Genomic DNA, 72,089 nt, shown 5'->3' on the forward strand with positions numbered 1-72,089 from the left:
GGTGGTGGTGATGATAGCAGACACACAGAGAGTGGTGCTCTTGCCACTAGAAAGCTCCCCAGAGAAGTGGGAAGGAGGGAATTTGCAAGATCCTCAGGCACTTTGAGTTGTGGAATTTGCATAGACAGCTATGCAGAGATTGTGCAAAGCGGACGGCTTATAGTGTCAACAACATGTGGCCACATCTTTTGTAGTCAGTGCCTCAGCAATTTTCTTAGGCATGCTAACTTTTGCCCAATTTGTAGGAGGAAACTAACTCCAAAGGAGTATCATCCAATTTATATGTGAAGACATGGGTGTCCCAAATTCATAATTTTTTTTAAAACACTCAAATTCAAACTTTTATTTAGATTCAGGTGGTTTTGTCCTCTAAGATCTCTTCTTCTACTTCTTCTTCTTCCTCGTCTTCTATTTCCTCTCTTCCCCTTCATCCTTATCTTCCTCCTCTTCTTTGTTTCTTTCCTTTTTCTTCTTCTTTCTCTCTACTTCTAAATCGTGTTCCATTCCAACAGGTCTGTGGTCAAATCGATTTCCCTCCAACTTTCCTAGCTCCTTCTCATATCTTCTTGAAAACTTCTTCACCTCTTGAATATCAGTTAGTCTGAATCTTTTGTCCGTGTAAAAGAAGGAAATTCCCTCAGGGAGTTCCCATCTATGTTTTATCCCATTTCTCTTCAGCAAGCTCACCAATTGTTTATATCCGCCCCTTTTTCGTAAAATTCTAGTGGGGAGGAAACTAACTCCAAAGGAGTATCATCCAATTTATATGTGAAGACATGGGTGTTCCTGAACACAGTCTAATGTGGCCTTCATAAGCATGAGTGAACTCCAAAGAATACACAAAGTACAGTATATATGACTTAAATATGACAGTCAGCAATTTTACTTTTTTCCAGTTGGCCTCCTTATAGTCCAGTTGTACTGTTTCAGCTTCATTTTGCTTTAATAATAATAATAGTAATAGTAATAGTAGTAATAATAATAATAATAATAATAATAATAATAATAATAATAATAATAAAAAAAAATTTTATTTATATCCCGCCCTCCCAAGCCGATGCCGGGCTCATGGCGGCTAACAACAATAAAACAGTACAACAGTACAACACAACACAACACTCTAAAATCATTCATTATAAAATTAATTCAAATCAAACCAATGGCAACCATTGGGCCAGAGCTCTGTGAAGATTGCTGAAGGAGGGAGTCAGGCTGTGCCCTGGCCAAAGGCCTGGTGGAACAGCTCTGTCTTGCAGGCCCTGCAGAAAGATGTTAAGTCCCGCAGGGCCCTAGTCTCTTGTGACAGAGTGTTCCACCAGATCGGAGCCACAGCCGAAAAAGCCCTGGCTCTAGTTGAGGCCAGCCTAACCTCTCTGTGGCCTGGGACCTTCAAGATGTTTTTATTTGAAGACCGTAAGTTTTTCTATGGGACATACCAGGAGAGGCGGTCCCGTAGGTACGAGGGTCCTAGGCCGTATAGGGCTTTAAAGGTTAAAACCAGCACCTTAAACCTGATCCTGTACTCCACCGGGAGCCAGTGCAGCTGGTATAGCACTGGGTGAATGTGATCTCACAGCGAGGACCCCGTAAGGAGTCTCACCGCGGCATTCTGCACCAGCTGGAGTTTCTGGGTCAGTCTCAAGGGCAGCCCCACGTAGACAAGTAACAATAATCCAGTCTGGAGGTGACCATTGCGTGGATCACAGTGGCTAGGTCAGGGCGAGAGAGGTAAGGAGCCAACTGCTTAGCTTGGCAGAGATGAAAAAATGCCGCCTTTGTTATAGCTGCAATCTGCACCTCCATGGAAAGGGAGGTGTCGAAGATTACACCCAAACTCTTAACGGACGGTGCTGGCACTAATTGCGCCCCCGCAAGAGATGGGAGTTGCCCCCCCAATTCCATATCGTCCCGTTCCAGCCAAAGGACCTCTGTCTTCGAAGGATTTAGCTTCAACCGCCTCCCATGTAACCATCCAGTCACAGCTTCCAAACATCTGATCAGTGTGTCCGGGGCCGAATCAGGATGGCCATCCATCAACAGATAGAGTTGGGTGTCATCAGCATACTGATGGCAACCCAGCCCAAAACTCCGGACAAGCTGGGCAAGGGGGCGCATAAAGATGTTGAAAAGCATCGGGGAGAGTATCGCACCCTGAGGCACTCCACACATCAAGGAGTGGCGCAATGACAATTCCCCCCCAAGCACCACCCTCTGTCCCCGACCAGAGAGAAACGAGCGCAGCCATTGAAGGACTGTGCCCTGAATCCCCACGTCGGCAAGGCGGTAGTCCAGGAGTTTGTGATCGACCATGTCGAAGGCTGCTGACAGGTCTAGAAGAATCAGCAGCCCCGACCCACCTTGATCCAGCTGCCTGCGGAGATCATCTGTTAGGGCGACCAGAGCCATCTCGGTCCCATGACCAGCTCAGAAGCCGGACTGGAATGGATCCAGAGCCGATGTTTCATCCAGAAACCCACCAAGCTGTTCAGCAACCGCTCTCTTAATCACCTTACCCAGGAACGGAAGATTCGAAACCGGGCGGTAATTGGTTAGATCTAAGGGATCCAATGATGTTTTCTTTAAGAGCGGGCGCACCACTGCCTCCTTCAGTTCCCCTGGGAATGTCCCCGTGCCAAGGGACAAATTGATGATATCCCCTAGGGGGGCCCGCACTTCGTCTGGACACGCTCTAATCAGCCAAGACGGGCACGGGTCAAGAGGACAGGTGGTGGGCTTTCCAGCTTGGAGGAGTCTGTCCACATCGGCTGGGGATATCCAGTCGAAGTGGTCCAATACTGGACCCGAGGACAGTCGAGGGGCCTCCAGTTCCTTTATTGTATCCAAATTGGCAGGGAGGTCAAGGCGGAGCAACAAGACCTTCTCCGCAAAAAAGCTCGCAAATGCCTCACAGCTGTGTGTCAAATTGTTATTTAAATTTGGCTGTCCCTCGAGGGATGTTAAAGACCTAATTATACTAAATAATTGCACCGGGCGAGAACTAGCGGGTGCAATGGAGGTCGAGAAGTAAGACTTCTTAACGGCCTTCACTGCCATCTCGTAGGTTTTCATAAAAGCCCTATAAGATGTTCTTGAGGCTCCGTCACGGGCACCTCGCCATACTCGCTCTAGCAGTCTGAGGTCCCGCTTCATTTTCCGGAGCTCCTTGGTAAACCAGGGAGCCAGGTTTCTGCGGGGTCGCAGAGGGCGCTTAGGTGCAATCTCATTGATGGCTGCCAGGAGCTGGATATTCCAGCCCTCAACAAGCTCAGTCAATGAGTCGCCAGGGGGAGCAAGGTCCCGCAAGGCTTGGCGGAATCTATCAGGGTCCATCAGCCTCTGCGGGCGAGCCCAAATTGGCTCACCACCTAAGCAGGGTGTGTGTGGAAAGTCAATCCTGGCTTTCAGAGCGTAGTGATCAGACCATGGCACCTTCATCGAAGGAGACATGATCACATCTATACCTACGCCGAAGATCAAATCCAGCGTGTGGCCTGCTTGATGTGTGGGGCCCGAAACAAACTAGGAGAGCCCTAGTGTCGCCATGGAAGACGCCAGGTCCAGAGCCTGTGAGGAGGGAGTGGCATCAGCATGGATGCTGAAGTCCCCCAATAACAATAGGTTAGGGAACTCCCAAGGCCCAGCCAGCCACCGCCTCCAGTAGGCCTGACAGGGTGGCTGCTGGTGCGCTAGGTGGCCGGTACACCAGCCAGACAGCCAAGCTCTCCTCGGAGTTTTTGCAGCTCACATTTTTTGAGGTCTGTAGACGTTTGAAGAACAGCTTGGAGGATATGTCTGCTGTTGCCACATTGCTTTGTGCAGATATCTCATTTCTGTTCTAGTTCTGTTGCTGCTTTGAGAAAAGACTGATGTCTAGTGAACTCATTTATTCAAGACTAGGCTATTTATAGTCATCTATGATAATACAACCTGCAGCTTCTTTTTGCAATTTGCCTTGTAAAAAACCAAAGCTAACCACTCACCGATGGAAGTCTGTTCCACATCTACTTGTTTTCCAGTGGCAAACACCTCTTTCTGTTGATGTAGCCCTAATAAAGACCAAGGTTTATAAAACACTGTGGCTCATTTCTAACGCTGCATGCATAAATGGTTTATTACAAATAACTCTTGGTGGTCCGAGTCTTCTCTTTAATAGAATACAGCCATCATGTTAGATCTGAACAGCTTTTCCTGTCCAGGCATATGCTTATGGAGCAATTCATAATGGAGGCCGTACCAAGGTTGCCACGTGGGGCAGAATCAAATTGAGATGAGCTAAGCCATTTATGTGAAACACTCCTCAAATGGTTGGGAGAGGATAAAGTAATTATCTGCTTTTCATAAATGCTTTGCTGTGGAGAAGCTCCATCTATAGGGCCATGTTTCAAGCAGCAAGCATGTAAGACTTGAACCTCGCATGATAAAGTCAACTCAAGTTGCGGTGACTCACTTTCTCAGCCCTGTTGCGTATTCATAGTGGAACTATGAATGGCTTGACCTGTTAAACTTTTAGATGCTGCTGTACTAATAGGTCTAATTGCTTTAAAAAGTTTTATGTTGGACTTCCGGGTTGGCGCCATCGCCGAATGGCGGACTCCCTCCGAGCTCCGGAGGGAGCCTGCTCGGCAGGGCTCGGGTTCTACCGCGCCGGCGACGCGGGGACCCTTAAAAACCACGGGCACGGAGACCGTGGACATGGGTGACTCGGCTGGCACCGTTAGCGCCCTCCCGACTCGTGAAGGAGCCTTTTTAAAGGCTACGGATCGGGTGCCAGGGAGTGGCGTGGTGCTTTGAGTCCTCTGCTTCCCCTGCCGAGCGAAGCCGCTTGCCATCCGGTGGAGAGCGCCGACTTCTTCCATTGAAAATTCGGACTTTTAACAACAACCCGTGAGTAATTTGGCAACCGGGTTTTAAAGGAGAAAAAAAAGGAAATTTTTTTCGGATTCGGCACGAGCGGGGGGATCTAAAAAGGAAGTCAGTCCCCCCTCCCTATTGTAAGCATTTCAAAACAAGGACTGAGTAACCAAGGTCCAAAGAGAAGCGTATTTCGGATAAAAACCAAGAATTTCACGATGGGATATCATAAGAATTGTGCTGGAGGAGAAGAGTGGGGTGAGAAGGGAAACGTAACCCCCCCCCCGGGAACCGGGGCGACCCGCGAGAGAGCCTGGGGAAAAGAGAAGCAGACTTTGACAGCTGTCAAAGTGACTGTCAAAGTCGGAAAGTGTAAAGAGGACTTTGCTATGAGGACTTTGCTAGTTAATTTCGTTACAATTGGTTACGATTTGGATATAATGTTGAAAATATGGAATAACAATTGGACTTTTGGACAAGAGGAAACAAAGTTACTGCAACCCCCCTAGAGGAGTTTCGGGACATTACAAGAACTACAAGCGGAAAAATACTCTGGGAACTGTATAGGACTTGCTATCTCCTGAGAAAGCTGCAAAACTGAAAAAGTATTGTGTCTACAGGGGTGTTTACATTAAGGGAGACAATAGAATTCTTTATTGAAGAAAGGAAGGGACTGGACGTAAGTTTTTGTTCCTGAATAACAAACCCCTGTAGAGGCATCAAATTTCTGAATTAGAACGTTTTAGCAGCAGAACAGAACAAGAAACTTGACAACAACATGGAACAGGACAATGGGGGGAACCCCTTTGGGGTCTTTTTTGGATTGGACGTTTGAAATCAGACATTACAAAAATAATATTTAAATTAAAAAGGGGAAAAAGGAAAAGAAACTGGCAAGGTGGAACTGATTGGTGTATGGATTAAAGATTTCCAGGCAGACAACAGACAGACAGATTGATGGACATGGGGAATGCGAACCGGGGATTGGGGGGGGGGGGAGAATCAGAATCCAAAGGCTGTGTAACTATTTTTTTTTAATCTTTTTTTATATTATGCTGGGGTGTTATCAGTAAATGAAAAAGGGAATTCGTGGAATGAAACCAAGGGGGCCTTGGGGAGAGAATTTTTGATTTATATTTTTTCTTTGTTAAGGGAAAGATGATGATTGTATAATTTAAATTGGAATTTGGGGCTAAATAATTTAAGGTTTAAATTGGGAGTGAGAGCTTGTAGAACCAACATTATGAAAGGGGAATACAGCAGGGAGGGGGAGGGGGAAGTCCTGGAAAGTGGGCAATGAAAATTAGATTCTAAAAGTATTTCAATTTTGTTTTATTTTTATTTTTATTTTTTATTTTTATTTTTTCTGTATTCTGAAAATTTTAATAAATATGATTATAAAAAATAAAATAAAAAGTTTTATGTTGATAACTCTTAAATTAAATATTTTCTCTTAAATGTATACAAAATTCCTTCCAGTAGCACTTTAGAGACCAACTAATTTTGTTATTGGTATGAGCTTTCGTGTGCATGCACACTTCTTCAGATACATGAGCACACAAAAGCTCATACCAATAACAAACTTAGTTGGTCTCTAAGGTGCTACTGGAAGGCATTTTTTAATTTTGTTTCGACTACGGCAGACCAACACGGCTACCTACCTGTATCTTAAATGTATGCCACCCAATCATCCGTTGGTAGAAAACATGGGCTATCCAGCTAATCAGCAGCATCTCACCAGGCCTTAATCTGCGAGGTATATGGGCTGCAGTGAGTCTCATAATATTTCTCCCCATGTTTCTTTTTTTATTTGATTTTAATGAGTCTCATAACATAGTGAAACCTCACCCATGACAGCTTGGAGAGCCAGTGTTATGCTTCCAGTTCAGCATTGGATTGAACACCTTTTTAAAAAGGGAGGCTTCCTTAGTCTCCCCGCAGCCTGCTGCAGGGGCCTAGCTGCACACACCCCATATTAGACTTGCACATAGCCTGTCAATCATGTGGCATGGTTAGGACTTCCACAGATGGCATTGTCTCCGTGAACATGGGCTGTGGGGATCAAATACTCTGTGCAAATGCATCTGGTGTCACCAAAACTTATATGCTTTTAAAAAAAATGATATTTATTAAGAATTTTAAAATTACAAAAAAGATAGAGAGAAAAAGAAGGGGGAAAAATAAAAACAATAGAAAGACAAACAGCAGTCAAACAATACAAATCAATAAAGTTCAAAATCAAAAAACAAAAACATGTGTTATGTACACATCAAAATCACAAAACAAGAATAAACCACAAAAATTTAAAAACAAATCCAATATTCCCGAATCCTTAACTGTCATGACCTTATTTCATCGACCTCCTCACACCTCCCTTTTTTGTATTCTAGTTATTAATTATAACAGCAAATCCTTTCCATTTTTCATAATATCCTGTCATTAAATTACCTTGATCTATTTTAACCTATATTACATTAAAAACCCTAAAATTTTAAACTTAAGTCTTATTCATACCAATTTCTCCTAACCTTAACATATTCTTGCAAAACTCTTTTTAACATTTCTGCTAAAGCCAAATAATTTCATTCCAACATTTTTCTACTATTCATTAATTTTCCAGAACAATCCTAAATAATGTTGTTGTTTTTTAGAAACTTTCTTCCAATCTTCATCCAACGTCTCTTCCTCCTGGTCCCGGGTTTAGTCAGTCTTTTCTGTCCCATCCATCTAGTTCATTAACCTGGTAATCTTATGTCCGAGGCCCTTAAGTCTCTTCCATGTCCCGTCCGCAGATCTTCTTCATATTTATACCTGTACTTTACTTTGTCTCCTACTCCTTTCACTCGTGGAAACTCCAACTTAACAATATTTTTATCCCTTCTCAACAGATCAGCCCCCTTTCCATAGTCCACACTGAACTCCATGTGATTTTTAAAGACATGTTTCAAACCCCCTCCAAAATTGAGGACCCCCACATCCCCAAACTCCTCACGGCCCATTGCCAGACTTGAAAAGTCAAAACATCCCTGCATAGGGGGGTCTATCCAGCCCCCCATCTCCAAGCCAAATACAACTCTATCTCTCCAAATCTGGCTTTTTCCAAGTTCATTTGTCAGATCCAACAACTCATGTTCCTGCTGGGCCACAGCTCCCTCCATCTCTGCCACCTGAGGTCCAACAACTACATCCTCCCTCATCTGATCTGTCAGAGCACAAGTTGGTTCCTGGGTGGGTTCTATATAGATACCCACTGCCTGTCCAGAATTTCTAATCGCAACAGTCATCAAATCCGTCTTCTCATGTAACTGTTCCAGTAAAGCACTTGTCAAATCCGTCTTCTCATGTAACTGTTCCAGTAAAGCACTTGTCTTGCAAAAAGCACGCACCAGAGCCTCTGAGTACATTGTTATGCAAGGTTGGAAGTCTGTTCCCATGATCTTAATCTATTTGCAGCTGCTCCCCAGTTCAAATTCAGTAACAGTTTCACAAGCTCCCTCTAGGGGGGAAACTTCAATTTGTATCCATCTCTTTTCTTTTTTTTTTCTTCTTCAAAGGCAGATCTAATAACAAAGTTTCCTTTTTCAGATATTTTGTCAATATTTGTTCCTTTAAAATGCGAAGGAGAACAATGGAATCACTATGTTTCTCTTCTTTTAACTATCTGTCAAAGACGTTTGTCTGTAGTCAATGAACTTCCCAAAAGCTTCTGTCCTGACACCCCGCTCCCAGGTTCAAGACGGTGGAAAATTACTTTTCTTTACACTCTCTTCTGCAAGTTTAAACAGTCCAGAAAAAATCCCCCCTCTTCTCCTGCTTCCGAAGGGGGTTCAGTACTTTTAAATGATGAAAGTTAATCCTTTACGAACGATTTTTTTGAACTCTAGTTTACCATGTCTTTGCTTTAAACTATCTACAAGAAACGGAAGGCTGACTTCCTGTTTAGACCTTCCCGCTTCAGTGCCAATTTAAAAAGAATTTCTCAGTCCAAATTCCCGTTCTACTCACTTGTCGTTGTTTAAAGTCCAATTGTCCAAATTTGATCTACTCACGGGTAGTTGTTTTTGTAGCCAAATTGTCCCAGGAAAAAGGTAGCGCTCTCCGACAACGGCTATGCGGCTTCGCTCCACGGAAGAAGCAGTTGACTCTCAGCACCGCGCCACTTGCCCCTCTTCGCTCCGGAACCCGTTATTGGGTTCCTTTACAAATTGGGGGGCGCGAAAGGTCCCACCGAGTCCCATGGACTTCATCCGCCTGTGATTTTTTAAAGGGTCCCCGCTTTGCCGTAGCGGAACAGACCCGTTTCCCGTGGAGCCAGTCCCTCCAGATCAGAGGGAATCCGCCATTACCGATGGTGCCACCCCGGAAGTCCTGTCACCAAAACTTATATGCATCCCCCAGCTTTCGAGTGGAGGTTAAGACAGAGTGCTAAACGGAATGTCATTTCCATTCATCCCTACCATCACCGTTTCTGTTCTGTTTGCACAGACACTCTTATTGAAGAACAAATTACGCTTTGCCCAGGGATGGACCTTGGTAATATGGTGCCCTAGGGGGTCCAAAATTTTACACACACCCTGCCCTCCTGGTGCCTTCCAAAAGCCAGGCAAGGGAGGTGTCAGGCTTTGGGAAGGATGCACAAGGCTCTGGTGGGGTCCTAGAGCCCTCTCATTTCATTCCCAAAGCTGCGAAAGCGCTAACTAGGCTTGGGGAAGGAGGCAGGAAGGCTCCCTTTTTGCCCCCACACTCTGTGCAGGGGAACAGCTTCACTGCCCTAAATCCACATCTGCTTTGCCTCGTGTATCAGTCACCATTAAAGCATTTTGCCCATTGGAGAAATTTGCACAATGTATTTTTGAGGTCACTTATTTGAGTCGTGATGGGAAAATCTGAATTCCTGTGCATAATCCTTAATGTGCACCAGACTGGAGGGGTACAGCAATCACTACTGTTGGATGATGCTGTATGGAACCTAACACTTCACCAATCTAGTCTTTGCATAAAAGTTCTAGCAAAATTATATGTTAGGGTGCCTCGACCCTTACACAGTTTCCTGAATCCTTGCATTGATAGGTTTTTTTTGGGGGTGGGGGTGGGTTGTCTAGTGGCAGATGAAAAACTGCACCCAAGTTAGCAAAATGCAATAACGAAAACTACATCTGCATAATGGACTGTTCTTGACGGTAGGCAGCAATTGCCATGTGATACCATGACAAGGATAGGAGAATATTTAGCAAGTGAGTCAGAACTTACAATTGCCATATTCAGACATGATATTGTTTGACTTGAGACTGGACACCTCCCCCACAGGACACTAAACTATTACTTTTGTGGTACATAAATAAAGCCATAGGCTATGCGAATAACAGATGGAATAATTGGCAGAATTCAACTTCCAGTTGAGTAGTGGCCATCAAGCGCGGAAAACCCCCTCTGGGGATTCTGAGTGGCGTGAGCTTTTAGAGGTTCCGCAAGGACTCTGTGGACCTCAAAACCTCAAGGGGGTTTCCTTGAGGGACAGGGGCACCCAGCGGCATCAAAGCGGGCTCTCCTGCTCCCCGGTTTTTTTGTTTAAGACCTGAGAATGGGATAGAGTGGCAGACACGAAAGGGAAAGCACCACCAGCTCCACGCTACGATGTCTCGAGCTTCGGACGAAAGAGGCAAGCTTCCAGGAGAACAGAAAAGAATTTAAAACGTTTACAGGATATTTTTATCTGAGAAAAATTGGAATATAAGCAAAGGAAATTCGGATGCTGAGCCATCCCAGCAGCGGTGATAAAATGGTGCAGAGATCAAAGCCACAAGAACAAAGAAGGAAGTGAAAGTTGCTGCTGAGGAAGTACAAAAGTGAAAGTCCTCAGAAACAATCTTACTGAGCCAAAGAACATTCTGAAACAAGCTGTCAGAGAAGAGTTAAAAACAGGGACTTTGTAATCCTTTCTTCGGGGATGGTTTTGGAGGTGGAGGGTAACACGTCAACACTCCAGTTTGAAGAATAATTTAGTGTGAGGAGGCTTGGAGCAGAAAGGGGGGGAGCGGAGAATTTACAACGGCGTTAGAGACTGTGATAAGCCCCTTCATAATATTATTTATTTGGGGCTAAAACTAACTCGCTGTGTTTTACGCTGGAGGATTAAAGGCTGTATTTTCTGTTTCATGTTATATCCCTGCTGGCAAAAGACTGAGTTTTGGAAAAGAGAAGAGACATTAACACCTAATCTCTTCAGACCAGCAAAGCGTGAGAAAGAGACTGGATTTTAGGTGAAGAAGAAATAGTTTTGGCAGCTCACTCTTTGTGGATTAAGCCAGCAAGAGTCTAGAAAAAGACTGAGTTTGGTGCAAAGGGAAAGTTTGTTTTGTTTTGTTTTGTTGCTTCTTCACTTCTTTATGGATTAAGCCAGCAAGTGGCTAGAAATAAAGACTGAACTGAGATATAAGAAGGGATAGCACTTCCTGTATTCTAAATTTTGGTGGATTAGGCCAGCAAGTGGCTGGAGACTGGTGGGCGCTTCATCGAAGGACTGAGTTGATAAGTTATAGAAGAGCAGAAGAGGGGGACCCCTGATGGACTTACAGTTGGACTGATATTCTAAGCTGTTTTGTACTATTGTTACTGGTGGAACCTGAATTAGGAACAAAGGGATAAAAAGTGAAAGTCACTGTGGGGGGGAATATGGAGTGACACCTAGAGGCATATAGTGAAATTGCAAGTAAGGATTATATTGTATACAGTTTTTATCTTTATTTCGACGTTGGTTTCCTTGAGCCTCATCTCAGTTGGGTTATATACTCCCCCCCCCGGTAGATAGAATATTTCACTACAGTAATTAATTTAAAATGGCTGGGGGAAATGGGGGGGATTGGGGGGACACCAGGGAAAAGGAAAATTTCCAGACAGGAAGAAATTAAGGATCTAGATATTCTGTGGTTAAAAATAAAGGAAGAATTTAAACAAAATGAACAACATATGGAGAAAAAAATAGGAGAAGTACAAGAAACTCTGGATAAGAAAATAGATGAAGTAGTAGGGGAACTCTCAATTAAAACTAAAGATCTCACAGTTAGATCAAAGACGATTGAGGAGTCAACAAAAAGAATTCAAAAAGAAGTCAAGGAAAATAAGAAAGAGATGGATCGAATCAAAGATGAAGTAGCAGATCTTAATAAAATTCAGGAGCAGGTCTGGGACAATATGGCTCTATTGGAGATGCGTCAGAAGCAGATGAATCTGAAATTTAGAGGAGTAGGAGAAGAGATGAATGAAAATATAAAAATAAAAATGATTAAGGAATTGGCAAGATGGTTGGATATGAAAGAAGAAGAAATTGAATATACAGTGGAGAATGTATTTAGAATAAAAGTAAGATCTTTAAAGGCAAAATCAAAAAAAATACCAGGAGATGTGCTGATGATTTTTAACTCCCTAGATATGAGAAATGCAATCCTGAGAATGAGTTACCAAAATAAACTGATAATCGATGGAAAGCCAATTAACATATTTAAAGAAATCCCCACTAGAATTTTACGAAAAAGGGGCGGATATAAACAATTGGTGAGCTTGCTGAAGAGAAATGGGATAAAACATAGATGGGAACTCCCTGAGGGAATTTCCTTCTTTTACACGGACAAAAGATTCAGACTAACTGATATTCAAGAGGTGAAGAAGTTTTCAAGAAGATATGAGAAGGAGCTAGGAAAGTTGGAGGGAAATCGATTTGACCACAGACCTGTTGGAATGGAACACGATTTAGAAGTAGAGAGAAAGAAGAAGAAAAAGGAAAGAAACAAAGAAGAGGAGGAAGATAAGGATGAAGGGGAAGAGAGGAAATAGAAGACGAGGAAGAAGAAGAAGTAGAAGAAGAGATCTTAGAGGACAAAACCACCTGAATCTAAATAAAAGTTTGAATTTGAGTGTTTTAAAAAAAATTATGAATTTGGGACACCCATGTCTTCACATATAAATTGGATGATACTCCTTTGGAGTTAGTTTCCTCCTACAAATTGGGCAAAAGTTAGCATGCCTAAGAAAATTGCTGAGGCACTGACTACAAAAGATGTGGCCACATGTTGTTGACACTATAAGCCGTCCGCTTTGCACAATCTCTGCATAGCTGTCTATGCAAATTCCACAACTCAAAGTGCCTGAGGATCTTGCAAATTCCCTCCTTCCCACTTCTCTGGGGAGCTTTCTAGTGGCAAGAGCACCACTCTCTGTGTGTCTGCTATCATCACCACCACCACCACCACTAAATATGAGGCTGTCAGACAATGGTTGATGTCAGAACTCTCTATTGGGCTGCTGCCCACTCTCTCCAACAATCACAACAGAATCATTTTGCGTAAGATCAAAAACTATAGATTCTGAAGTTTCGCAAGTGAGGTCAACTACTTCCACATCAATACTTCTATCATTAAGGCTGTGCGGCTGTACTTGTGCAGCTGCAGCAGCTATTTCCCTTTGATTACAGGTTTGCATAGAGCGAGTCTTGCATCCACAATAGTTTCTCTGAATCTCCTGCTGCTCAGTTCCTTTGCTACCACCAAAAGGAGTAGTTTGTTCCATAAAACTCAGCCCTGCACCAGGAGGGGAGCCAGCAAGGGCAGTTTGTAATAAAGGTAAGGCCAGGGAGGAAGTAGATGGCAGGGAGGAGGAGGCGGAGGTGGGGATACAGTGTTCAGAAGCAGTTCCCACCATCATCTTGTCCAGAGTATTATGAGGTCTTGAGGAGGTGTTGCGACTGCCCCTCTTGCTTTTGCTGTGCTTGGTTGCATTAAATTCTGTACTTGTTGAACTCATGATGCACAGGGATGGGAGAGGCACAGGCTGCAGAGTACTAGCTTTCCCCCTTATCTCCGCGTGCTGCTCACTGCTTAGTCGCCAAGCAATTCTGTAATGTGATAATGATGATCATGAATGCTCTCTCTAAAGCAACTTTATGCAACTGGTGACGCTTTGGAGCACTGTGACTTTTTTGGAGTTGTCTCTTTTATACCAGGTACTCCAAAGCTGGGAGCAAGTTCAACATCTTGAGGAGTTAGGGCAGGCTTCCTCAACCTCAGCCCTCCAGATGTTTTTGGCCTACAACTCCCATGATCCCTAGCTAGCAGGACCAGTGGTCAGGGATGACCCAGTAGTGCTGGGAATGAGTTGGCTGGCGAAGCATGACCCGGTGATAGCTTGGGGCCAACGATCACTCACCTTTGCTTCTTCTTCTTTCTTTTTTAAATAATATTTATTATCATTTCTAAAAGGTACAAAGAGTAAAACAGAAAAACATAGAAAACACACAACACCAAAGAAAACAAAAAAAGAAGAAAATTCCACCTTTTAAATCTCGTTTTCAGTAGCTTCTTTTCTTGACTTCCCCACGCCTCCCCTTCTTGTATTCCACTTCCAATATTTTGTTCAGCAAGTTTTTAACCTTAGTGTCTTAACATATATTGTTAATACTTTTCTTTATAATCAGTTTAACCATTATTTCATTATTATATTTACTTCGGTTTAATCAATAACATTTAAGTTGTCTACCTTAGTCATATATAAAAGGGATAGAAAGACAAAAGGAAACAAACAAAAAAAGAGTACTTTTCCTAAGGTTGTCCCTAGTTCCCATCCACGAATTCCCCATTTTAGTAGTAATAAATAACGTAAAAAAAAAAATAAAAAAATTTTTTACACTGCATAATGAAAATCAGGCCCCCTTCGGGCTCCCAAACCCACCTTTTCCCTCCCCGGTTTCAACCCCAGACCAAAAGCCATAAGTCTATCTTTTTAGCTTGGTGACCTTACGTCTGAGGCTCTCAAGTCCCTTTCAGTCCCTCTCAGCCGGCTTCTTTGGAAATCTTTTATATTAAATGCCCAAACTCGAAAAGCTGCTTTCTCAATACTGGCAGTGATTTTTCCAACCAGGGCTAGTTGTTTAGGGGTGAAGCTCCATCTCTGTTTCTTAAGTTCATACATCCCAACTAGTCCAACTTTCACTCTGGTCGGGTTTAAGATCGTCTTAATAAATCTTCGGCTCTCATTTGTCTTCTGTATCATTTCGGCCGCCCCTTGTTTAACAGGTATCTTTTCCTCCTCTTCCTTCTTTGGTTTCATTTCTTGTCCAGCTGCCCGTGTTTTGAACATCAAGCCCTTTTCCATCTCAGTAGCTATATTTTCTGTTGGTTTCGACTTTGTAGGGCTTGTAGACAAAACATGACCTTGCTCATACATCTCTCCCAGCTTTCCCATGAGAACGACCAGCTCTTGCAACTCAGCTCGTATTTCCCGACCTATTTCCATCTTGTAATGTCCGTGAATCCCCTCTAGAGGGATTCTAGTTACTTAGTATTCCTTTCACTTCCGACCCAAAAGTCAATGTTGTTTGTATCAATCTTCCTTTACTTTTGATTACTTTGTAACAAAATAACCGGCTAAAATTAAAGCTTTCAGTTTTTCCGGACTTTGACAGCTAATTTGACAGCTGTCAAAAGCTTCCTGTAAATCCTCCACAGGCTCTTTTCATGGGTTACTCCCGGTCTCGAGAAAGGTGGTACTTGATCAAAACAAATAAACTCTTGCCCTCCAGCACTATAACTTAGTCTTTTTAAATCCGTGGAATTAATATCTTTTATCCAATCACAAAAGGTAACAGACGGCTCTTCTCACAACCTTAGTTGGCAGATCCTTGCTGTTAAACTGTTTACAATGGGGGGGAGACAGACTTCCTCTTTTCACCTCCCCCGCTCGTACCAAATCCATAAACGAAGTAATTTAAGTTCAGTTCCAAATTACTCACGGGTTGTTGTTCTTGATTTTAAGTCCGAATTTTAAAAGGAAGAAGTCAGCGCTCTCCGACAAATGGCATGCGGCTTCACTCAGCAGGGGAAGCAGAGGACTCACAGCACCACGCCGCTCCCCGACACCCGTTCCGTAGCCTTTAAAAAGGCTCCTTCGTGGGTTGGGAGGGCGCTAACGGTGCCCGCCGAGTCACCACGTCCACGGGCATTCGCGCCCGTGGTTTTTAAGGGTCCCCGTGTCGCCGGCACGGCAAGACCCAGCCCCCGTCGAGCAGATTCCCTCCGGAGCTCGGAGGGAATCCGCCATTAGCCGATCGCGCTAACCCGGAAGTCCCACTCACCTTTGCTTCTTCGCACTGTATCCAATATTGTTTGGGAGGCGGGTGGAGCAGGCAAGTGGACGCTAAGAGGGTGGAAGTAGAACGGGAAGGGGGCACAGGGATGGAATTGGGCATTCCCCCCCCCCCAGTACGCAGCCTACAGTGATGTTTTTAGTGAAAAGGAAGCTGACAAATTGCCCCCCCGACCTTATGATGCAAGATAGATCCAATTGATTTTGAAGTACCATATGCTTTTTCATTGGGACACGGGTGGTGCTGTGGGTTAAACCAGTGAGCCTAGGGCTTGCCGATCGAAAGGTCAGCGGTTCGAATCCCCGCGACGGGGTGAGCTCCTGTTGATCGGTCCCTGCTCCTGCCAACCTAGCAGTTTGAAAGCACGCAGTGCAAGTAGATAAATAGGTACCGTTCCAGCGGGAAGGTAAGCTGCGTTTCCGTGCGCTGCTCTGGTTCACCAGAAGCGGCTTACTCATGCTGGCCACATGACCCAGAAGCTGTACGCCGGCTCCCTCGGCCAGTAAAGCGAGATGAGTGCCGCAACGCCAGAGTCGTCTGTGACTAGACCTAGCTTTCAGGGGTCCCTTTACCTTTATGCTTTTTCATTAACCCCCTCTTTCGTCTGATGCGTTTCCTGTAAAAGTATTATATCTGCTTTATCTTTATTCAGTAATGGTTTTTTTTATAATAATTTTTATTAAATTTTCCATTATACAAATATCACCATATCAAACATTTTCACAAATTTCAACTTTTGGACTTCCGTCAGCTTCTCTGCCAATCATCCATATTAAAATTTTTATTACACATTCCCTAAATTTAATATTGCCTTTTGATATACCCTTCCTGTCTTATTCTCTTTTTTACAATACTCCTCAAACTTTCACAGAGCTTCTTTAAACCCCACTAGCGTTGTTTGTTCATCACATATATTTTTCAGATATTCTGTAAACTTTCCCCAGTCCTCGATGAACTTGTGATCTTGTTGATATCTAATCTTCCCAGTTAGCTTGTCCAATTCTGCATAGTCCATAAGTTTCCTTCTCCATTCTTCAAGGGTTGGTAGTTCCTCCTGTTTCCATTTTTGGGCCATTAATATTCTCGCCGCTGTTACTGCATATTGGAAAAGTTTGCAGTCCCTTCTGTTTATGTCACTTCCTGTTATTCCTAAAAGAAAGGCTTCTGGTTTCTTTACAAATGTATATTTCAACATCTTCTTCAACTCATTACATATCATCTCCCAGAAACCCTTCACTCTCTTACATTCCCACCACATATGGTAAAATGTCCCTTCTTTTTCTTTACATTTCCAACATTTATTACATGTTTTAAACATTTTCGCTAATTTAACCGGTGTAATATACCATCTATATACCATTTTCATGATATTTACCATTAACGCAGTACATGCTGTAAATTTTATATTTTCTTTCCATACCTTTTCCCAGTCTTCCAATTGTATATTATATCCAAAATCTCTGGCCCAATGTATCATCACCGACTTAACTTCCTCATCGATCGTATGCCATTCCAACAACATTTTGTACATTTTTGACAATATCTTATAATCATTATTTATTATTTCTGTTTGAAATTCCGATTCTTTTTCTACATACCCACTCTCTTTAAAATCCTTTTTGAACATTTCATTTACTTGAAAACAATGCAACCAATCAAACACATATTCTTTTACTTGTTCATATGGCTTCATTTTCCATTTTCCTCCTTCTTTAATTATCAATTCTCCATATGTTATCCAACTCCCTCTCATATTGATTTTCTTTACACTCATAACCTCTAATGGAGACAACCAGTGTGGAACTCTTGGTTCTAATAGGTTTTTATACCTATCCCATATTTCTATTAAAGATCTCCGGAAGATATGGTTCTCAAAACCTTTATGGCTTTTCTTCTTCTCGGACCTTAAATACGCATGCCATCCAAATCTGTTATCAAATCCTTCTAAATCTAACAATTTTGTATTTTTTAAATTTTATCCATTCCTTTAACCAACAGAGACATGACGCTTCGTAATATAATTTCAAGTCTGGCAGGGCAAAGCCTCCTCTTTCCTTTGCATCTGTTAATAACTTAAATTGTATTCTCGGCTTTTGACCCTGCTAAATATATCTTGAAATTACTCTTTGCCACTCTTTAAAAATCATTGTCCCTTTAATTATTGGAATCACTTGAAATAGAAATAACATCTTTGGAAGTACACTCATTTTTATCGTTGAAATTCTACCCCAAAAAGAAAGTTTCATCCTTCCCCACACCTCCAGGCCTTTTTTGATTCCATTCCACACCAGTATATAGTTATTTTGAAACAAATCAATATTTTTAGGGGTTAACCATATTCCCAAATATTTGACTTTCTTCGCTACTTCAATCCCTGTTTGTTGTTGCATTGTTTCTATCACACTATGATCCATATTATTTGCAATTACTTTGGTTTTTTTCTTGGTTAATATAAGCCCTGCCACATCACCAAATTGTTCAATCTCTTCCAACACCTCATTTATACTTTTTAACGGATCTTCAATCGTTATTACCAGATCATCTGCAAAGGCTTTAACTTTATATTCATTCTGACCTACTGTTTGCCCTTTTATTAATTAATTTTGTCTAATTGAGCTCAAAAAGACTTCCAGGACCAGTATAAATAACAATGGCGAAAGAGGACATCCCTGTCTTGTACCCTTCGATATTTTCACTTCTTCCGTAATTATGTTGTTCACAATCAGTTTTGCTCTCTGCTCTGTATAAATTGCCCTTATTCCATTATAAAAGTCATTTCCCACCTCCATATACTCTAAATTTTTTAACAGAAATTCCCATGATATGTTATCAAAGGCCTTTTCAGCATCCACAAACATTAAAATAGCTTGTTTCTTGTTCCTAGCAGTCAGGTACTCCAAAATATTGATTATATTTCTAACATTATCTTTCAGCTGTCTGCCTGGGAGAAAACCTGCTTGATCTTCATTAATAATTTCTTGTAAAACCTTTTTCATTCTTTTTGCTAATATTCCTGTAAATATTTTATAATCTATATTCAACAATGAAATCGGCCTATAATTCTTAACTTGTGTTAAATCAGAATCTTGCTTTGGGATAAGTGTTATAAAGGCTTCTTTCCAAGTTTCCGGTATATCTCTTTCCTTCAAAATATTATTCATAACTTCTTTCAGTGGTACCGTCAGGGTGTGCCTCAATTCTTTGTAGTAACTTGACGTGAATCCATCTGGTCCCGGGGCCTTTCCTTTTTTCAATTCTTTTATAACCTCTTTTATTTCCTCATTCTCTCTCTCTTTTTTTAATAATATTTATTACTTTTCCAACAATTTAAACACTACAAAAAAGAGAACAATACAATACAATACAGAGACACTACATAACACTAACACATTAAACTAACAAAACAAAACAAAAACAGTTTAAAACACATCAAACAATTTCAGTATCTTATCTTTCATTCACTTATATCCACGACCTCCTCACACCTCCCTTTTTGTATTCCACTTCTGTTAATTGTTTCAGCAATTCCTTTCCATCTTCCTCTGTTTTCTATCCTATAATTATCTTAACACATTCTAACCTTATTTTTTCCTTTAATATTCTATTAATCTATTTATACTTAATTCCTTATAACATTTCTACTAAAGCCATATAACTTCATTCCAACATTCTTCTAACATTCATTAATTTTACAGTATTTCTGTAAATAGTCTTTAAACTTTTTCCAGTCTTCTTCCACCGACTCTTCTCCCTGGTCTTGGATTCTGCCAGTCATTTCCGCCAGTTCCATATAGTCCATCAACTTCATCTGCCATTCTTCCCGGGTGGGTAAATCTTGTGTCTTCCAATACTTTGCAATGAGTATTCTTGCTGCTGTTGTTGCATACATAAAAAAGGTTCTATCCTTCTTTAACACCAATTGGCCGACCATGCCCAGGAGAAAGGCCTCTGGTTTCTTCAGGAAGGTATATTTGAATATCTTTTTCATTTCATTATAAATCATCTCCCATAATGTCTTAATCCTTGGGCATGTCCACCAAAGGTGGAAGAATGTACCTTCAGTCTCATTACATTTCCAACATTTATTGTCGGGCAAATGGTAAATTTTTTCAAGCTTGACTGGTGTCATGTACCACCTATAAATCATTTTCATTAAATTTTTTTCTTAGGGCATTACATGCCATGAATTTCATACCTGTGGTCCATAACTGTTCCCAGTCAGCCATCATTATGTTATGTCCAACATCTTGTGCCCATTTAATCATAGCTGATTTCACCATTTCATCCTGAGTGTTCCATTTCAACAGCAAGTTATACATTCTTGACAAATTCTTGATTTTTGGATCTAACAATTCTGTTTCCAATTTTGATTTTCCCACCTGGAAACCAACTTTTTTGTCCAAATTGTATGCCTCCATTATTTGGTAATAATGGAGCCAATCTCGCACTTTATTTTTCAATTTTTCAAAGCTCTGCAATTTTATTCTGTCTCCATCTTGTTCCAGAATTTCCCAATATTTCGGCCATTTGGCCTCCATATTGAGTTTTTTCTGTGCCTTCGCTTCCATTGGTGACAACCATCTTGGGGTTTTCTTTTCTAACAAATCCTTATATCTTATCCAAACATTAAACAATGCTTTTCTAACAATATGATTTTTAAACGCTTTATGTGCTTTTACCTTATCATACCACAAATATGCGTGCCAGCCAAATGCATTATTGAAGCCTTCTAGATCCAACACTTCAGTGTTTTCAAGAAGCAGCCATTCTCTCAGCCAGCAAAAAGCAGCTGATTCATAATAAAGTTTAAGGTCTGGCAGGGCAAATCCACCTCTTTCTTTGGCATCAGTTAATATCTTAAATTTTATTCGAGGCTTCTTGCCCTGCCAAACAAATCTGGAAATATCTTTCTGCCACTTCTTGAAACAATCCATCTTACCCAAAATTTGCAATGTTTGAAACAAAAACAACATCCTTGGCAACACATTCATTTTTATCGCAGCAATTCGGCTTAACAATGATAACTTCAAATTTGTCCATATTTCTAAATCCTTTTTCACTTCAATCCAGCATTTTTCATAATTATCCTTAAATAAATTCACATTTTTGGCAGTCATGTTAACCCCTAAATATTTCACTTTCTTAACCAAGGTTAGTCCTGTCTCCTCCTGAAACTTCTCTCTCTCATTCAGTTAAGTTTTTCTCTAAAACCTTAGTTTTCATCTTATTCAACTTAAAACCTGCTACCTGTCCGAATTCTTGAATCAGTTCCAATACCCTTTTAGTACTAGATTCTGGCTCCTGTAAAGTCAATACTAAGTCATCAGCAAATGCTTTCAGTTTGTACTGTTTAGCTCCCACTTGTATACCTTTAACCTCTTGGTCCTTTCTAATCATATTTAACAAAACCCCGAGGACCGATATAAAAAGCAATGGAGAAATTGGGCAACCTTGTCGTGTCCCTTTTTCAATCTTAAACTCTTCTGTCATCACATTGTTCACAATTAATTTTGCCTTTTGTTCTGAATAAATTGCACCTATACCATTTTCAAAACCTTGACCTACCCCCATCCCCTGTAGATTCTTCTTCATAAAACTCCAAGAGATGTTGTCAAAGGCTTTCTCTGCATCCACAAATATCAAGACTGCCTTAGTATTGATATTCACTTGTAGTTTTTCTAGAATATTAATTATATTCCTCATGTTGTCAGACAAATGTCTGCCCGGGAGAAAGCCCGCTTGGTCTTTATGAATTTCTTCTACTAACACCTTTTTTAATCTTTTAGCCACAATATCTGCAAAAAATTTGTAATCCACATTAAGCAGTGATATAGGGCGGTAGTTCTTGAGCTGTGTCTTTTCAGTCTCTGTTTTCGATATAAGTTTAATGTAAGCTTCTGTCAGGGAACTGCCATCAGAGGCACGGGAGAAGGAGGGGGTCTCTGATTCTGCAGGGGAAGGTCCAAGCACTAGAGGGAGACTCAGCCGGGAAGAAGGGGAAGAGAATGAGTGTAACACCAGGGATCAGGGAGAGCAACGGGACAGGGAGGTGCAGGGGCTCCAGGACTCTTCATTGGAAGTTAGCGAGGAGAGCCCCAGCACCCCACTGCCCACGCCCACCCTGCGCAGGAGACTCCCGCGCAGTGAGAGGAGGAAACGATTGGGCGTCAAACAGCTCTTATGTTGGCAACGCTTTAAGAAACGCCCATAGACAGATTCTACGAGTGACTAAGAGCAGCCACGCTAAGATGGGCTGCGTAGTCTGGAGGGTTTAACCAGGCAATCCGAGGCTCAAACGGAGCAGGATTACGCACGAGTAACTCCCAATCCCTACAGCAATCTGTCTGTCCCTGAAGGTTGCTCGGGCGCAACAAACAGAAGGGGGCATCATGAGTACGACCGGAGGAGCTGGAGCCACGGGAGGGGCGACTGGAGTCCAATCGCTGGAGGAGAGAAACCGCGATTTGGAAGAGCACATAGCCATCCTGACGGCGAGGCTGGACGAACAACGGTCGTTGGATGCTCAGGGGAAACCCACCCCCATAGCGAGGAAGGTACCGGGACTGGTGCACAAGTTTGGGGGAAAGCCTCAAGAGTATGGGGCATTTAGAACAGAAATAGAATATGCCTTGAAGTTGCAGAAAAATGATTTTGAAAATGACGCAGCCAAAGTTGCTTATATTGTGGGGCACTTGGAGGACGGGGCGAGGGAATGGATTCGGTCGCTTATGGCGACGCAGAATGACGCCATGGAGGATCTATCGAAATTCTTTCAGGCGATGGACGCTATGTTCAGTAGCGATGTGCAGCAGAGTGTGACCAAACGGGAACTGCTAAGCTGTAAGCAGGGAGAAGGGTCAGTTAGAGACTATTGGTCACGTTTTGCCATGATTGTTCATCGTCTGGGGTGGCAGCTGGACGCGGAACCCATTCAGATGCTATTTGAGGAGGGGCTTTCCCCAACGGTCAAGGATGAACTTTCGCGCGCACCCCGCCCACAGTCTATGGACCAGCTGACCAAGGCAGCCCTTGCGATTGGAGTAAGACAGGAAGCGCGGGCTCAAGAGAGGCGGGAAGGGAGAGAGCAGCGTTGCCATGACTACCGGATTCCTAGAATACCTAGGCAGCCTTCCCCACCGGCGGAGCCAATGGAAATAGGCGCGCCCAGGAAGTTTCAAACGCCAGCGAGCGTCGCAAAAAGGAGGGAAAGGATCTAAAAACGACCAAGAAATGTTTCCTTTGCCAAAAGCCAGGACATTTTGCCAGAGTCTGCCCACAAAGAAAGGCCTGGCAAGCAATGGTGGGGGCCGTGGGGGGAGAGGAGGAGGAACCCCAGACTCCGGAGCAGGGAAACGCAAACGCTTGGCTGCCAATCAGCGGGCACAGCAGCCGAGCCAACAACCAATGAATGTGCCCAAACCAGATTCTCCAAGAGCAGCGATTGCCATTGAGGTGGTGCTTGAGCTCCCAAATGGGCACCCAGTGAAGGTTCAAGGTATGCTGGACTCAGGAAGCTCATGCAATTTTTTTAGCAGGGACTTTGCCTTAGAGCATCAGCTTCACCTGCTGCCTTTGGATGCACCTCTGCAAGTCACCACCATTGATGGGAGGGAGCTGATTGGGGGGGAAGTTACCCACCAGACCCCACCGATGAGAATGAGAGTGTCTAGGCACTCAGAGACAATCGCTTTCCATGTTGCCTCATTAGCGGGTCCACCAATAATATTGGGGATGAGTTGGCTAGTGCAACATGATCCGGTGGTGGCGTGGCATCAGAGGACCGTCAGCTTTGGGTCTGACTACTGCCTGCAGCACTGCCTAGGAGAGGAAACGCCAAGAATATCTCGTTATGCCTTTCGGATTACAGTCAGGCTCCGCCTGTTTTCAAGCTTTCATGCACCACGTGTTGGGGTCTCTGCTTTACAAGAACTGTGTAGCATTCCTGGACGACGTCTTGATTTAGTCAGAAAATGAGGAACAACATGTGAGAGATGTCAGGGAAGTGCTACAACGTTTGCAGAAACACCAGTTGTGGGTCAAGCTAGAGAAATGTCAGTTTCATGCCCGAGAGGTGGAGTTCCTGGGGTACAGGTTATCTGACAAAGGCTTAGCGATGGACCCAAGCAAGGTGCAAGCAGTATTGGAGTGGAAGACCCCAAAGACACGAAAGGATGTGCAGAGGTTCCTGGGTTTTGGAAATTTCTACCGGAAGTTCATCAAGAACTTTGCACACATGACGGCCCCAATCACGGACTGTCTCAGTAGCAAAAAGAAGTTCGTGTGGACGGAGGCAGCCCAGCAATCCTTTGAAAGATTGAAGAAGGCATTCGCGTCGGAGGAACAATTACTACATGTGGATTTGGAGAAACCAATGAGGGTGGAGACAGACACGTCAGACAGAGCCATAGGGGCGGTTCTGTTGCAGCCAGGACTGAACAAGCAAGAATGGAAACCGTGCGCCTTTTTCTCGAGGAAGCTGAGCAAGTCGGAACAAAACTACACCGTGTACGACCGAGAACTGCTAGCCATTTACGCCGCCTTTCTCTCGGTGGCGCCATTTGCTGATAGGGGCGCAGCATAAGATCCAGGTCTGCACAGATCACAAGAACTTGGAATATTGGCGGACAGCACGGGTGCTCAACCAGAGACAGATTTGCTGGGCGCAGGAGTTTTCCAAGTTTTCCTTCGAAATCCAGTATGTGCCCGGTGAGCAAAACGTGAGAGCAGACGCTCTCTCACGGAAACCAGAGTACTTCGAAGGAGAGGGGCCGCCGGAGACCCGCCACGTCATACCTGAGGACCGATGGGTGTGTGGGGGTACTCTAGTGGGCACGAGAGAACTGGCAGGACTCACCAGGGACGATGAATTCGCCCGGACAAAAATCAGGGAACTCCAAGAGGGGAGGGGAGGACCAGAGGGGTTTGAAGAGAAGGACAGGGTGTTGTACTACAGGGGGGCGATGTACGTACCGGGGGAGGCTCTAAGAAGAAGGGTACTTAAACAGCTACATGACACCCCCACAGCGGGGCACTTTGGGCAACACAAAACCATGATGCTGGTGACCCGACAATTTTGGTGGCCACGGGTGAGGGAAGATGTACGTGAATATGTAAGAGGGTGTGATCGCTGCCAGAGGGCCAAAGGGGAACGCACGAGGCCAGCAAGTTTGCTGGAACCCCTACCCACGCCAAACAAACCCTGGGAGGTGGTGTCAATTGATTTCATGACGGATTTGCCCAAATCGAGGGGTAAAACAGCAGTTATGGTAGTTGTCGACTTGCTAACCAAAATGTGCCATTTTATCGCCTGTTCCCATGCCGTGACGGCGGAAAAAACGGCAAGGTTGTTTGTAGAACACATTTTCAGGCTGCATGGCGCCCCCTTGAGGGTTTTATCTGACCGCGGAAGGCAATTTACTTCACGGTTCTGGAGGAAGCTCATGAGCCTACTGCACGTCGAGGTCAGCTTCTCGACAGCGAGACACCCAGAAACCAATGGGCAGGCGGAAAGGGCAAACAGTGTACTCCAGCAATACTTACGCTGCTACGTTAGCGAAGGCAGAATGATTGGGTAGAAAAACTAGCGCTAGCAGAATTTGCGTACAATAATGCTGAACATGTGTCCACCGGTATGAGCCCCTTCTTAGCCAATTATGGGTGTCATCCCAGGGCATTCCCGGGTAATGAGGAACAGAGCTGGAGTGTGCCTGCGGCTGAACAGTTTGTGGAAGAAATGGAAGCGTTACATCAGCAGCTCAAGACCAACCTAGAAAGGGCCAAAGCCAGTTACAAGAAGCAAGCAGATAAACACCGGAGGGAAGGGGAAACCATTAGGGTGGGGGATCGCGTGTGGTTGTCCACTCAAGGGTTACCCTTTAAGGGAGGGTGCAAGAAGTTGCAGCCCAGAAGACTGGGCCCTTTTGAAGTCATACAACAGATAAACCCAGTGGCGTTCAAGCTCAGGTTGCCCAACAACATGAAAATACATCTTGTGTTCCATAGGTCCTTGCTCTCACCACACAGAGGGGGGCGGGAATTCGAGGGGCGGGAGGTAGAAGTCTTGCCACAACCACAGGTAGAAGAGAGGGAACACCAGAGCACGGCCGCAGAGATAGTGGACTCAAGGTGGCGAGGGCGGCAGGTGCAGTACTTGGTGGCGTGGGAAGGAGAGCCCTGGTCGGAAAACACGTGGGTGCCAGCAGAGGCAGTTGGCGACGAGCATATGGCGGAAGTGTTCCATCGACGGTTCCCAGATAAACCCAAGCCCTTAGAACGTTTCTGGGAATAACAGTTCGGCACCACAGAGGAGGAAGAGAGTTTCGAAGGGTTTTCAGAATCCGAAGAGGAATCGGATTGGGAGAGTCAGTCCTTGGGTGGGAACCTTGGCAGGTGGGAAGAGGTGTTCACACCCACAGATGAGGAGGACAGCTCTTTCAGGGGTTTCCTTGGCTCGCCGACCAGAGAAGAGGCTGCAATAGAGCCCCCGGGTCGGAGGGGGAGTGAAGGGGGCCCTGGGAGGGAGGTGGATGTCAGGGAACTGCCATCAGAGGCACGGGAGAAGGAGGGGGTCTCTGATTCTGCAGGGGAAGGTCCAAGCACTAGAGGGAGACTTCCACGACTCTGGTGCCTTTCTCCCTTCCAATATTTCATTGCAGACTTCCTTCAATGGTTGTATCAACCATTCTTTCAAAGATCTGTAATATCTTGAAGTCAAACCATCTGGTCCTGGAGATTTACCTAATTGCATGTTCTGGATGGCCCCCTCCACCTCCTGATCCGTTATTTTGAAATTCAACATTAGCTGTTTTTCTTGAGAGATTTTGTGTAGTCCATTTATTTTCAAAAATCGATCAATGTCCATTTCTTTCTGCTTCTCCTGTGTATAAAGTTGTTTGAAATACCTCTGAAAACACTTCCTGATCTCCACTGGGTTCTGTATATGCTTTCCTTCCACTTCCAAATTCGTAATAGTATTGAGTTTTTGTCTTTTTTTCATTTGCCAGGCCAACAATTTTCCACACTTATTTGCCGATTCAAATGTCTTTTGCCTCATCTGTTTAATCTTCCATTCTATTTCCTGATTCATCAGCTTCGTATATTGTGCTTGGTATAACTTTATCTCTTTCAGGATCTCCTGTGACTTTGGTTTTGCTCTCAGTTTCTTCTCTCCTTCCTTTATTTTCCCCAGGATTTTATCCTTTTTTTCATTCTGATTTCTCTTCTTAATTGCATTCTGTTGTATTAGGAATCCTCTCATAAACGCTTTGCTTGCGCCCCAAATTACTCTTTTTTCCACTGTAGTATTCATGTTTATCTCGAAGTAGTCTCTTAGAGTTTTTTGGGCCTTCTTGGTCATCTCTTCATTCCTGAAAAAAGTATCATTCATCCTCCATCTAAAGGAACCAATTGGCGTCAATTTCATTTCCATCTTCACAGCATTATGGTCAGAACACGTTTTGGGGCAAATCTCCACTTTGCTGATCTTCGGAACCAATCCCCTGGTTACCCAGATTTGGTCAATTCTTCTTTTTTTTTAAGATATTTATTAGAATTTTACAAAATGAAAAAAGAAAAAAGAAAAATACAAAATAAAAATAGATAAAAAACAATTCCATCTTTCCATCACTTTCTTTCATTTGCTTATTTCCCGGACCTCCTCACACCTCCCTTTTTGTATTCCAGTTCAATTTGTTAGTTCAGCAAATCCTTCTCTTTGTTTATCCTAATCTTTAATCTTAAAATAATGTCACTTTAATCTAATTTCATCTTATCTTGTAAACAACCTTCAAACTTACAGCTTAAGTCTTATTCTTACCATCTTCTAATAACCATAATATTCTTTCCTAATTCTTTAAACATTTTTGCTAGGGCCCTGCAATTTCATTTCAACATCCTTCTAACATTCATCAATTTTATAAAACAATCTTAGTAACAAACAAAAAAGAAATAAAAACAATCCAATCTTCATCCAGCATCCCTTTCTCCTGGTCCCGGGTTTTGTCAGTCCTTTTTATCCCATTGATCTGGCACATTAACCTGGTAACCTTATATCCGAGGCCCTTAAGTCTCTTCCATGTCCCTTCCGCAGCTCTTCTTCATATTCTCCTTTCACTCATGGGAACTCCAGCTTAGTAATGTTTTTGACCCTTTTCAATAAATCTGCCCCTTTTCTATAGTCCAAACTCAACTCCATATGATGTTTAACAACATGTTTCAAGATCCTTCCAAAGTTGAAAGCCCCCACAGCTCCAAACCTCTCACGGCCCATTGCCAGACTCGGGAAGTCCAGACATCCCTGCACAGGGGGATCAATCCAACCCCCCATTTCCACGCCAGTCCAAACTTTATCTTCCCAAGTCTGGTTTTTTCCAAGTTCATTTGTCAAATCCAAAAGCTCATGTTCCTGCAGGTCCGCAGCTCCCTCCAACTCTGGCGCCCAGGATTCAGCAGCATCCTCTTCTCTCATCTGTTCTGTCAGGACACACTCCTGATTTAATTCCTGGGTGGGTTCCATATACTTTCCCACTGCCTGGTCAAAATTTCCCACTGCCTGTTTAAGATTTCCCACTGCCTGTTTAAAATTTCTAACAGAGTCAGTCATCAAATTCGTCTCCTCATGTAATTGTTCCAGTAGGGCATTTGTTTTATAAAAGGCACACAGCAGAGCTTCTGAATACATTGTCCTACAAGGTCACAAGTCTGTTCCCACGATTGTAATCTGTGACAGCTGTAAACTCCCTGAAATTGGTTACAGTTTCACAGTCTCCCTCTAGGTGGAAACCTTCTACAGATTTGGTCAATTCTTGTCCATGTCATTTTAGCCTCAGAGAAGAAAGTTCCCTCTCTTCCCAGAGGGTTCTTCATTCTCCAAATGTCAACTAAGTCCATAGTTTCAGTCATGTCAAAAAAGGTTTTTGGTAGTCTACCATCTTTGGTGACTACCTGTCTCTGTGCCTTGTCCATATTTGTAGACACCACTCCATTCATATCTCCCATCAAGATCATATTATAGTCCATATAATCCATCAGAGTCTCTTGTAGCTTCTTAAAGAACTCCGATTTTCCTTCGTTTGGTGCATAAATACCTACAATCAAGAATTTCTCTCCTTGTGATTGAATTTCAATTGCAACAAATCTTCCTTGGTCATCTTTGAATATGAATTTTGGTGATAGGCTCTCCTTTGCATAAAGGACCACTCCTCTTTTTTTAACTTTATCTGATGAAATAAATTCTTGGCCCAGTCTTTTATTACTCAATATCTTCCTGTGTAGCCTTATCACATGTGTTTCTTGTAAACAAATCAAGTCCAAATGTTCTTTTTTCAATAAATGAAAGACTCTCCGCCTTTTTTCTGGAGAATTTAGTCCATTCACATTCCAGCTCGAAACCTGCAACGCCATCATGTAATTACGCTGATGTTCCCCCAAATGCACCCAATGCTTGCTCTTCTTCTGTTGGTAGTGGTGGTGACACGTTCACTGGGAGATCCAGTCCAGAGGATAATGCTGATATATCCAGTATTCCCCTGTTTGGTGATCTTCTATCCAATGCTCTTTGCTCTAATCCTCTATCTGATGATCTTCTATCCGATGCTCTTGGCTCTTTTCCAAGTCCCTTCTGCCGATCTTCTTCGTATTTATACAAAAACTTTACTTTATCTTCTACTGATCTTATTTTCATTTTCCTTCCTTTGAAACTGAAAGATAGACCTTGGGGAAACTCCCACCTAAAGATGATTTTATTCCTTCTCAGCAGGGCAACAATATCTCCGTAGTTAGGCCTAAGATCCAAAAGATATTTTGGGACGTCTTTAAAAATTTCCACTCTTGACTGTTGTACTTCTAGGTTCTTCTGGTAGTGCCAACCCAAGATTCTATCTCTCTCTTCTTTAGTTCAAAGGGTGATCAAGCAGTCTCTTATTCTATTCTCTTTTTCCCCTCTTCCAAGTCTGAAGGCCCTCACAATTCTAAACTCTTCTTGACCCAAGTCCAAGTCCCAAAAGTCAGCAAATTCCTGTGTGAGAAAGTCTGTCAAGCTTTCCTTCTCCAATTCAGGTAGGGCTCTGATCCTCAAGTTCGTCTGTTTTTCTTTAAGTTCAATCATAGCAAGCGTCAACTTATGTTCATCAAGTTGCCTCTGTAGGGCTGGGACTCTCTCTCTCTCCAGTTGTGTTACTTTCCATTCAGCAGCAACGGCTTTCTCCCTGGCTTCCTCCGCAGTTTGCTGTATCAAAGTAGATTCCTGTATCAATTTCTGGATGGTTTCTGTATTGGTATTCACCTTTTGTCCCAGATTATTTATACTTTCTGTATTTAAGTCAATTTTAATAGTTATCGCGTCTGTTTTCTTGTTAAGCTGTTCCAGTGAATCATTTATCTAATGCAACCGCTAAGGCCTCTTCTGTCGACATTCCTATTGGTTTTGAGTGTACTGGTGCAGAAGCAGCAGCAGAAGAAGCAGGGAGGCCTGATGTTGAGCCTCTCCTAGGTTGCTGCCATGTCCTCCCAGACCTTAATGTTTTTTCAGCAATTGACTGGTCTGTTTTTTCCTTTCCATTTGCCATAACACTTAAAAGATTCAAGGTCAGTCCCAGAGTCTCACAGTTTTTTATCTTGCAGCTGGAGGTTCCCCTAGCCCAGCTCTTGTAAAGCAACCAGTTTCAAAGGCTTACACTAGGGGGAAACAGTTTCTATTTATATTAGTCAGTAATGTCCTCTTTTAAACACAATTCAAACAATCCAAAGTTAGTTTCAGTTTTCAGTTACTTTTACTCCTTTTTAAAAGCAGCCGTAGACCGTAGAAACAATGTATTTCTCTTATTTAGCTAGCTGTCAATGAACGTTCGAAGCGCTGTCAATGAACATTCCAAAAGACGTCTGTCCTGCCAGCAGCCCGTTTCCAGGGTCAGAGCGGCGGTATTTTAGCTCTCTTTGCTCTCTCCTGCAGGCATACTCAGTCCACAACTTCCCCCCCTCTTCTCCTGCCTCCAAGGGGGAGTTTAATGTTCTTTGCTGATGGAAATTTAGTCTTTTACAAAAGGCTTTCCAAGACTTCAGCTTGCAGCCTCATTGCTTCAGTCTATTTACAAAAGGGGAAGGCGGACTTCCAGTATTGAACCGCCCCGTTTCGATACCAAATTAAACGTTTAAAAATCCAACTCTCCCGCTTCAGCTCTACTCACGGGTAATTACTTTGAAGTCAAATTGTCCACAGGAAAAAGTCAGTGCTCTCCGGCAACAGCTATGCAGCTTTGCTCCGTGGAAGAAGCAGACGATTCGAAGCACCGCGCCGCTCACCCCACTTCGCTCCGGACCCCCGAAACCGGGTTTCCCCGCAAGTAGGGGAGGCGCAAAGGGTGCCCGCCGAATCCCACGCTCACAGGCTTCTCCCGCCTGTGATTCTTTGTGGGTCTCCGCCTTCGCCGTGGCGGCCAGACCCAGATTCCCACGGGGCAAATTCCTCCCGATCAGAGGAATTCTGCCATTACCGGAGGCACCAACCCGGAAGTCTATTTCCTCATTCTCAATTGGGGCGTTCAGTCTGTCTTTCTTTTCTGTCGGGATCTTTTGCACCTGTCAGAGCTGCCCGAGGTCCCAGCTCACAAAGGACCAACGCCAGTTCGTTGTTATATACAAAAGTCTTTATTGAAGTTCAGTTTCGCTTTCACAGCCGCAGCGCGCAGCTCTACGTCTCAAACTCTAGACCGCTGAAGCTCCGTCTGAATCTCCTCCCCCCAGACACCAGTTTAAGACTCTAGCCTTGCTCCACCTCTTCCTTTGCTCTTTCCTCCTCTGGTTCCGCCTGTCCGCTGGGGTCTTGCCCTTCCTAGACTCTTCTGACGCTGAGTCCCCTGAGTCTTCCCCCTGCCTCCGGCGGGCTTTAGGACCTGGTTCCCAATCCGGGTTTTCTGCTGTCCCGCGCGCCTGTACATTCAAACTTGGCGCGCGCGCCCAGCCGGCAACCTTCCTCCTGACCGTTACACTGCTCCTGTCACTGCTTCCCCCTTCGGGGAGGCTAGCTGGACCTGACCTCCCCTCCGTTCCCCCACTCTCCAATAGAGGCGTGGTCAGCCCTGAATCATCTTCTCTCCCTGCTGGAGGAGACGCTGGCCCTGACACATGGGACTCTTCCCCCCCACTACGCTCTGGTGGGGAAGCTGGTCCTGATCTCCCGCTGCTGCTTTGGGAGTCCCCGCTGGCCCCTTGTTTCTGGTGCGTCCCCCCTGGGACCCCCCTTGCCCTGACCATCGGCGCCCCCTTCTGGGAATCTTCTTTTTTTTAAAAAAAATATTTTTTATTGTGTTTCTTTTCATAATTTTGTGCATTCCAAACAATACAGAATAAATCAAATACAAGAAACAATTTTCTGATTTTTTTAACAAAAGAAAAAAAGAAAAAAGAAACATTGTGCTTCCCCACACCTTCCGGATCTGCATTCTTTGTAACAATAATATCAGCAATTTGTTACCTTATTTCAAACCTTGTTACCACTTTCAATTATTATGTATCCGTATTCAATATATTATGTCTTGAATTTGATACCTTTAAAATAAACATAATATGTTTGGTTCACTTTATCTTCTTTTCTCTTTTATCACTTATTTTGCCATTTGCTTAATCATATTTGCTAAAGCATAACATTTCCAATAACATGCACTATCTTAGGGTTCATACAACTTATAATATTTTTGCAAATAGTCTTTAAATTTTTTCCAATCCGCCTCAACCGATTCCTCATCCAAATCTCGGATTCTGCCGGTCATTTCAGCTAATTCCATGTAGTCCATCAACTGCGTCTGCCATTCCTCCAACGTGGGTAAATCTTGTGTCTTCCAGTTCTTTGCGATGAGTATTCTTGCTGCTGTACTGGCATACATAAACAACGTTCTGTCTTTCTTTAACACTTTCTGGTCCACCATGCCCAGCAGGAAGGCCTCTGGTTTCTTAGGGAAGGTATACCTAAATACCTTTTTCAGTTCATTATAAATCATTTCCCAGAAAGCCTTCACTTTTGGGCAGGTCCACCAGAGATGAAAAAATGTCCCTTCTGCCTCCTTACATTTCCAACATTTATTGTCAGACAGGTGATATATCTTAGCTAGCTTGACTGGGGTCATGTACCACCGGTATACCATTTTCAAAATATTTTCTTTCAGGGCACTACATGCCGTGAATTTTATTCCGGTGTTCCATAACCTTTCCCAGTCTTCAAACAAAATGTTATGTCCAACATCCTGTGCCCATTTTATCATGGCAGATTTAACTGTCTCATCCTGTGTATTCCATTTAAGCAGCAAGTTGTACATTCTAGAAAGTATCTTAGTCTTTGGTTCTAACAGTTCCATCTCTAATTTCGATTTTTCCACTTGGAAACCAACTTTTTTATCCATTTTAAAAACCTCTTGAATTTGAGCATAATGTAACCAGTCTCTCACCTTATTTTTTAGTTTGTCCTGGCTCTGCAGCTTCCAGTTATCTCCAATTTTTTCAATTATTTCCCAATATTTTGGCCAATAGGCCTCCATATTGGGCCTTTTTCGAGCCTTGGCCTCCATCGGTGATAGCCACCTCGGGGTTTTACTCTCTAATAAATCTTTATATTTCATCCAGACTGCAAAAATTGCTTTTCTGACAATATGGTTTTTGAACAATTTGTGAACTTTAACCTTGTCATACCATAAATATGCATGCCAACCAAAAGCATTATCAAAACCTTCCAGATCTAGGACATCAGTGTTTTCTAGCAAGAACCAATCCTTCAACCAGCAGAAGGCTGCAGCTTCATAATATAACCTCAAGTCCGGCAGGGCAAACCCTCCTCTTTCTTTCGAGTCAGTTAGTATTTTAAACTTTATTCGAGGCTTTTTGCCCTGCCAGACAAACCTAGATATTTCCTTCTGCCATTTTCCGAAACATTCCACTCTGTCCACGATCTGTAGGGTTTGGAACAAAAATAACATTTTCGGCAATACATTCATCTTTATAGCTGCAATTCTACCTAACAAGGAAAGTTTCAGTCTTGACCAAATTTCTAAATCCTTTTTGATTTCCAACCAACATTTTTCATAGTTATCTCTAAATAAGTTCAAGTTTTTGGAAGACAAATAAATCCCTAGGTATTTCACTTTTTTAACCACATTTAATTCTGTTTCTCTCTGGAACCCCTCTGTTTCTGTAGATGTCAAATTCTTGGTCAGAACCTTAGTCTTTTGTTTGTTCAACTTAAATCCCGCCACCCGACCAAACTCTGCTATAAGTTCTAGAACTCTTTTTGTACTGGGTTCTGGCTCCTGTAATGTCAAAACTAAGTCATCTGCAAAAGCTTTCAATTTATATTGTTTCACTCCGACCTCTATCCCTTGTACCAACCGGTCCTCCCTAATCATGTTCAATAGCACCTCCAGGACTGATATAAATAAAAGAGGGGATAGAGGGCACCCTTGTCGTGTCCCTTTTTCAATTTTGAATTCCTCCGTCACCACATTGTTCACTATTAATTTAGCTTTCTGTTCTGAGTAAATTGCTTCTATTCCATTTTCGAACCCCCGTCCCACTCCCATCCCTTCTAAGTTTTTCTTCATAAACATCCAAGATATATTGTCAAATGCTTTCTCCGCATCAATAAAAATTAACACCGCCCTTGTGTTCCTGTTGGTTTGCAAGAGTTCTAAGATGTCAATGATGTTTCTGGTGTTTTCATATAAATGTCTACCAGGGAGAAAGCCTGCTTGGTCCTTGTGAATTACTTCATTTAAGACCTTTTTAAGTCTACTTGCCAAAATGTCTGCAAATATTTTGTAATCCACATTCAGGAGTGAGATGGGACGGTAGTTCTTTAGCTGGGTCTTTTCAGATTCTGTCTTAGGTATCAATGTGATGAAAGCTTCTTTCCACGTTTCTGGTGCCCTCTTCCCATCCATGATCTGGTTGCATACCTCCATCAAAGGTTGTATCAAGTAGTCCTTCAAAGTCTTATAGTATTTGGAGGTAAGCCCATCCGGGCCTGGAGATTTGCCTAGTTGCATGCTCTGAATGGCACCTTCAATTTCCTGTGAAGTTATTTTAGAGTTCAAGATTACTCTTTTGTCTTGAGTAATTTTTGATAATCCATTTGTCTTTAAGAATTGGTCTATCTCGAATTGTTTCTGAGGCCCCTGTGCATACAGTTCTTTAAAATATCTGTGGAAGCACTTCCTAATTTCTTCTGGTTTCTGGACCATTCTTCCTTCAATCTCTAGATTTGTAACTGTGTTTAACTTTTGTCTTTTTTTCAGCTGCCAAGCTAGCAGCTTTCCACATTTATTTGCTGATTCAAATGATCTTTGTTTCATCTGTTTAATTTTCCATTCGATTTCTTGATTTATCAATTTAGAATATTGTGCTTGATGGAATTTGATTTCTCTCAGCACTTCTTTTGACTTTGGGTTGGTTCTCAATTTTTTCTCTCCCTGATGAATCTTCTCCATTATTTTGTCTTTCTTTCCATTCCAGAGCTTTTTCTTGATTGAATTTTGTTGTATGAGAAACCCTCTCATGACCGCTTTGCTAGCGTCCCAAATCGTTCTTTTTTCTACTGTAGTGTTCAAATTTATCTCAAAGTAGTCCTTTAACGTTTTTTGGGCCTTTTTCACGATCTCTTGATCTCTTAAAAGGGTGTCATTCATCCTCCATCTGAAGGAACCGGTTTGAGTAAGTCTGAATTCTAATTTCAAGGCGTTGTGGTCGGAGCATGTTTTTGGGCAGATTTCCACCTTTCTGGTCTTGGGTGCCAGCCCTCTAGACGTCCAAATTTGGTCGATCCGTGTCCAGGACAGGTGGGCCTCAGAGAAGAAAGTTCCTTCTTTACCTAGGGGGTTCTTTGTCCTCCATATGTCAATCAAATCCAAGTTGTCAGTCAGTTCAAAAAAGGTTTTCGGCAGTCTGCCATCAGATGTTAAGTTTTGATTTTGGGACTTGTCCATATGTGTAGACACCACTCCATTCATGTCTCCCATCATTATGATGTTGTTATAATCCATATAATCCAGCATAGTCTCATGCAGCTTCTTGAAAAATTCTGATTTCCCGTCGTTTGGCGCATATATTCCTAATATCAAAATTTTTTCTCCTTGTGTCTGAATTTCAATCGCCAGAATTCTTCCTTGTTCATCTTTGAATACAAATTTTGGTGCCAGGCTCTCCTTGGCATATATCACCACGCCTCTTTTCTTGACCTTGTCTGATGAGATAAATTCTTGGCCTAGTCTTTTGTTGACTAGAACCTTCCTGTGGAGCCTGGTCACATGAGTTTCTTGTAGACAAATAATGTCCAATTGTTCTTTCTTCAGTATGTGAAATATTTTCCTTCTTTTTTCTGGGGAATTTCCACCGTTTATATTCCAACTAAGTAGCTGCAGAGACATCCTGTACTATTTTGTTGCACCTAGAGTGGTGTTTCTTCTTTATCCTCTGGTTCCGAGGGTGTAGGGCCTGGTCCGCCTCCAGGCGGTATCTCAGATTGTGGTAGAGGCCAATGTGCTGCTGCTTCTTTTTGAAGATCTTCTCCGTGGTCGTGCAGGAACTTTTGTGAGTCCTCTGGTGTTCTTATTTTTACCTTCTTCTGCTTGTAAGTAAAAGATATTCCTTGCGGGAATTCCCACCTATAACGAATTGTGTTGAGTCTCAGCAATCTTGCCAATTCTGAATAGGTGGTTCTCAAGTCCAATAACTGTTTTGGTATGTCTCTGTAAATTTGCACCCTTTTGTCCTGTATCTCCAATGAATTTGCAAAATGTAGGCCTAATATTTTGTCTCTCTCTTCCCTTGATCTCAAAATTATCAAACAATCTCTGGATCTGTCCTTCCTTACCAGTCTTCCCAGTCGAAAAGCTGAAACAATTTTAAAATCGCTTTCTTCCTTTATGTTCCAGAATTTTGAAAATTCTGTTGTCAAGAATCCAGTCAGATCTTCTTGTTCAATTTCTGGAATTGCTCTTAATCTGAGGTTATTCTCACGATTTTTCAATTCCACCATAGAAAGATAGGCTTGTTGTTCACCAATTTGTTTGTGCAAAGGCCTGACTTCTCCTTTAACTTCCTCAACCTCTTTTTTAGCTGCCGTTGCAATTTGAATAGCTTCCCCAGCTAAATTACGATTTTCCGCTGTAGCTCCTTGCAATTTTTCAATTGCTTGTGTGTGCTGGGAAACCTGATCAGTCAATTTCTGGATTGAGGATGTAGCTTGGTCAATTTTTAGTGATTGGTTGTCAGCCTTTTGATTTAAAGCTGCCAATTGCTCCAGGATCTGTTTCAGAACTCCCTCAGATCCTCCTGCAGCCATATCTTCCTCTGCAGAGTTTTTAGGCTTTTCGACTTCTGCCTTTGGTGCGCCCAGCACAGCTGGGACCGAAGATCTACGTCCTTGAGTCAGAGTTGTTTGTACAAGCTGTGCCTGTTTTTTTTCTTTTTCCTTCTCTTTGGCTTCCTTAGCTTTAGCTGCTCTTGTTTTTCCTGAACCACTCATCAGTCAATGTTCAAGGTCAAATTTTTATTGTCCCATGGGAAAGACAGGTCCAATTTAAAAAACAATCCAGTAAGAGAGAGTAAACATAAAAAGCTGTTCCCAGGCCTTTATATTCCCAAAGTCCTCTAGGGGGAGTGCCACCAAAAGTTCAGAGAGAAGAAGGCAACTTTTCCGCCATTAAAGTCCCTGTTATGTTAAGAACACACAATAGTCCCAGAAAAAATAATAGAAGAAAATCCTGCAGAGTGCTTTTGACTTTTAACAAAGTTTCAGAAAGGTGCCTGCCACTTGTATCCACTCCAACTTGTTTAAGCTCAAAAGTATCACTTTCATAAAAGTTTGTAACAGTTCCGCAGTTAAAACAGTTTCCCCTCCGGCAGCCCAGCAATTTAGAAATTAACTTTCAATAGCCCTTAACCGAGGGGGGTCTCTCCAAATTTCTTTTAAAAGTTTACTCACAAGTAGGTCTATCTTTCCTCTTCCGCAATCACTTCTAAAAGTGCATGAAAGGCTCTCTTTAACGCTTCCCTTTTCAACTGCTTTCCGCTTGACAGATCCTTTGCTTTGATCTTGTAAGCAGTACCGGAAGGCGGACTTCCTTTTTATCGTCTCCCGGTTTCAGCCAATTTAAAAGCAATTTGTTCCCCGGATTTAATGTCCTTACTCACGGGTTTGTTGTCTCAGCCAGATCTTTTAAGGAAGAAAGGTCGGCGCTCATCTGTGACAGCCGCGCGGCTTCGCTTCCGCAGAAAGAGCGATGAACTCACAGCACCGCTACCCCTCCTTCACTCCGGAGCCCCTTACGGGGTCCCTTCCGCGATTTCGGGGTCGCTCCAGGTGCCCGCCGAGTCCCACGGCCACGGGCTCACTCTACCCGTGGTTTTTCTTAGTGGGTCGCCGCTGTGCCGTAGCGAAACGACCCTTTCCTGCGGAGCCCCTCTTCAGAGGTCGAAGAGGACCGCCATCACCGTTTCGCGCCGCCTCCGGAAGTCCCTTCTGGGAATCTTCTGATTCGCTGGAGAAGCTCATGGAATCTCTCGGGTCACTGTCATACTCCCCTACGCTGCCCTCAGATTCTTCCCCTTCGCTCTCCATTTCCTCTCTCCCCTGTGCCTCTGCTCCTGAGCCCCTGACAGCATCTTTTTTTCTTTTAGATATCTTTCTATTTTCCTCATGTTCTTCTTTTCTTTGTTACTATACAAATGTCTATAAAAGTCCAGGAATCCTTTTCTGATGCCTTTCAGATTTTCTATCTCTTCTCCATCCACAATAATTTTACTGATTGTATTTTGTTCCTTTCTTTTCTTAATTTGCCACGCAAGCCATTTACCTGACTTGTTAGCAAATTCAAAATTTCTTTGTCTTAGCTTTTTAATATTCCATTCCACCTCTTTGTTTATTATAATTGCAAATTGTGTTTGCAAAAACCTTGATATTTTGTTTTATTTTTGAATTGTTTGGTTTTTTAATCAATTTTTGTTCATTGTCCATTATTTGTTTTAAGATTTCTTTCTTTCCTTTCTCTCTATACTTATTTTTGATTGCATTCTGTTGAATGAAGAAACCTCTCATTACCGCCTTACTTGCATCCCAAACTGTGCTCATCTTTGTACCTTTAATTCTGTTAGCTTCTTTTGTGCATCTTGTATTATTTTTTGATCATCTAAGAGGTAGTCATTAATTCTCCATCTAAAAGTTCATAACCTTTCATCTCCAATTTTATTGGGCTATGATCTGAGATTACTCTTGGTTGAATTTCAATTTGTAGAATTCTTGGAGTTAGTTCGTTGGAGACCCAAATTTGATCTATTCTTGACATTGACTGATTTGGTTCTGAATAGAATGTAAACTGTTTCTCTAATGGATGTCTAAGTCTCCAAATATCAATTAAGTTACAATTCTTCGTCATCGTAAAGAAAGTCTTAGGTAATTTGCCTTCTTTGCTGACTTCTTTATCTCTTAATCTGTCCATCTCCGTTGAAACTACCCCATTCATGTCTCCCATTACTATAATCTTTTGGTCCATATATTCAAACAGTCTTTCTTCTAAGTTTTTATAAAAATCAGTCTTATTTCCATTAGGTGCATAGATCCCGACAATTATTAGTTTTTCGCCTTGCCATTTGATCTGGACAGCAATGATTCTTCCTTCTTCATCCTTAAAAATTTGCTGAGCTTCAATTTTGTTTCTTGCATATAAAACAACCCCTCTTTTTTCCCCTTTCTCTGAAATTTACCTGTTTCCTCTGGGCTGGTAAGTCTGTGCTTCTTACTTTTGTAGAAAAAAGAAATCCCCTCGAGGAATTCCCACTTGAATTCAAACTTATTCTTCTTGAGGATTTGCACCAGTGGTTTATATGGGTCTCTTCGTTTCAATAATCTGATTGGGATGTCTTTAAAGATAATTATATAATTCCCTTCAATATTTAGTCTTTTTTCTCTGTTTTTCTGGAGTATCAAATTTCTCATTTCTCTGTCATTGAAAGTGATTAAACAATCTCCTGGGACTTTCCTTGATTTAGTTGTTCTTACTCTCATCCTAAATGCATTCTGTACAGTTCTTGCCACCTCATCAGTTTGTAACTCCAACCATTGTGCTATCTCTGATATTAATTTCTCTCTAATATTCTCACCTTGAACCTCAGGCACGGCTCTCAGCCTGAGGTTCACTTCCCTCTGTCTTAATTCATTCATGGTGATTGCATCCCATATCTCCTCCTGTGACTTACTAATTTCCGAAAGCCCCACTTTGATTTTCTCTTCCTCACGCTTCACTTCCTTCATTTCAATTCTTGTCTTTTTCATCCCTTCCTCCAGGGATTGTGATCTCTTAGATACCTCTTTAATTTGCCCTTTCAATTCACTTACTGTCTCGTCAATTTTTTTGTCCATTTTTCCAATTCTTGCATCCACTTGTTCTAATTTTGTTTCTAAATTCTTTTCACTTTGCCTAATTTCTGCAAACATTTCTAGTATTTCTCCTTTGAAATCTTATTCTTGTTTCGATCCTTTTCTATCTACTGGTGTTCCCCCCTCCCCTCCTTTATTCGGTTGGTGAGACATTTCCCCAAATATGCTTTGTACACCTAAAAATCTAGATTAAACTTAAAAAGCTAAATTCCCACCACCACTTACAAACACCTTCATAAAAACCTAGCCCAAAGCACAAGTATGTTAAGTCTTGTCCCGTTAGATTCAAATTTGGTAATTTATATATTATGTATTATTATATTTATAGTTTAGCCCTTTGTAGATTCCAGTTTCCAATCTCCACTTTTAATGTTCGAATGTCTTCAGCCCAATCGGATCCTTAGATTTAAAAAATAGAGAATAAAAACTTCAGGACTTCCGGGTTAGTGCCATCGCAATGGCGGAGTTCCTCTGACCGGGAGGAACCCGCTCCGCAAAAATCGGGTCTTGCCGCCGCGGCGAAGGCGGAGACCCTCCAAAAATCCCAGGTGGATGAAGCCTGGGAACGTGGGATTCGGCTGACACCAGGAGCACCTCTCCTACTCGCAGGGAAACCCTTTTTTGGGGTTCCGAAGCGACGTGGGGTGACCAGCGCAGTGTTTTGAATCGACTGCTACTTTTGTGGAGTGACGCCGCACAGCCGTTGCCGGAGAGCGCTGACTTTTTCCTGTGGACAATTGGACTCTAAAACAAGTACCCGTGAGTAGAAACGGAAAATTGGATTAAGAAACATGTTAATTTGGCACCAAAGCAGGAAGGCTCAAAACAGGAAGTCCGCCTTCCGCTTTTGTAAATAGACTGAAGCAAAAACCTTGCAAGCTAAAGTCTGGAAAGTCGAATATAAAGGTTTACATTTCCTTCATTTATAACTACTAAAACCCCCGTTGGAAGCAGGAGAAAGGGGGGGGGGGACTTTGACTGTTCAAGCCTGCAGGAGAGAGAGTAAAGAAAGATAAATTTCCACCATCTCAAACCTGGGAACGGGGTGTCAGAGACAGAAATCTTTGGGGATGTTCATTGACTGTGAAGGGAACGTCTTTGACAGATAGTTTAAAAAAGACAAACAAATTGACTCCAATGTTGCCTTTTGCATTGAAAAGAAACAAAATATTTGAAAAACGAAAGTAATTTCCCTGTGTTGGATCTGCTTTTAAAAGATGGATACAAATAGAATTTGTCTCCTCTAGAGGGAGCTTGTTAAATTGTTGCTGCAGTCGACTCGGGGAATTTACAGCTGGGAGATTAGGATCGTGGGACCAGTCTCTGACCTTGGATAAAAAATGTGTTTAGAAGAAGTTTTGGTGCTTGCTCTTTGCAAGACAAGCGCTTTGTTGGAGGAGATGCATGAGAAGATGGACTTGATGACTGTTGTAGTTGAAAACTTTGGACAGACGGTGAATACTCATATAGAAACCATTCAGGAACCAACCCAGGAACCTATTTTGACAGGGCAAGTGCAAGTGCAGAAGATAATGGAGGAGGTTGCTGCTGAACCTCAAGTAATACAAATGGAGAGTCCCGAGGCCCTGCAGAAGCAGAAGCCGTCATTTTTTAAGATTGAATTCGGAGTGGGTCAGGGGGAGTCTGGAGCTGTGGGGGTTCTTAACCTCGGAGGGACTTTGAAACATGCTTTTAAATATTTTCTGGATTACACTGCTGACTGTGGGGAGTGGGACTGTGGGGAATGGGCTGATCTGATGAGGGGAGATGGAGATAATTTTGGGAAGGAATCTCCCCGAGACCTACTCCTCAATGAGAAAGGAAAGAAATTAAGAAAGAGATCGACAAAAGACAAGGAAAAGTGCAGGTATAAACAAGAAAAAGATCTGCAGAAGGGACATGGAAAAGACTTAAGAGCCTCGGACATAAGACTACCAGGTTGATGGACTAGATGGAATGGACAGTAAGGACTGACATACCCCGGGACCAGGAAGAAGAGATGTTGGATGAAGATTGGAAGAAAGTTTTTAAAAATTTATTTTGGGAATTAGTGTAAAATTAATGAATATTAGGGGGAAATGTTGGAATGAAACTATTTGGCCTTAGTAGAAATGATATAAGGAGTTATGTATAAATAAGTATTAAGTTTTAAGCTTTAAGGTATTTTATGGTAAGATAAGGTTAAAATAAATTAAGGTAAATTGTATGACAGAATATAGTGAAAGATGGAAAGGATTTGCTGAGTTAATTAATAGGTCAGACTGTTAAGATAAAGTACCCAAAAAATTGAGAAAGATGGAAAGAATTTGCTGAAACAAATAATTAAAGTAGAACACAAAAAGGGAGGTGTGAGGAGGTCGAGGAAACAAGCAAATGTAAGATAAAGAAATGGAATATTGGATGTGTGTTCCCCCCCTTTTTTTTTGCTGTATTGTTGTATTGGTTTTTATGTATTTTTTTCCTTCCTTTTTTCTATTTTTATGTATTGTAATGTATGTTTTGTTAAATCTTGTGGTTGTTTTCTTTTCTTCTTTTTTTCTGTAATCTTTAAACTTCTAATAAATATCATTTTTAAAAAAAGAGAGAATAAAAACTTCAGACAAAAGCCCAAATGTGTATATTCTTCTTGCCACCAATTAGGCTAATCCTTCAGGAACCTTTGTAATTCATTTGTAATCCAATTTTGTTCCAGTTGTACCACCAAAATATTTATTCCTCTCAATAATACTCCAGTAATTAAAATCTTCTGCCACCAATTAGGCTAAATCCTTTCCGATCCTTTATAATCAAATTTTAATTCAAATTGTAATCCGATTTAGCTTTTGTAATCCAATTTGATTTTTGTAATCCAATTTGATTTTGTAATCCAATTTAATTTTGTAGTCCAATTCAATTTTGATTTTTCTTGAAGTTAGACCTCACTTATATCTTATATCCATATAAGTACAAAACCTCCAGACAGGAAACAACCAAACAAATACTTCCGAGAAGCCATAAAATGGGGGGGGGGGGGGGGGACACAAAAAAACCCAGCCACGACTGGAGGGACAAAAAAGGAATAAAGACAAGGAGAACTAAAAAAAGCAGGGGAAAAAAACAGACAAAAAAAAACAAGTTGTAATTTCTCTTCTGTCCACTGGAGGCACAAGCTCCCACAAGTAAAGCCACAGCAGTACTTCTTCCGTTATATTTGTTATGTCTTCACTTACTTGTGCCAGGCTTTTTCCAGGATTGACCATGGAGAAGTTGAAAGCTGGCATCTTTGACGGTCCTCAGATCCGTCAGCTCATCAGAGATCCAGAGTTCAGAAACTCAATGAACGAAGTGGAACTGGAAGCGTGGAAGGCATTTGTTCTGGTAGTGAAGAACTTTCTGGGCAACAATAAGGCCAGAAACTACGCAGAACTTGTCAACAACATGCTGACTGCTTTCAGAAACCTGGGCTGCAACATGAGCGTCAAGATGCACTACCTATTTTCACATATGGACCGGTTTCCTGAGAACCTGGGTTCAATGAGTGACGAGCAGGGGGAGAGATTCCATCAGGACATGAAAGCGATGGAGACCAGGTATCAGGGTCGCTGGGACGCAGTCATGATGGCTGACTACTGTTGGACTCTGAAGACAGACCTCCCTGCCACTGAGCATTCCAGGAGTTCCAAGAAACGGAAGTTCAAGCCCTGAAGTTTGAACAATGGTGAAGCAACATGCAATTTATGTGTACTTACCTTTATCAATGCCCACAATTCAGTTTACAGTAATCGATGTTTCTATCAGGTAATCAATATATGTTGTTGGGGGGGGGGGATTCTCTTAAAAACATATTTAGGATGATATGTGTTGACAAAAATCAGCTGATAATGCCACAAAAATGTAATCGATTTTGTCACAAGAACTGATTTTTTTCAAATCAACATAACACAAAAACCTGACCTGGTGGAGAGAAACGGATGCCATTTCCTGATTCAGCAGTGCAAAAATACCCTAAATCAGTTGTAGAAATCTAGACAACATTCAAAAAGTAAAAAATTGTTGCCCAGTGTAATTTATTGTTAGAGTGGCATACAAAGGATGAACAAGTTAAATCTGTGATGATAGACTGGGCAAGAGATGTAGGACACAACATAATGTTTGAAGACTGGGAAAGGTTGTGGAGGAAAGGGGTCATGTTCATGGCATGTACGGTGTTAAAGGAAAATGTTATGAAAATGATGTATAGATGGTATTTGACCCCTGTAAAATTAGCAAAGATTTATCACAACAGTGATAATTTATGTTGGAAATGTAAAGAAAAAGAAGGTACTTTTTATCACATGTGGTGGACCTGCCCCAAAGTGAAAGACTTCTGGGAAAAGATTTATAATGAATTGGAAAAAATGTTGAAATATACATTTATTAAGAAACCAGAAGCCTTTCTACTTGGAATAATAGGTTTGGAATTGCCCAAGAAAGATGTCGAATTGTTTTTGTATGCCACAACTGCAGCTAGAATTTTGTTGGCCAAAAATTGGAAACTACAAGAAGTACCAACAGTGGAGGAATGGCAGATGAAGGTGATGGATTTTGGGGAGCTAGCCGACCTGACCGGAAGAGTCCGTGACCAGAGGGAGGAGGAGCACCAAGAGGAATGGAAGAAATTCAAAGACTATTTAGCTAAATATGTTAAGATAATATAAATAGAATCACTTGTGAGTACCAGATAGGTCTAGGATTTAAATTTGTGGTGTTGTAAAATACTATGTTAATGTTAAAATGAAAAGAAAGAAAGATGCAAATTGACTAAGTAAATTTTATGTGAAAATAGTTTTGGAAAATTGCTACAATGGAGTATATGGAAACTCAGCTAAGGGGAATCGAGGAAGTCATTCAACAATGTTAACTAAAGTGGAATCATTATAGCAAGGATAAATGTTTGTTTGTTTGTTATAAATTGGAAAACCAGTAAAAAAAAATGGGGGGAAAACGAAAATTCAGAGTTACTGGGTAGCCCCAGTTATAAGCAATTCTGGCATTTTTCAATATTGCAGTGCAGGGTTTCACGCTCCTTCTCCACCTTATAGTTTCTGGGCATAAGTCATTGAACACTTGAATTGGTACTGATTTGTACATCAGCTAGTAAGAGATCTCATAAAAAATTCTTTCTTATAACAACTTGCATATCTCATGACTGTATCTCTAGGTGTCAGGCCCCTTCTCCTGTAAGTGACTCTGCGAATCCACTCTATGTCCACTTCTTCCCATTGAGCTTCAGGAACTATCTCTTTCAGCCACCTCATAATATTCTCAGCTAGTTCACCATACAGGAACGCTGTGTTTACATCGTGATGAGAAACATTCATTTTCTCTTCAGCAGCAATTTTAAGCATTAACCTTGTGCTTTCAAACTTCACAGTTGGTGAATAGATCTTGTGGTAATCTTGATCTAGGATCTGTGAAAATCCACAAATGACTAGTTTCGCCTTGTGTTGAATTACCTTTCCATGTTGGTCAGTTTAGGCCTTAAAAACCCAATGACTATCAATTAACTTCATGGAAGGTTGCACTGGAACCAATTCTCAGGTATTGTTCTTACTTAAGGAATCAAGTTCAGCCTTCATGGCATTAAGCCAAGGCTCAACATCCTCTGCGGACAAACCTTGAACCTCTTGGAAATTTGCAGGTTGAAAAGCCTGTTTTGAGTTACTAGCAACAGCCATGTTAGCATAGTCATCAGCATACCTTTTAGGAGGTTTCCCTTTAGTGGCTCTCTGAGTCCTGCACATAATACGCAAATCCTCAGGATCAGGTCTTTCATTCTTTGAAGAGGACTGCCCCGTAGTGAAGAGGGGTACCTCTAATTCAGTATCAGACTCATCAGATGGTTTGAGAGATGTTTTGGTGCTTTTGTAATCGGCTGCATCTGTATTACTATCAGAACCTGCAGCAGCACCAGCATCACTATTAGAATCTGAACCTTCATCATCCACATCAGACTCATCACTTGTATCATCAGAAGCGGGGTGACACTGAAAAATTCCTACTTTGTCCCATTTTGCATTGCATTGAACACTCCTAGTCAACTTTATTCCGTTGATACCAGACATTAACACACGATAAGCACCTTTCTCAGAACCAAGAATTTTACCATGCAAACCTCTTTTGCTCAATTTGTTGTCTTGAGGTGTATGAACCCAGACATCTGCACCAAAAATCTTCAGGTGCTTGATGAAAGACTTTTTATGGAACAGCTTTTCATAAGGGGTGTAGCCTACGGCTGATGAGAACCTGCAAAAACCCCAAAAAGGGTCTGGCAAGTTGGCCTCATGAAGCAGTCTTCATTCCTTGTTGGAGTGTTTGATTTACTCTTTCACAGAGACCATTTTGCCATCGGGATCTGGGACAATCAACTTGATGCTCAATGCCAAGTTCAGCCAGATACAGTGGTACCTCAGGTTACAAACACCTCGGGTTACAGATTCCGCTAACCCAGAAGCAGTACCTCGGGTTAAGAAATTTACCTCAGGATGAGAACAGAAATCGCGTGGTGGCGGCACAGTGACAGCAAAAGGCCCCATTAGCTAAAGTTGTACTTCAGGTTAAGAACGGACCTCCAGAACAAATTAAGTTCATAACCAGAGGTACCACTGTATTGCTCAAATTCAGCTGAACAAAACTCACCACCTTTATCTGTGAACAAATATTTCACTTGGGTATCATGAACATTCTTCAACCATGCACAGACATTTTTAAACCTAGAAAATGTATCACTTTTATGTTCCAGCATGTAAACATGAACATATATGGAAAATTGGTCAATTAAGACCAAAAATATCAATAATAATAATAATAATAATAATAATAATAATAATAATAATAATAATAATAATAATAATATATTATTTGTACCCCGCCCATCTGGCTGGGTTTCCCCAGCCACTCTGGGCGGCTTCCAACAAAGATGAAAGATACACTAAAATGTCACATATTAAAAACTTCCCTGAACAGAGCTGCCTTCAGATGTCTTCTGAATGTCAGGTAGATGTTTATCGCTTTGACATCTGATGGGAGGGCGTTCCACAGGGCGGGCGCCACTACCGAGAAGGCCCTCTGCCTGGTTCCCTGTAACTTGGCCTCTCGCAGTGAGGGAACCGCCAGAAGGCCCTCGGAGCTGGACCTCAGTGTCCGGGCAGAACGATGGGGGAGGAGACGCTCCTTCAGATATACTGGACCAAGGCCGTTTAGGGCTTTAAAGGTCAGCACCAACACTTTGAATTGTATAATAATAATAATAATAATAATAATAATAATAATAATAATAATAATAATAATTTATTATTTATACCCCGCCCATCTGGCTGAGTTTCCCCAGCCACTCTGGGTGGCTCCCAATCAGTGTTAAAAACAGTACAGCGTTACATATTAAAAACTTCCCTGAACAGGGCTGCCTTAAGATGTCTTCTGAATGTCTGAATTCTGAATTGTGCTCGGAATTACCTCTGGAGGGAGCTAGAGGTCCCACAAGGTCAGCATGTAAGAACTGATAAGGCTTTGAGGCCTGCCTCCCTGGCATTTTTCCCTTGGGAGCCATTTTGACCTTGTTTACAGTACAAGAAATGCACTTCTGTCAGTAATTTCATTCTCCACTGCTGGATCATATGATCCTGTGTTTACTTTTCTGTACTGTTGTTGTATGGGAACGGAAGTAAGTCTATGAGAACTTCTGCTCTTTGTTCTCTCACTCTTCTGAGAGACTGTCTGTGTGAGAAGACACATTTTATAACTTGTCATGATGCTTTTGTTTATTTTGCTGTAAATAAAGACTCTGACGCTACATTTCCGACACAACCGCATGTTTCGCTGAACTCTGCTAAGCATGCTGTCATCTACGGATGTGGGTCGCTGTGTTTCACAGGACTACGGCTGAAGAATGTCCTGTGATTGCTTATGGAGCCCAGAATGTGCTCTTATCGGTCCTGGGCCCAGATAGTTGTGCTGTCGGCTTATGAGCACCAGGATTGCTGTGCTTTCGGTTCCGGTGATTGATGGCTACATGTCAGAATGTGGCTCGAGTCCAGCTACTTCAGAGGCAAGTCTGTTTGTTTTATTGCCAAGCTTCACTAATTAGGCTGCTCCGGAGGAGTTTGCAGACCGTAAATCTGCTGCACTGGAAGTCCGTTTGCTGGATGAAGTGGAAAGCTGGAAATGGAAGGTGCGCAAACACAAACCGGCATTTTTGCATTTCTTCTCCTTGATGCTACTAATTACGCAGCATGAAGCATAGGGATGGGAGCCTTATTACAGAAGGAAAGGCTTTGGCATGTAATATCTGATGCTGCGCCACAACAGCCGACGGAGTCCTGGACTGCAGCTGATCAAAGGGCTAGAGGCATGATCACTTTGTGAGTCTCTGATGCCCAATTAATCAACCTTCAAGGTAAGCAGTCTACGAGGGACATATTCATCTCTGTACTGTTGCCGACTCTTCATTAATCTTCTTCAAGAAGTTATGCCGGATGCAGTTAAAGCCCGGTGGAGACGTGCAGGCCCATTTGACGCAGCTAAAATTCCTAGGGAAGGAGCTTAGAAAATGGGGAGTGGATCTCTCTGAAGCCATTTTCTGTTTTCTGGCGATCAATAGCTTAGGTGAATGAAGTGAAGGCCCAAGACAGGTGTTGATCATCATGTGAGCTGTGCACAGGTGGTCTGAAGCGAGCTACCACCATTCCTGTGGAGCCTCCTTTTATTGAGACAAATATGCAAGCCAGGCAAATACATTTTTGGGCTGTGACCTTTACACATCTTCCGTCCCGATATTGTGGGGTGGTACAAAGCTATTTTGGCACCTGTTCCACAGCGTCATTTCCCCCTTGCACAGTGTATGACGTAGGAGACAAAAGGTCTCAGGGAAAAACTTACAGACAGGACACTGCTGACTTATGAGACCGCAAAAGGTCAGACATAGGTGGAACGATGTACCAGACAGCTGTGGCTTGTCTGGGGGGGGGGGGTTCCCTGCACCCCAAGGTCACGCATGCAGGCAGACTGTGGCTGCCTGCTGGCGGGGAAGTGTGCTCCCTCCGGACCCCACTCTCCACTCCGCGATATCCCTACATCTCCCCTTTTCTGTCTATCAAAGAGCAGATCCCGAGTCCACCCGTGCCCTGTGTGTAAAGCCGGGCATACTCCAAATTGGAGGAATTTATAATGCCGGGAGTAAGGTGTTAAGCCGAATTTTGATGAGAAGCAGAGAGGGCCATGACGCCGGGACCAGAGCAAATTTGGTGAACTTTGCAGAGCTGTAAAATAGTGGGAATGCATTGCATACATCAATAGTATCAAATAAGACAGGCTGGAAACATTACAGCATAGGTGAAGATGTGTTTGAGTCACAGAAGATCAGGAGATCAGCTAGTGAGCTAGTTCCACAGATTGTCAAAGCCTTCATTGGCAAAGGTAGGCATGGCATGAAAAGAAACAGCATGGAGTCGTTAGCAAGTTGGGCAAATATATGGCAGCAGTCAGTGAAGAAATGTCTCTGGTTGTTCAGGCTCAAGAGAGCTGATATTGTCCAGCAGGAACAAAGGCTGGATGACTGAAGCGACTCCTTCCCGGTCTGCACTTGGTGGTACCATGTCTCACTCGGGTGGCGCTTACTGGCATCTCCCATAGGAAGCTGGAAGCTTGGAGTTGGACTGGAGCCGGACTGGTCAGGCCATGATGCCAGACTATGCTGGAGGAGCGAAATGCACACACCAAACTGGAACTCACACGAGACCTGTAGGGGTAGAAAATAAAGCATAGCCCCACCCCCAGGTGGTCAGGGGCCACAAGGCCACGCCACTTCAGGTCCGCTGCAGATCCGGAAGCTGTTGATATAAAAGGTTGTTAGCTCAAGGTCCTTGGACTTGTGGAGATGTCTGTCTGCTGGTGCAAACCTGTCTTAATCAAAAGCAAGATGGTTAAATGAAAACCGCAAAGTGCTTAATTTATGCTGGATGTTGCCTAGGGCCTACACTTCTCCCCCTTTCCTAATGTTTTCCAAAAGCGTCTTTGGGGAGTAAATGGCCCATTCCACACTTGTTTAACCTGTGGGATTACAGGGAATACTGTGGGTAAGAGAAATACTCACTGGATGCAGGATTGCTGGAAAAGATGTGAGCAATAAACAGAAAAACAAGAGCAGGAGTGGTTAAGTGTTTGGGCTTGGCCCATTAACAGCAATACAAGAAATCATGCTGAATAACTTTTTGAGTTGTTATGAACCCTGAAAGGGTTTCAAGTGCGGACTGTGGAATATGGCTTAAAAATGCACAGGCCCTTGGCCATAACTGCAGTGCTTCTGTGTCGCTAGGAGTCACAGCATGTGGGAATGCTTGAGATTATGAAACAATGTGAGCAAGCCTTGAGATTTAAAGGTCTCATGCTCTACCAACTGAGCTAGCCGGGCTCTGGCTGGCAGTAAACGAAATTGTTCAGCTAACTTGTTTTTCTGATAGATGCAAAAAATTCATAACTTCTATCAGGTCTATGAACAAGCATTGATTGCCAAGTTACGCAGAGGTGCATCCACCCTCTCATTTCCTGCAGAGAGTAAGCTGTGCAGGCTGTGCACGGATGTGGGTAACCACAAAACTTACAGCGTGCTAGCTGATGAGACACACACAGCAAAAAAAAGAAAAAGACTCAAATAAGATTTTAATCTATTAGATGCATGATTTCAGCTATTGGCAATCAATGAATCAATTGAATAGGCACATTGTGAGTCCAGCACCAACTTGAAGGGTGTGGCTGAAAAGCTTAGAAAACTAAAATCGAAGCAGCAATTTCCGCTCATTGACGTGAGAGAAACAGGTTGAGGTAGAACAAATTTAAAATACATCACTCTGTAGTTCCAGGAAGTTGATAACCAGCACCCCCCCTCCCCCGTGCCCTGTCAGTAGATGGCTTGGGGGATGGGTGCTGAACAGCAGAACTCAGAGAGGAATGCGTAGGTGACAGGCAGGCAAACACCTTTCGGTAAGTTAAAAAAATTAATTTTTCTCTTACAAACTGCGAGAGCAATTTTGCCAAGGAGCATAATATCGCAACTAGGGTACAACTGTGAAAGGGTAATGCAATCGGCTGGATCGAAGCCAGTGAGCTGTAATGCTCGAGATTGTCCTAAGGAGATCTGCCACAGCTTCAATGTGGGAGCATTTTGGGATGAGTGGTGGCAAGGTACAGCTATTCCTATAATGTAGACTGCTTTTGTGTCCTTGGGACGTAAAGCGCTGCTGTGGGAGTGTGTGTGGTGAATAAGATCGCTAAATGCAAGGATCTAACAGAGTCTGATCCATTTACAAGGTGCTGTGCCAGAGAGGCATTTCTTTTGCTGGGCGTCCATTGTTTAACACAGGAACGGTAAAAAAGCAAACTTCTCCCTGTTAGTGCTGGCTAGCGGTTATGGAAATACCCTCTGAAGGGGCTTTTGCTTCTCTCAGCAATTCAGTAGAGGCTGCAATTGTGCAGTGGGTAATTTTATAAAGGTTTGGGAAAATGTAATTGGGGCAAGCAGGAGCAGATTCCAGGACCTAGTCAGAACTTCAAGTTGCTCTGCTACCAGGGCAAATAAAGCATTTAATTGTTTTGCCCTGAGATTGGCCATTGGTCCATCCAAATAGGCTCTTGCGTCAGCCACTTTAAGGGCAACGCTGAGACAAAATCAGACATTGATTTCAAGGTTTGAATTTGGTTTCTGTAAAGCACAACTAAAGAAGAAGCCGGAAGTATGGAAACCCCCCTTCTTCAGTGTGTGTCTACAGCTGCAAGCATAGGGGGGGGGGGGGGGGGAGTAACGATGCAACAGACTCCCTCTAGCAGAGTCTGTGGCCAGAATTCTGAGAATGCCTATGTAGACAGAATCAGTTGTCCCTTTTGCAGAGACTGTGTGGGACTAGTGGAGGATCAAACCCACAGTTCCAGGGAAAAAGATGCCCCCTGGTTTGAAAGGGAATGAGATGAACCTCCCCGGCCAAATGAAAAATGATGTCTTCCTGCATAATTAATTACAGTAAATTCATAAGTAAATTCAGCCCCGCACTGCTGTTGGTGGCAGGTTTTTCAAAGATGTTACTGGCTGTGGGGCTATCGGAGCAGGAAAACATTCCCCCTTTTTTGGTCCTGGGTCAGAGGGTGACCCGATTACTGGCTGTTCCCTGAGTAACACAAAGCACCTGCAAACGCATTAGCTTTATGAGCTTGAAAGGCATGTAGGGCGCATGCAGAAATCACAGAAACCTGTTTCTGGAGCACTTGAGTTTGCAGGTTCACAACGACTTCCTTAAATGCCTGCAAATCGCATGCAACAGTTAAGGGGAAAAACTTTTGAGGCAGCTGACTTTGCCTACTAAACTGCCCTTCTCCTGAGGAGGCCTCGGACAGCATGCATACAGGCTTGATGCTCTGCATCTTAGCGAAATTGCCAATGATAAGCCTGTTTCTCCCTGAAACCTTTCCTTCTCAGTCGATGTTAAATTCTTCTCCAAAACCATAGTTTTCGATTTATTCAATTTAAAACCTGCCACCTGACCAAATTCTTGTATTATTTCCAAAGCTCTTTTAGTACTAGGAATTGGCTCCTGTAATGTCAGTACTAGGTCATCTGCATATGCTTTAAGTTTATAATGTTTAACTCCGACCTGTATACCCTGAATCTGTTGGTCCCTTCTAATCATGTTCAACAAGACCTCCAGGACTGAAATAAAAAGCAGAGGGGAAATTGGGCAGCCTTGTCGTGTCCCTTTCTCTAGCATCTTGGCGAAATTGACTAAGCCAATTGTCAAATTGGCCAGGATTCAAGAGCATTTTCATTACAGATTTCCGATCATCAGGAATCAATACAGAGTTTGAGGACTCATCCTCTTCCAGTCCATGTGAATAGGTACTGGTCAAAGTCAATTCATTATCGGCTTTTTCCACCTTTCTGATTACAGAATAAGGCAGAGGGTCCCAACAGCTAAACAGTTGGTCCTGAGCCTCCGGTGCCCATGCGACCGGACTCAGCATAGTTAGGTCAGCAAGCTCTTCCACAGTTAGGTGAGAAGACGCTTTTGCCTCCTTAACCATTTGCTCTTCAGCGGCGAGATTTGGCTTCTGAGCCTTTACCGACTCAAAAGGCACTGCTGGATCTGCCAAGCCAGGCAGACTTGAGGGCTGAAAAGAAGCATCAAGAGAAAGGTTGGGTTTAGATAAAAGAGAGGATTGCTGAGAATTTTGAGAAACCTCAGCTGCAGCTGTTGGTTTCTCAGGCACTGGCTGCTTAAAAGACAGGCTCAGCGGAACTGCGACCACCACCCTCGTCAGGGCAGGAGCAACAGATAAAGGGGTAATAAGAGAAAGAACAGGCTGAACTTCTGCAGGGCCGAACCGCTGAACCGCATCTCTGCAGAAGTGCCATGTTTGAAGCACTTGCACGGAAGCTCATGGCTTCGAGTGCAGGGTCTGCCCTATTTGCTCCCAGTCCCTGAGACGGAGAGACCCGCTCTCTGGAAACCAGGGACACCGGGCATCAATTTCTTGCAAGAGAGCATTAAGTGACTTGCAGGAACAGGGATGCCATGCTTTTAAGAGCAAATACTGAAGATCTTTACGATGCTTCAGCTGCTGGACAGATAAGGACCCCCCCCCCCATCTTCCTTCCTTCGTGTACTCACCGGGATCCTTATAGAGGATGCGAGGACGCGTCTGTAGCTCTTGCCGAGCGAAGTGAGTAGTCTAGCCCCAGAGACGTTGAGCGCCAGATGAAGTGAAGGCCCAAGACAGGTGTTGATCATCATGTGAGCTGCGCACAGGTGGTCTGAAGCGAGCTACCACCATTCCTGTGGAGCCTCCTTTTATTGAGACAAATATGCAAGCCAGGCAAATACATTTTTGGGCTGTGACCTTTACACATCTTCCGTCCCGATATTGTGGGGTGGTACAAAGCTATTTTGGCACCTGTTCCACAGCGTCATTTTCCCCTTGCACAGTGTATCACGTAGGAGACAAAAGGTCTCAGGGAAAAACTTACAGACAGGACACAGCTGACTTCTGAGACCGCAAAAGGTCAGACATAGGTGGAACGATGTACCAGACAGCTGTGGCTTGTCTGGGGGGGGGGTTCCCTGCACCCCAAGGTCACGCGTGCAGGCAAACCGTGGCTGCCTGCTGGCGGGGAAGTGTGCTCCCTCCGGACCCCACTCCCCACTCCGCGATATCCCTACAGGTGAAAGCTTTGATTCCATGGCAGCACAGCTGTTCATTCTCCCTGCAGCCCGGCTCACAATTGATCATGTGGGGAGTGTTTTGCTTAATGAGATGGATTGGCGAACGACCGTTAATCACAGCCAGGGAATGGCTGGCAACGCTCCCAAGCCTCCACCTCCAGCCCAGAGATTAGAAGCTGCTACAGCCCTAAAGGCACAGCTGTGCTTCAACTGTGGAGAAGTGGAGCCTTTGCAGAAGTTTTGCAAAAAGCTCACAAAGGCCAAGCACAGCTCCAGAGGAAGAGGGGGAGGCAAGTCCCAGGGACAACCCCCCCAACCCAAGGCTTTGGTCACACGCTGTTCCAGTCAACATCCACAGTTATCTTTTGTTATCGATTCTGGCGCCACCCAACACCTGTGCAAAGATAGAAGCCTTTTTATTGAGCTCGAGGAGCAGGAGGGCATGATTTATCAAGCTGATGGTGGTCATTTGAAGAGCAAGGGACAAGGAACGATTTTCCTTAAAAGCCTCAACACTGTTGGTTTCTATTTCCCTCACTGTGCAGCATAATGCTTGTCACAAGACAATTGTTTACACTCCACAGTCACAGTTACTGTTGGGTTCCCACGGGAATGGGAGACTGGATGTGACGTACACTGGTTTCCTGTTTTTCAGTGTTTCTCTTGGCTTTCTTTGTATCGAGAGGGAGTTGCTTCTCTGCTCTCACAGAGGCAGGATGCATGTTTGTATTCTCTCAGCATAGAGTGTAAATAAACTTTAGCAATGTAGCACATTTACCTGCTTATCCTTTTGCTGCTGGACTACTCTGCTTGGGCTCAAGATAAGACGAGCCTGTACCAGTTCCAGATGGGCCGGAGCTGGTCAAACTGACATTTTTAGTTCCGGGCCCAGAAAAACGGAATCGGAATGCAGGCAGAGGAACAGAGGGACGGATCGGAGTTATCTGCTCTGCGCGTCAAGATGATTGATGAGAGGTATGTGCTCATGCTCTGGGCAGCCTGCCAGCTCCTAATTAATGGCTTCAAGGCTGGACTTTGAACTTTTCAAGCCGTTTGCAGCGGCAGAGGCTCAAAGGCTTGAGAGGCTTGAAAACCGAAAGTGCTTTTACAAGTGCTTTTGGAAGCAGCTGTACTCAGACGCAGCTTGATTAATGACGCAGAAGGCTAATGCCAGAGTCATGGCGGCCCTTTGGGATGCTTTTGGAATTCCAAAGCTCGATAAGAAGAATTATGCGGAGTGGGTATTGTATGCAGAAGCTTTGCTACGAAAAGAGGGTCTGTTTGAAGTCATAACAGGTACCCCCCCCAGCTCCAATGACGGATGAATGAGCAGCTAAGGATTCCAAAGCAAGGGGAACTCTTACATTGATAGTATCCCGAGAAGAGCTCTGTCTGTTGCGTGATAAGACCTCAGCCAGAGAAATTTGGGACACTTTAAGAGATGCTCATTTAAGAACAGAAGCTGGTGCTTCTTTGTTCTACTATGCCAAGCTGCATGATATGGCACTTGCTGAAGGTGCAGATGTGCGTACTCACTTGATGGAGATGCAGAATCTGAGACATGAGCTGCAACAGAAAGGACTCACCTTTCCAGAGGCTGTGTATTCCTTCATGATACTACATTCTTTGGGTTCAAGTTGGGAGTCCGTTGCCACTCAGATTGCTGTTCAGCCAACTGCTCAGCTCACGATAGCCCTGTCGGGAATCAAGCCTTTATCAGGAGAAACTGGCAACTCTCCCAGGCACCCGGCTTGATCTCCTGTTGACCTCCCTGTCTGCTTTCCCGGCAAGATCCAGGCAGAGGTCGCGATAGGCGATCCTTCTCAGCGTGAGAAGAACACACACCCTCTTTCCTGCCCCCCCTGGCAGGGGAAAGAGATAGACAGAAACGTATTTACATGCCTTTATTTCTGTCTTTGCAGCGTTACAAAAAACATGACTGCTCTCTTCAAATTCTAGCAGTCGAGAGAGAAACATTTCCTGCACTTCCTGTACAGGAACAAAAGGAAGAGCTCATATTACACTCTGAGCTAATTCCGGTGCTTCGCACTGTGAATAGACTGTCCCTCTGTCCCTTCTTCCGGGTTAGCGCCATCGTCTAATGGCGGATTCCCTCCGAGCTCCGGAGGGAATCGGCTCAGTAGGAGACGGGTCCTGCCGCGGCGGCGACGCGGGGACCCTCAGAAACCACAGGCGTTGAAGCCTGTGGACCTGGAGACTCGGTGGGCACCATTTGCGCCCCCCCCCCCGACCCGAGAAGGAGCCTTTTTAAAGGCTACGAAACGGGGGACGGGGAGCGGCGTGGTGCTGAGAGTCGATCGCTTCTCCTACGGAGTGAAGCCGCATGCCATGGTCGGAGAGCGCTGACTTCTTCCTTTGAAAATTTGGACTAAAAGTAACAACTCGTGAGTAATACAGAATTTGGATTTATAAAAGGAAAATTTTTGTTTAAATTCGGCACGATCGGGGAAGGCGCAAAGAGGAAGTCCGTCTCCCCACCTTGTAAACAGCTTGAAGCAAGGACTAGATAACTAAGGTCGAGAGAACATCTTCTTTTTATTGGATAAAGTTATTAATTGCACGAATTGGCAGTATAAGCAATCTTGCTGGAGGATAAGAGTTAATTTGGAGAGCTGAAGTGCCACCCCCCCAGGACCCGGGAGTGATCCACGAGAGAGAGCCTGTTGAGGAGACACAGAAGATTTTGACAGCTGTCAAACTAGCTGTCAAAGTTCCGGAAAAATAGAGAACTTTGTTTCTGTTGTCTTTGCTGGTTATATTTGTTACAATATAGTTATAAATTGTTGGAAACAAAGAAGAACTGAAACAAGTTAACTTGACTTTTGGGTTGGAACTGGAAGGAATACTAAATAACCAGAATCCCTCTAGAGGGGGTTCAGGGACATTACAAGAATGGCTGCAAGTGGAAAAATACTGGCTGAGCTGAACAAGGCTTTTTTTCTCCTGGGAAAGTTGCAAGAGCAAAATGATGTTTTGGCTACAAGTGTCACAACTTTGAAGTCAACAGTAAATAAACTTACTGAGTTGGATAAGGACTTGACTCAAAAAGTCTATGCAGCTGAACAAGAAAAGAAATCTGAGAAGCTTGAGGAAGTGGAAAAAGAGATATATGTTGATCAGGAGGAACAGGAAGGAGGGGCCGTAATGCAGCAGATGGCAAAGGAGAGCCAGAGGCCTGTCAAGATGGATACAAAGGAAAATAAGAACTGGATGATGAAAATCTGGTTTGAATTGAAGAATGAAGAATGGAGAGATCTCTTTTTGTGGAGATCTGAAGATCTATGGATTACAAATTTGATCAAGGTGGAAGCTGGAGCTTATGGGACATTTGGATTTTAAAGGATTAAGAAACAAGATTTGAGCTCCACTTTTAAATATGGAGGTCTGGCTGGAAGAAATATGGACATTATTGGGACAGAGCTTCTACGAGATTTGGTGTTTAATACAAAGGACTATCAAAAAAACCGGCAGAGAGGAACTGAGAGAGAATTAAGAGCCTCGGACGTGAGGTCTCCAGGCTGATAACAGATAGACTGATGGACACTGGTTGGGGATCGAAACCGGGAAAGGGGGGGTGGGGTTTGGGAATCCAAAGGGTGTACAATTATATTCTGATTCTTTTTATTTTGTTTTGCTATTAGTATAAAAATGGGGAATTCGTGGAAGGGAATTAAAGGTTTTAAGAAGGAGTATTGACGTATAAAGACTGATGTATATAAGGTAAAATTGGATATATAAAATGAATTAAATATAATAATGAACTAAATATATTAAGGTTAAAAATTGGGGACAAGAACTTGTTGAACTAACAATTGGAAATGGAATACAAGAAGGGGAGGCGTGGGGAAGTCGTGGAAATAGGTTATTGAAAATAAGGATTGTAAATGTTGAGTGTTTTTAACTTTTTTTTTTTCCTCTTCTTTCTGGATTTTTTTTTGAAAATTTCAATAAATATCTTTAAAAAAAAATAATAGACTGTCCCTCTGTTTCCCACAGACAGTCCCAACATTCCCATTATGTTTTGTTTTCAAGCTACCAGCAGCTCGCGGCTGCATTGCTTCAATATCGTAACAAGCCCATGTTACTGCCGTTGTTCTGAATGAAGCGGACAGGCGAGGTGCTAGCTGCATGGGTAAGGGGGAGTCTTTACAGACGTCATCCCAGAATGCAGTGGAACCACCAGATGGCGCCAAAGCTTTGAAGGCAGTGAAATGCTACTCGTGTGGACGTCTAGGCCAAATGAAGAGGGAATGCAGATATCCCAGGGCCAAGACAGAGCAACGCAGTGAAGGCTCATCACGTGGAAAAGGCAAAGGCAAAGGTCCAGTGTCCAGGACAACGCAGCACAAGGCAATGGTCTCACGCTTCACTCCAAAGGTTGCAAAGGTCCAGAAGACGTCTAGATCGTTCTTTGTGATTGATTCAGGAGCCACCCGCCACTTATGCAACGACAAGCGACTGTTCGTGTCTTTTACACCGCAGGAAGGTGCAATTCACCAGGCGGATGACCACACAATCTCCAGTCAAGGCTACGGAACTGTTGTTCTTCACAGTTTGGACTTGTCGATACACAATGTGCTCTACGTTAAAGATGCTGCACACAATCTACTCAGCGTTGCGCAGCTGAATGAACGGAACATTGACGTTTCCTTCAAGAACAAGAAGTGCACCATCACAAAGAAAAACGATTATGTATTGCATGCTGAATATGTTGATCATTTGTTTGTATTGTATTTTGATGATGTTGTGCAGGATGAAACTTGTTGCATTGCAGGTTCTAACAAAAGTTTGCATGCAGGATGTATTCATGATTTTCACAGGAAATTTGGTCATTTACATTTTGAGGCAGTGTCAAAAATGCCTGCCTTGGTTGAAGGTATGACTATTAAACCCTGCAGGTACCACATGAAGTGCAATGCATGTGCAGCAAACAAGGTGAAAATGGCTGCGAAAGGTAAGGTGTCTAGTAGACAAGCTACAGAACCATACCAGGTAGTGCATGCTGATTTAGTAGGTCCACTGTCGCCCTCTTTGGGTGGAAACAGGTACTTCATGGTCCTCATTGATGCATTTTTCAAGTATATTTATGTGTACAATCTCGAGCAGAAATCAGAGGCATTTCCAAGGTTCAAGGAATTCTGTGCTTGGTTGGAAAATGTGCATGATAAGAAGATAAAGACTCTTTTCACTGATCACGGGGGGGAATTCACTTCTCAGCAGTTTGAAGCTTTTCTGACTGAGAAAGGAATTCAGCACGATTTATCTAGTCCTCGTTCGCCATGGCAGAATGGACTTTGTGAGAGGGTAAATCAGACATTGCTTCAAGGGTTAAAAACCTTGCTGCATGATGCCAATCTTCCAGAGAGTTATTGGGCGGAATCTTTGGCCTATTTTGTTTACAGTTATAATCACAGGTTATCTTCAGCGATTGGTTGTACCCCCTATGAAAAGATGTTTGGCAAGAAACCATACATCAAACACATGAGAATTTTTGGTTCTGACATGTGGGTTCACACACCACAAAGCTCCAAGTTAGGCAAGCGTGGATTGCATGGTATCTTTCTAGGGTATCAGAAAGGTTCTTACAGAATAATGATGACTGACTCTAAGACAATTAGGCTCACTAGAAGTGTTGAGTACAATGCCAAGTGGGGAGAGAATGTGGGAATTTTCCAATGTTATCCTGATGGCAGTGATGAGACTGAGGATAGGCAACAGTAGCAGCCACAGCTGCCGCAACCACCCACACCCACTGATCAAGGTCCTGATTCTGAGTCTGAGACTGAATCAGATGATTCAGAGGATTTCAAGAGTGCGAAAGCCTCTATGAGACCCTCTGAAGGCTCTGATCAAGAATTGGAGGAACCATTATTTACTATAGGCCACTTTTCTCCTAAGAAAGAAGAGGAGAGTGCTGAAGACTTACGGCTAATTCGTAGGTCTCAGAGAGCCACTAAAGGCAGACCTCCAAAGAGATTTGCTGATGAATTTGCTAAAACAGCTGTAGCAGCTGTTAAAAGCTCCAAGAAGGTATTTGAACCTTCAAGTTTCCAGGAAATCCAGGATTTGGATTCAAAGGATGCTGAGCCATGGTTAAATGCCATGAAGGCTGAGCTTGATTCCTTAGAGAGGAACAAAACATGGGAGCTAGTTCCAGTAGTTCCAGGAATGAAACTACTTGGAAGCAAATGGGTCTTCAAAGCAAAGACAGATCAGAATGGCAAGATAGTCAGACACAAAGCAAGATTGGTAGCCAGAGGTTTTTCACAGGTACCAGGAGAAGACTATCACAAGACCTACTCACCCACCGTGAGGTATGAGAGCATTAGGCTTATGCTCAAGCTTGCTGCAGAAGAGAATCTTCACGTTAGTCATCACGATGTGAATACAGCTTTTTTGTACGGATCTCTAGGTGAATCTCTTTATATGCTTCCACCTGATGGCGTACAGGTAAAACAGGGATTTGTTTGTTCTCTGAAGAAGTCCCTTTATGGTCTCAAACAAAGTGCACGGTGCTGGCACACTAAACTCACTGAAGTATTGTTTTCTCTAGGTTTTCAGCAAGGGAAAGCTGATCCATGTGCATTTGTTAAAGAGGAAGGGCAAAAGAAGCTGTATTGCTTGTTTTATGTTGATGATATTTTGTTCTTTTGTAAAGATGTCACAATGTACAATAATGCCCTAGCTCAACTGAAAGAGCACTTTGACATGAAAGATCTTGGTGAGGTAGACAACTACCTATCTCTGGAAATAGAGAGATCAAGATGGTAACATTCTAGTACACCAGTCACGGGAAATCGCTGATGTGTTAAGCAAACTAAACCTGATGGATGCTAACCCTGTAGACACACCGATGACAACAGGTTATCAGGTAGATGACACTGTAGAAGCATTTTCTTACACTACACTGTACAGAAGTGTGCTAGGCAAACTAAACTTCATTGCCAGATGTTCAAGACCTGACATTGCTGTTAGCTGTAATTTGCTAAGCAGACAAGTCAACAATCCTACTGTTAAGGATTGGAAAAGCTCTGAAACGCATAGCACGCTATTTGAAAGGCACTATGCACTACAGACTGAGATTTAACAATCAGAAGTCTGGTGGTCTTGAGATATTTGCAGATGCAAGTTTTGGAAGTGACACTACAGACAGGAAAAGTACGTCTGGAGTTTGCTACATGTACAATCAGGGTCTATTTGATTGGTCATGCAAGAAGCAAACAACAGTTAGCTTAAGTACTTGTGAAGCTGAACTGAATGCACTGTCTTATTCACTTAAAGATTGTGAATGGTTGTTACAATTGTGCAAAGACGTGAAAATTCCTGTCAAATGTCCAATCCAGGTTTATCAAGACAACAAAGCATGTTTGGCTTTGCTGAATTCTGAAGGTTGTAAGCAAAGCACGGAGCATTTGCAATTGAAACTGCAACATGCTAGGGAATGTATTCAGAAGGGACTCGTAACGGTGTCCTATATGCCAGGTAATGAAATTCCTGCTGATGTATTGTCCAAGGTTGTACCAAGGGATCAACACTGTACCTATGTGCAGAAGTTGGGTTTGTACTGATATTGTACGAACATGCTGCCCAGTGATGTTCACAGAAAGGGGGAGGATGTTGGTTTCTATTTCCCTCACTGTGCAGCATAATGCTTGTCACAAGACAATTGTTTACATTCCACAGTCACAGTTACTGTTGGGTTCCCATGGGAATGGGAGACTGGATGTGACGTACACTGGTTTCTGTATCGAGAGGGAGTTGCTTCTCTGCTCTCACAGAGGCAGGATGCATGTTTGTATTCTCTCAGCATAGAGTGTAAATAAACTTTAGCAATGTAGCACATTTACCTGCTTATCCTTTTGCTGCTGGACTACTTTGCTTGGGCTCAAGATAAGACGAGCCTGTACCAGTTCCAGATGGGCCGGAGCTGGTCAAACTGACAAACACAACCATAAAGAACGTGCTATATGTCCCGCACCTGGCAGACAATCTTCTGAGTGTGTCGCAACTGACGTCACAGAATTTTTGTATGTGTTTCACTAGGACAATACTTAAAGGGAAATAAGGTCATTCAGTATGGCAAATTTGAGAAAGGTTTATTTCTGTTGCTTTATTATAATGATGTAAATGTTGATGTTCAATTTGATGCTGTTGTTGGGATACTGCCGGGGAGACGAGGGCATCAGGCAGGCCCCCAGCTGGCTCCAGACGATCACCAGTCTCCCATGGAACAGCATCAGTCAGTCAGCGACACGAGCCTCAGATACGTTTAGAGACCCGTGCACGCTCTGTCAGCAGAGTGTGTAAATCTCCACAACGGAAGAGGCGGGTAGAGAGAGATGTGCAAGCATATTTACAGCATTTATTCAGCATAGTTCAGGAACAAAAGAAAACATGACTGCTTGCCTTCGTGTCCAGCAAAACAGCCGCATAGCAAAAGCAACATAAAACGGAAGTTCCCAGCAGACTGTGCTGGGAGTAAACAGGCATGTGATACACAAACGTCATGCCTGTACCCTTTTAAGGTGGAATGGAACTATATCCTAACATCCTCCCCCTTTCCATGTAACCTGTAGTACCTGTGGTTCAACCCAATTGCAACCTCTATACATAAACCTCAAGTTGTTCTCTGTTAACAACCTTAGACAAAAGATCAGCAGGAATTTCATTTCCTGGCATGTAGGACACCTGAATGAATCATTTCTGAATACACTGTCTTGCACAATGTAACTTAATCTGCAAGTATTTGGTTCTTTGCTTGCAACTCTCTGAGTTCAGCAAAGCCAAACAGGATCTATTGTCTTGATACACCTGTACACCTGTATAGGACATTTCATAGAAACTCTGATGTCCTGAAACAGTTGCATCAACCATTCACAATCCATGAGTGAAAATGACAGGGCATTGAGTTCTGCTTCACAAGGACTTAGGCTTACTGTCGTCTGCTTCTTGCACAGCCAGTCAAACAGGCAATGGTTGTACATGTAGCATACTCCAGAAGTGATGGTATCATCCATGGTGTCAATTCCAAAACTAGCATCTGCAAAGATTTCAAGACCTCCAGTCTTCTGACTGGTTAACCTCAGTCTGTAGTGCAAAGTCCCCTTCAAATAGCGGGCTATGCGCTGCAGAGCTTTCCAATCCTTAACAGTAGGATTGTTGGCATGTCTGCTAAGCAGGTTAGTGCTTACTGTCAGAATATGAGAGCAACGCAGCTGCAAACTGATAGCTTGCTTACATCACATGATGTGACTAGCTGTGGGAAAGAATGTTCCCGGAAGTTCACGGGCTTCTCAGAGCTTTGTGAAGAGTGTAATATGAAACCTTCCTGTTGCGTATGTAAAGGAAGTTTGGGTCACTTGCTAGAAAAACTCTGAACTGATCGGACATGTTTTCTGTAGTGCTGTAAAGTCAGAAATAAACAAGATGTAAATAGACTCTCTGACTATCTCCTTTTCCCTTGCTGGGATGCAAGAAGGGAGGGGGTGTGCATTTCCCACGCTGGGAAATGTCGCCTATCAAGATCTACCCTGGACTTGCGGGGATTGCAGCCAGGGAGGTCACCGGTAAACAAGCCGGGAGCCTGGGAGAGTTGCCAGCTTCTCCCGAAAGAGGCTTGTTTTTCCAACAAGTGGTAGCACGGCGGATGGTGGAGGCTAAAAGGCACAACTAAAGACGGCTGGAGCACCAGGTGGGAGACGTTTTTGCTGATTTGCAACGATCCACGGACCCCTGACGATTGCTGATTTATGGTTGGATGGTGAACGCGAATTGAAAAATTCTTCGGTTCAGTGACGGGCTCTTGTTTTTGGATTAAAACAGAGCGGAGAAGAAGCCACATACTTCGCATTCCAGGGAGCTGATAAGAACTGCCGTTGCCTGGAGACAAGACGTGAGTACTTTCTGGGGCTGATTTATGAGCTCGTTAGCTTCAAAGCTAGAAGAAAAGGCAAGCTGGAGCACAGCTTAGACTCAGAGGCTGGAAATAGCTGTTGGAATTTACAGCGACGCTTGTTGTAAACAGACTGTTGGAAGGGACTTTCCAAGCAGTGCTAGCTGCCGGTGCTTGCAGTCTTGTAAACAGCTTATAGACTTTTGGATTTTCCAGCTTGTAGCTGAAAGCTGAAGCTTGGAATTAAGATGGCTCTGTTCTCTCAGAGACTGAGTAGCCAAAATTGGCTGGAATGGTCTTTTGCAATGGAATACTTGCTGGTGGGAGAGCAGCTTTGGCACTTAGTGCAACCCCCACAGCCTGTTGCTGTACAAGCACAGGGGAAGAAGGCTGCAGTTCAAAGTGAATTAGAGCAGCGGGTGCTCAGAATTCTGACTGAAAGTGTGGAAGATTATCTTGTGCCAGTCCTACAGGGTGCCAGACAGCCAAGGGTCGCTTGGGAATCCCTCCGGAAAGCTTGTGAAGCTGGGGTGGGAAGCAAGGACCGAGAGGTGGCTGCACCAGAGGGGGAGAGCCAAGATGGCACTGGCCAGATTCTTGAGAGCTCATCGAAAGCTGGGAGGAGCTTTGAGCCACCAAGGGGGAGTGAAGGGACTGTTGCTGCTGTTGCTGTTCCTGTTCCTGTTCTAGCTGCAATAGCTGTTGCTGATGAAGCTCGGAAAACAAGTACCCCCACTACTATTGCTACAGAGGAGCAAGCTGTAGCTCTGAACGCTGTTCGTTGTTATAATTATGACCAGACTGGGCATATTCAGAGGAACTGTGAGAGTCCACGTCGACAGAAAAGAGCTAGAGGGAGCTCTGCAAAACCTCGGGTTTCAAGCAAAGGTCAAGCCAAGTTGCAAGCAAAACCAGCTAAAGACTCTCCTCCCTGCAAGAGAGGGGAGTGGTTGTGGGTGGGAGCCGAGCACCGCCCCTAGCAGGGGGCAGTAGCCCCCTGCTTCCACCTCACCTGGCTGGCGCCCACGCCCCCTCGGCAGGCATCCAACCAGGTGCCTGAGAGGGGGCGTGTTCAGCAGCCTTTTGCTGCGGCGCCAGCCTCTCCCCGGCCTCATTCTTCGTCGTCTCGCCGCGAGTCAACTCATCAGGATTTCCTCTTCCGCGTGCCCAGCTGAGCGACCACGTGGAGCCTGTACTTTGAAGAGGACTTTTAAAAGGGAGGTTTCGCCTTGTTGTTGGTGTTGTCCAAGCTAACCCCCTTGCCTGTACCTTCTCCAACCTTCAATTGCCCTGCGGACCATGAAGTCACAGCACAAATCGGTGGAAAAACATGAACGTTTTCTGTGGAGGGTGTAACATTAGTGGAAAGGGAGGATACTTTGGACCTGAACCCCATGAAATCACACCAGACCTTCTTATATGATCTAAGCGTAGAGGGTGCGACAGATGCTAATACTCCCTTATTCACTTCACGTCTCCAAGGTTCCACAGGTGCTCCGGAATGGGTTCTGGCAGTGGCTGAGCCCTGGGAGCTAATGCTCGGAAGCGAGGCACTGGAGGACGAATGATCGGAGTAGGCGTGACACCCTCTTGGAACGCGATGAGATCGGCGACCAAGCCTTATACCGGAATGACGGGGTGCATTTATCAGACCTGGGGAACGACATTTGGTTAGATAGTGTCATCAATAGCATCCGGGATTGGTTACAGCCGTGAGGGTATTGGCGGCGAGCCTTTTGGCTCGGGTGGCGGTTAGGCATTGGAATAATGTGTTGTGGTGTGTCGAAGAGCTAGGTGTGGCCATCGCCTATGCCTTCAATTTTTGGGTATTCCGTTAAAGGAATCTGGCAGTCGTGTATTCTGTCCGATGCCTGCTTGGCGGGAGGCCATGGCACGACCCTCGGTGACATCAGGGGAGAGCCTATAGTTGGATTAGCATCAACAGGCTCCACCTACTGGTGAATAAACCCACTTGCTTGAGAGATCCAATGCCTAAGCCAATACCTTTTCACTGCTGTAATCAAAGTTGTGGCCTTTCCTTGCCCATTAACCTTATATAACGTGTCCTTGTGTATTCTTTCCACATTGCGGGGGTCGGGTCCTCGAACTACAAGGCTTTGCTATCGCCAAAAGCCACATCATCGGTGGAAAACGCATTTGTTATAGACACAGGTTGCACCCAGCACATGGCATCACGCCGGGAATTGTTTTCTACATTTGAGAAGCAACGCTTCACTGTGAAACAGGCCAATGGCCAGGAAATGGAAGCAACCGGGATTGGGACTGTGTATCTAGAAAGCCTGAACTTGACTATAAACAATGTGTATTTTGTTCCTGATTTAAAGTACAATTTGCTGAGTGTTTCTCAAATCACTAAGAAGGGACTGGTGTTGTCCTATGATGAGGAAAGTTGCAAAATCTACAAAGATGGAGCTTTCTGCCAGAGAGAAAGACGGACTGTATCTGTTGATTTTTGATGAAAATGATTACAAAATGTGCACAGCATGTGAATCTAAAATGCTTTCTCTTGCAGGTATATCGGACAAGGCCAAGGATAAAAAGGCACCTAAGATTACCAGTGTTTTTCAGCGAGTGTATGCTGATGTAATTGGTCCTCTAGCACCATCTAGAGACAATGCAAAATACTATCTTGTATTTGTTGATCACTACTCTCAATATGCATGAATATATGTGTTGCATTCACCCAAAGAAACCTTAGCAAGGTTTAAAGAGTTTTGTGATAAGGTTAAGAATGTTCATGATGCTAATATTGATTTTCTTTTCACAGATGAAAAGCCAATTTTTCTTTCACAGGATTTTCAGGATTTCCTTGAGAAGCAAGGGATAGAGCATAAGATTGCTGTTTCAGAAGCTGCATGGAACAAAAGTGTGTGTGTAAAAGTGAACAAAGAGTTGCAAAATGGCATGAATGCACAATTGCTGAGTTCACACTTGCCACATGAGTTTTGGGCTGAATCTTTATATTCTTTCTGTTACACTTGGGTGAGAAAGGTTTCAAAAGGTATGGAAAGTTCTCCTTTTGAGAGGCTGTTCCAAAGAAAACCTTCTATAGCGCATTTTAAGGTTTTTGGGTCTCAAATCAGGACAGAAACTCCAGATGGGGTAAAGAATGCCAGAGGCATTTTTGTGGGTTATGAAAAGGGTCTCTATAGAGTAATTTTGTCTGAATCTGGTCAGGTGATTCTTACAAAGTATCTAGAAAGCACTCCGAGACAGGAGAGAGAGGTTTTTCACACATTTCCCATTGCTGATGACAATTCAGATGATGATTATGATTATTCTGATTATTGCGTGGCAAGTCCCCTCCCCCATGTGAAATAAAGACACGGGACACATTATATAAGGTTAATGGGCATAAAAAGGCCACAACTTTATTGATTACAGAATTGAAAGGTATTGGCCTTAGGCATTGGCTCCTATTGACTACCCAGCATGGAGGGTAGTCCACAAGCCGTGGGGGTCCTGTTGAAGTACGCCAACTAGGATCCCACGGGTGTCACGGCTCGCGGGCGTGCCGGAGGCCCTTACCTCCCTAGGTTTCGGACAAGGCAACGCCTCCCAGAGTCCTCTACCGGACTACCCCTTTTCATAGGGGGAAGGTGATGGCGCTTCCTTCCCCCCCTCATTTGCATAACAATTACCCCTGCCAATGCCTAACCGCCAATCGAGCAAAGCTCGCCGCCAATACCTTCAAGCCTGTAACCAATCCCTAATCCCTGCAATAATGTCCCCCAACCAAATATCATTTCCAGCATCTGACAGATGCATGCCATCCCATCTGTAGAGGGCCTCGTTGCTGTACTGGATGCCTGGGTGCCCTATGACGCACCCGCCCAGAGCCGCCACTCTACGTTCCACAGCCCGTTCCAAGACCTTTCTTGCCTTATTGATTCCAACCGGGCTCGCACAATCCCTCCATGTCCTCCTCTCAAGCAACGAGGACCACAAGATAGTAATGTTTGGGTAAATCGCCATCAGATCAGCAAAATCGTCAAAAATGTTCCATCTCAAGTCAATAGCTTTGCGATACGCTAAGTCATTTTCCCCCAACTGGACTACCAGGGCATCAGGTGGGCCCTCCGAGGCAGCTCTCGCCATCACGGCTGGCTTGAATTCGCTCCAGCGCATCCCTCTACGCGCTATCCACGCCAGCTCCACATTTGCAGGCAAGCTCAAATTTATACCCAAGCCGGTACTCATGGCACGATTCTTGGCCCAATGCACGATGCTGTGGCCCACCAGCCAAATGTGCACCCTCTTGTGTTCTGAAAAGCAAATAGGCAGAAAAACAACGGTCAGGAAACCCAGCAGCTAGTCATAAATTCTTTCTCACATAAGCTTTGTATGCATTAGATTTCCACCGCCCTAAGTCCTTTATCCTGTCTGCTGAGAGCCCAAGATGCACTGCCGTGGTTGCTGCCCCTATCCAAAAGGAGTGAGCCGCAAATTCAGCCGCGGGCAGCCCGCATGCTGTCAACGCCATGCGCATCACCCGCGTAAACTGATGCCTGGCCAAGAGCGATCCATCCACATGAATAAATAGGGGGCCGGGGCTACTGGGTCTTAAGTAGAGGAAACGCCTCGTATCCCTAACCGGACAGGGACCACTAGCCTGTGCAGCTGGTAACCGAAGGAGGGCCCCCCTACCCTGTTGGTCCGTCTTAGAGCTCCGTACTTGAAGCATTAGGTCAGTCCCTGATAGGGTCAGATCACTTAAGAGGATGCCCCTCTGGCCGTGGGCAACCCCTCCTTCGCAGACTACCTCACCTATGCGCAGGGCACCAAAGAAGGCTACGGAATAAGCGGCAGAGAATAGGCGAGCTTCATATTTTGACCAGCATATTTCTCGTAACTTTTTGTGTATCTGGGTCAGAATATCATAAGTTATGGGCCTCCTCTTGTCAGAGCTCGGGGGCTGTAGCCGGCGCCAACCCTCTAAGGTCTTACGCACGATAAATTTTGCGCACGGGTCGATGGCGAAAAAGGCTTTACAAAAATAGGAAATCCCCGCGGACTGAATATTGAGAGTCTTTGGTGCCCTGCCCAGCTCCTTCAGATGGGTTAAGTAGCGGAGGACCTCCCTCGTTGAGGGAATGGAATTCTGCCTTGCGCTGGGTATTCTGTTGCGGAACTTTAAAAAGTCAGCCCAAGCCTTCTTGTATGATCTCATTGTGGAAGGGGCAACTGCACCGAATACTCCCTTCATCACTTCCTGCTCCCAAGGCTCCAGAGATGCTCCGGGAAAGGCATTGATGATTGTTCCGCTTCCGGCGCTAATGAGCGGAAGCGCTCCATCTGAAAACGAGACAGAGCATCCGCGATGTCATTATTAATGCCAGGTACGAATTTGGCTGAAAAATATATATTCTGCTCCAAACACAGGAGGACGAAGGACCGTAACAAGTTACCCACCCTGGTGGAGCGCGCGGACTGTCTGGAAAGAACCGCTACTACTGCCTGGTTATCTGTGTTGAAACAAACCCTATGGTTGCGGAACTGCTCCGCCCAAAGATGTACTGCCACCACGATAGGGAAAAATTCCAAGAATGTAAGGTCCCGAGTGATGGGCTGGCCCTGCCAGTCTGCAGGCCACTTTTTGGCACACCACTGGCCCCTGAAATAAACCCCAAAACCCAAGGAACCTGCCGCATCTGACTGAACTTGGAAATCAGCGTTGAGTGCCATGGAGTCTTGCCACAAGGATATACCGTTGTACTTGTCGAGGAATTGTAACCAAACTCCCAGATCCGCCTTAACTTCTTTGGAGAGGCGCACCCTATGCTGTGGTGCCCTGAGACCTGCGGCCAATCTGGCCAGGCGGCCGCAAAAGGGGCGCTCCGGCGCCACTACCCTACAGGCGAAATTTAGGTGGCCTAGCAGGGATTGAATTTGCCTTAGGGTAACCTTCCTTAGGTGCAGCAGCTGTTGTATCAGTGCTTTAAGGGCGATCAATTTATTCTCGGGCAACCTAGAGGTCTGGGCCACGGTGTCTAACTCGATGCCCAAATAGACCATAGAGGTGGCTGGACCCTCCGTTTTTTCGGCGGCTAGTGGCACCCCCAGCTCACCGGCCAGGGCTGTGAAGTCCTCCAAGAGGGCGGAGCATCGCTGCCTGTTATCTGCCACCAAAATAAAATCATCCAGATAATGCGACACGCCCAACGACCCTGTCCTGAAGCGTAGGGCCCAGTCCAGAAACGTACTAAAGGACTCAAAGGCTGAGCAAGCCACGGAACAGCCCATAGGCATTGCTTTGTCAATGAAATACGCCCGCTCAAATCTAAAGCCCAACCAACGGAAATCAGCTGGATGGACGGGAAGAAGGCGGAACGCCGACTCAATGTCGCATTTGGCTAGAAATGCCCCTTGCCCAAATCGACGAATCATTTTAACTGCTTGGTCAAAGGCGGCGTATTTCACTGTACAAAGTTCCTGGGGGATCGCATCATTGACCGAGCCTCCCCTTGGGTGGGAAAGGTTGTGGATCATGCGGAATTCCCCTGGGGTCTTCTTTGGTACAATACCCAGAGGGGATAGGTGAAGTCCTTCAAAGGGAGGTTCGGCGGGGACTTCCGGAGGCGGCGCGAAAGGGCAATGGCGGTCCTCCTCATCTTGTGAAGGGGAAGCTCCGCGGAAACGGGTCGTCCGCTACGGCGAAGCGGAGACCCGCATCGGAAACCCACAGGCGGCGATAGCCTGTGGTCGTGGGACCCGGCGGGCACCAAAAGCGCCCTCAGAAACGGGGAAGGGACTCCGTAAGGAGCCCCGGAACGTGGACGGGTGGCGCGGTGCTGTGGGTCGATCGCTATTCCCGTGGAGTGAAGCCGCACAGCCGCTGCCGATGAGCGCCGACCTTTTTTCCTGGAAACATTCGACTTAAAAGCAACAACCCGTGAGTAGAAAACGGAAAGAATTTGGGACTCAAAATTAACTTGTAATTTGGCTGAAAGCGGGAGACGTTACCAGGAAGTCCGTCTTCCGCCCTGCTTAAAGATCTAAAGCGAAAAGACTTTGAAGTCTGGAGCCTTTGAAGCAGCATTAAAAGCAATCAACCTGTGCATCACAGAGGATAGATTCTAACATTGAGGATTTAACTTTTTTGAGTACTGTTTTTCCTATTATGGACTCTGTTCTAAACTCTTCCTTTGGAATACAAATTTTGCTTTGAACCCCAGGTGGAGGGCTGCCTGGGAAAAAAAATAGAACTGTCAGAGTGCAGACTTTGATACTTAGAAACTTTGCTTGTGTTACATCTGAGTGCAATTGGAGTGTTACATTGGAACACTGTTTACACTTTTCTGAGACATTGTTGTATATCCAAGATCAACTCTGCTGGCTTTAAGCCTGAAGGTCCTTTGGAATTTGAAAGTTTGCTGGACATTGTTAATTTTTTCAAGTTTGTTCTCTTCCTTCAAGTACTCGGTGGAGCTCCCTCTAGAGGTTTGTGGATTTATAACGTTACGTGACTTTCTGCATCTGTACTCTACCTCCTTATCTTGTTGTTTACTCTCTGGGCCTGTGGATTCCCATGTGATT

General features: G+C 43.8%; 2 pseudogenes; one reads left to right on the top strand and one right to left on the bottom strand.

Annotated features, from left to right (window-relative positions):
- Nucleotides 1–288, top strand: part of LOC144326255 (E3 ubiquitin-protein ligase RNF4 pseudogene) — an 846-nt pseudogene extending 558 nt beyond the window's left edge.
- Nucleotides 289–12,801: 12,513 nt separating this feature from the next.
- On the bottom strand, nucleotides 12,802–13,647 carry LOC144326259 (E3 ubiquitin-protein ligase RNF4 pseudogene; annotated as a pseudogene).
- Nucleotides 13,648–72,089: the final 58,442 nt, after the last annotated feature.

This window comes from Podarcis muralis, chromosome W (assembly GCF_964188315.1).
Source record: "Podarcis muralis chromosome W, rPodMur119.hap1.1, whole genome shotgun sequence".
Lineage (NCBI taxonomy): Eukaryota > Metazoa > Chordata > Lepidosauria > Squamata > Lacertidae > Podarcis > Podarcis muralis.